Genomic DNA, 72089 nt, shown 5'->3' with positions numbered 1-72089 from the left:
TTGGCTATAGTTCACCAAGGTCTTCAAGTTTATTTATGTAATAAAATAAAAATTTGTGCATAATGAACTTGTTATAGCAAATTGTATTATATATTATAAAATTATATATATTATACTAAATTTTAAAATTGTATATGTCATAATAAATTATAAAATCATAAATCCCTCAGTCTGGTGGCTGAATACACAATGACTGAATGAACAAACATGTGACACTTGGCAAATTACTCAACCTCTCTTCAATTTCTTCATCTGTAAAATAATAGGATTAAGTTATATTTATGTGCCTGCTAGGTCTAAAAATTTTTAAGCTCTGTCAGTACAGTCTAGTGATTTATAACATATTAGGAAATAAAATATCTGTTCTCAAATATCCAAGGACAGTCATGGAAGATGGTGATGTGCTCTCACTTGGGTTATTTTTGAGAGCAATAAGTTATATTCAATTTGAGAAATAATTTCCCACCAATTAAAACTGCCCATCAAAAGAAGAAGATGAATTTGGAGGTAGTGTGTTTTCTCTTCTAGGAAAAGACAGATCATTATTTATCATGGGGGCTACTGAAGAACTCACCATCCTGGGAGAGTGATCAGGCTGGATAGCCTCTAAGGTCTCCCTAAGCTTGAATTGGCTATGATTTTTTGCATAAATATTTTCCATTTAAACTATTAGCTTAGATGGTTACGAAAGAAGAGTCCAGGTCCAATTTTTTTTTTTTTTTCAGTTATAGCAGATATAACATTACAGTTTGTAATAGTTGATCAGGGCATAAGCAATTTCTTGCTTGTTAATTTGAACATGTAGCCAGGACTAAATAGCACACAGGATGTGTAATGCAATCTTAAAAGTGTTTTATTGGAACAATGCTTAGACCTCATACAAGGAAATGAAAAAATAAGAAATGTAAACGAACGTGATGTCAGACTGATGAGGCAAGTCTCCAGAGATCCTTGGAAGTTAGAATGGATTTTAAAATTCATTAGGATGGAATTATAAAATAAATTAAAACCAGCAGGGTTACATATGAAGTTGACGAGGGCAGGAAAAGAAAGGTCTTTGGGCACCCATGACAGGGAGCAAGTTCATGTTCACCTCGAGGGCAAGGAGAAATTTTCTTCCAGGTTCTTTTCTTTCAGTATTTACTCTGTACCAGGCATGGTGCTGGTCGCTTGAAATACAAAGACCAAGAAAGCACACAGCATCAACCATTTATAAGTTCATGTTTTCAAGGGAGGGGCAGACGTACACAACTGAGCACACATAATAATAATAACACTGGAAGAGCTAAAACCACTTGAGCTCTAACCATGTGCCAGGTACTTTTCTAAGCACTTTACATTGATTAATTCATTTCATCCTCACGCCAACCCCGTGAGGTCGGATCTTGTTACAATATTTGTTTTGCATGTACTGAAAGTCAGGGCAAGTAGCTTACTCAGGTCACAGATCTTAGAGGCAGAGCCAAGATTCAGCCACAATAGCTTTAGACCACAGTCTGTGCTCCTGACAACACACTTTACTGCCTCTCTCAACATGACAATATGTCAGGGCTAAGAAGTCTAGAGATTGCTACTTTAAAGATTTTTATGGTTATCCCTATTGTTGTTTTAATACTCTGTTGTTTAATGGCTTTGAAAGTAAAGATTTTCAGTACATCATAGAAAAAAGATGGGTATATTCCACACAATTTCGCACAGATTAAAGCATAGATATGAGTGTATCTGAGAGTTTGCGTCCCAAGAAACGTATCACAATAAAAATCATGAGCCATTTCAATTTTGTACCTATTGAATAGCAAAACTGTACCAAGGGTTGCTTGAGGGAGGGTGGAAGGATAAAAATAAGACAATGTTCTTGACTTTAGGAAGCTTAAACTCTAATAGGTAAGATGAGCCAAGTATGCAGATAATTATAGTATAGAGCAAGTTGTTATAAGGGCCGTAAAAGGAATACAGGAGTTCCCATCGTGGCTTAGCGGTCAACGAACCCGAATAGCATCCATGAAGACACAGGTTCGATCCCTGGCCTCGCTCAGCAGGTTAAGGATCCAGCATTGCCATGAGCTCTGGTGTAGGTCGCAGTTGCGGCTCAGATCCTGTGTTGTTGTGGCTCTGGTGTAGGCTGGCAGCTACAGCTCTGATTCGACCCCTAGCCTGGGAAGCACCATACGCCACAAGTGTGGCCCTGAAGAGACAAAAAGACAAAAAAAAAAGGAATACGAAGTGTCAGAGAAGTTATGAGGAAAGAAATTTTTGGGAGTTCCCTCCATATGCCATGGGCGCGGCCCTAAAAAGACAAAAAAATAAAAAAGAAAGAAAGGAAAAGAAAAGAAAAAAAAATTTTTTTTTGGTCTTTTTCTAGGGCCACACCTGCAGCCAGATCCTTAACCCACTGAGCAAGGCCAGGGATCGAACCTGCAACCTCATGGTTCCTAGGTGGATACATTAACCCCTGAGCCACAATGGGAACTCCAAGAAAAGAAATTTTCATTCAGCCAAATGATCAGGAAAGTCTTCCTGGAAGCTAGGTTGTGGCATCTGTGTGTGAAGTAGGACCTTGGTCGGTGAGAATGAATAGAGGGCTAAAGACATTCTGATAAAGGAAGCAGTAGAGTGAAAAATAAGAGTAGAAACTCAGGGTATATTCTCAGTAATGAACTAATCATCCTGATGGGTTGGAGAAAGTTGAAGATATGGAAGAAAATGTGGATTGAACCCCTGTGAAATAACCATCAGGGAGACGATTTAGAACATTCATGATAAAAGTTCTCATTTACTGGGACCAGGTCATTCATATTTATTTAGTCCCATGTTTGTCTATCATTTTTCTGTCATTCTCGTTTAAACCCCCCTTTCTTCCTTCCTTCCTTTCTTTCTTTCTTGCTTGTTTTCCATTGAGGGCCTGTGTGCCTGGATAACAAGGCCCTTAAATACCTCAGTTGAAACATTGTAAATTTACAATGTTTCTCTATTGTTTCTATAGATTATGCATAAAAATATCTCTCTGCTCAAAAATAAGAACAAAACTTTGGAAATGTACTTGTGCATAATGTGTATTAAAGTTAAAATATGCACCTGATTGAAAATAGAATGTCATCATAGAATCTGATGATTCATTTAATAAATCTCTACAGAGACAACTACATGCTTACTGGATAAGAAGCTCTGAAAATTCTGAAGTATTGAAATAAAACTCCATGCCTTCCAGAGAGAGGCTCACAAAGTGTAAGCTATGGACAGGAATGAGTTATTAAAATACCCTAAGGTACAACAGAGGGTTGTGAGGTTTATGAGGATGGTAGAGGAAAGGCTAGCAGCCTGAGTGAAGAGTGAGCACAAATTTCCTAGGCTGGAAGCTTGGAAGCTTTAAAGCCTCCATTAGCAATGACCAAAAAGAATCTGTTGGAGTCTCTTTTTTTTTTTTTTTCTTTAGGGCAGCACCAATGGCATATGGAAGTTTCCAGGCTAGGGAGCTGCAGCTCCCAGCCTACACCACAGGATACTGTGGGGTTCATTACTGCTGAACCACAACAGGAACTCCCGATCTGCTGGGGTTTAGTAGCCCCAGCTTTTCTGATGGCTTCTGCAAGAGAAGAGGAGCAGTGAACTGAAGTTACCTTAGGTCCAGGAAAAAAAAAACGGCCTGTAATAAAGTATAGCCTCAAGGAGAGACAATTCTTTCAACAGTTTTGATTAAGAAAGGAGTTAAAGAGAGAACTGGAGTAGTTTGAGCAGGACAAAGGATTCCATTTACAGGAGAATAACAAAAGCACTTGGGAGTCAAAATGCTTTTGTCCCTTTTATCCTTTAGGCTCTGTTAGTAAAGTGCTTTTTTCCTGTGCATATGAAGGAATTTCTGAAGAAATGATTTCTATAAAAATTTTCATGAGACTCAACAATCCTCATTTCAATTGATGTAAATTAATATAAAATATCTTCTCACTGATTTCCATATAACTAAATTCATTGGCATCCTGAAATTACATTTACTTGTATTTACTCAGCATATTTTGAATTTATTTATTTGAAGTTTCTTCTCAGAGTATTGTTAAATTAAATGTCCAGAAACACAATAATAACCAAAACTGACAATTTTGGGGGGCTGCATCTGTGGCATTTCCTGGGCCAGGGATTGAACCCATGCCACAACAGTGACCCAAGCCATAGCAGTGATAACGTCAGATCCTTAATTCACTGCACCACAAGGGAACTCCTGAAAACTAAAATTCTTGAGCATTTACAATATGCCAGGCACTATTCTAATTACATTTATTTTATTTAGCTTTAAGACTCCTCCTAAGAATCTATGAGGTAGGGCCTGTTTGTTTGTTGCTTTGTTTTGGTTTTGGTTGTTTTTGCTTTTTCTTTTTCTGGCTGGACTTGCAACATATGGAAGTCTCCAGGCTAGAGGTCAAATCAGACCTGCAACTGCCAGCCTATGCTATAGTCACAGCAATGAAGGATCCTTAATCCACTGAGTGAGGCCAGGGATTGAACCCACATCCTCACAGACACTATGTCAGGCTCTTAACCCTCTGAGCCACAACAGGAACTCCAAGTACCTGTTTTTTGTATCTCCGTTTCACAGACGCACACAGGGAGGGTCCCCTTCCAACGCCACACACTTGATAAGTGGCAGATCTGGGTTCCAGCCAAGGCAGCACACAGGCCACGCTTCTAATCATCATGCCATCTTGCCTCTGGGCCATAAATTGCAACTATCGTTACACATAAAGAGACACATTGGGTGAGAGTGTCTTGCTGTCCTGCTTGTCTTCACTAATTTTCAGGAGCTTATTTCTCCCTCCCGAATTCAACCAGAACAATAAAAAAGGACAGCTAAGTCCTTCGTATAATTATACCAGTTTTCAGAAAAATTCAAACTCGAAAATTATCATGCTAAGTAAAATTAGTCAGACAGTGAAAGCCCAACATCATATGATATCACTTATCTGTAGAATCTGAAGGAAAAAAAAAAAGGATACAAATGAACTTATTTGCAGAACAGAAAAAGACTCACAGACTCGGAAAAGCTTATGGTTACCAGTGGGGACAGGTGTGGGGGAGGGATGGACTAGGGGTTAGGATTGGCATATGCACACTGAGCTGTACGGAGTGACTGGCCAATGGGGACCTGCTGTACAGCACCGAGCACTCTACGCAATTTTCTGTGATGATCTATATGGGAAAAGAATCTGAAAGAGAATGGATGTGTGTAATGTGTAACTGAATCACTTTGCTGTAAGCAGAAATTATCACAACCTTGTAAATCAGCTATACCTCAATAAAACTTTAAAAAATAGAAAACAAACAAACTTGGACATGTTTAGGAGTTCCTGTTGTGGCTCAGCAGGTTACGAACCTGACTAGTAGCCATGAGGATGCAGGTTCGATCCCTCACCTTGCTCAGTGGGTTAAGGATCCAGCGTTGCCATGAGCTGTGGTGTAGGTCACAGATGCGGCTCAGATCGTGAGTTGCTGTGGCTGTGGTGTAGGCCAGCGGCTACAGCTCCGATTTAATCCCTCAACTGGGAACTTCCATAAGCTGCAAGTGAGGCCCTAAAAAGAAAAGAAAAGAAGAAAAAACTTGCACATGTTTAGCCATCTGTTTAAGAAGGTTCCTAGGCTGCCCCAGCTCACTCTCCTGCTGGGAACTGAGGAGGGACGCTGGCATGAAGAGGTCATGGCCATCAGACCACTAGGCAGGGTATGCAATTGGGAGATGTCTACATGGTTTCTGATTGTCGAAGTTAGCACTGAGATCCAGCGGGAAAGCAAAAAGTATTTCGCGTGAAGACCATTCCAGACATTTATATAAAAATTACTGTCAAGAATAAAACTCTTCAGATTGAGGATCCAAATGTGGAGAATGCTTCAATAATAGGAATAAAACGGGGGGGGGGTGGTGGTGATGCCACTTCTCTCTCTCAGCTCATATTAAATATGGGTCATAGTTTACAGCACGAATGGGTACATTTTGTCAAATTTTCCTTATTATGAGCTACACAGTAACACAAAGTTTAAAAATAAATGCAAAAAACATAAAGACAAAATTCTCCAATGGAACTGAAAGAATACATAGAAAAACGGATGTATGGACATTATGATAGGAGAGGGGTTCATTGGCTTTCTAAGCTTCCCATAATTCTAAATGTACAGTATGCTAAGAAATACAGGTATTCCTATCATCCATAGCTATGCTACTTCAAAGTAATTCATAAACATGGCATCGAATTAGCCATGAACACGGTCTAATCTAAACACCCATTAGCTCCTTCTCACTGAGCTTGTAGAAATCAATAAACAAAGAAAAACATTTACTATTTTAGTTCAAAGAACAATATATCTGCTAGGCATGCCTTCTCACTAAAATGTCTGGAGACAAAGCTAAATGCACTAATTGGGAAGAGGAAAATAGTACTTGGTAAAAGCCTTTAGGAACCTTTATGTGCACTAAGAGCTCTGTATGCTGCCTCAGTATTCCTCATGCATTTCTCTTTCTGGAAGTTTCTAATCACTCAATTTGGGGGAAAAAAAATTAAGGCTCAGAGTTAAATAACTAGTCCAAGTTCACTGAGCTAGCAAGTCGCAGAGCTGAGATTGGAACCCAGTTCTGTCTGATTCCAAAATTCCTTCCACTTCAAATATTTCCTCTGTGAGTAATAAAAACCCTGGTCTCTCAAAATTTAGACCTAACGGAAAGGTAGAAATTAAATAATAGATATTAAATAGCAAAAAACTCAACTCAGATTTATAAGTGGATGATAATAGATTTCAGTAATGTTCTTGTTGTACCTTAAAAAGTAAAAGAAGCCATAGAATAAAACAAATTTGTACGTAGAAACGTCATTTACCCAGTGCTAGCCCATGGGCACCACAGCATAACTATTAAGAGAGCCACTAATTTCTAAAAGACTCTGTTATCCCAGAGTTTGATTTATACTGGAAAAAACTGAGTATATGTCCTACTTAATAGCATAGTATCCATTGATTATTATAGCAGTGAAATTTCTGGGTAAAATTACTGAAAGAGTAATTCTATTTCTGTCAATATGTATTTAACATAAGGTGGGCAAAATCACATTCTCAGAGAAAACTGTATAAATTAAGACGGTACTCAAGTAACAAAATTCCAACTTAAACTAGTTTAGACTAAAAATGAAAATGCACTAGCTCACATAATGCAAAAGATCAAAAATAATTTCAGGCAGGATGAGCCCAGTGGCTCAAGAAAGATCACCTAGAACTTCATTCTTCAGCTTTTCTCCATTCTAATCTTCTTGACCCTCAGGCTCCCCTTGAAGGCTCTCTCAGCTTTTCTTCTAACAGCAGTGGTTTCCATAGATACAGACTTCGCGACTTCTTTTATTGTGGTGAAAATTAATGGCCTCTAGTAGTTTCCACAGAGAAAGGGCAAAGGCCCCTAATTATTGCGTATTTCATCAGTTCCGGTTAGGCTTCCTTTCCGCACACCCTGTGATGCTGCACACCCAAATACAAGTATTGACATGAGCCCCCAGGGTTGCTAGTCTGTAACTGGTGGTAGATGTCCCACTCAGAACACCTGGACACAGAATGGGGAAGGGGTAGCATCTCAGTGTACAATTCAAATGGGAAAAGGGTTTTGGGTGTCCTCCAAATTAGAAATTTCCAGTACAACTGAAAGATTTCTGGGCAAGATATAACATGAACACAGAACATGGGCCGTCTCACTGACTGAAATAATACCTATCACAATAGAATGAATAAATATTGGGTAATAGGCATTGATTGACTACTAAGTCAAAAGCTGAATGCTTCACATATTTTGCTCGATTGAAACCTCACCACCACCTATGAGGTAGGTGTTATTTGTATACCTATATTTTACAGATGAGGACATTGAGGTGCAGAAAATTTAAGCAAGTTTTTCCACTATGTATTATTAAATTAAAAAAAAAAAAAAAAAGGTCTCGTCACCTCTTTAAACTATGGAAGGGTGCCATCTAGAGGACAGAAAATTTGATGGAAATTCACTAGCTATAATAACACAGATAAAGCTAGATTCATTCAATAAATATTTACTGAGCATTTGCTACAAGTAGATATTGGGTTGACCACCAGAGACACTGAGGTGAGGAATAAATGGAAGAGCAGCCAACTTGTGACTCCAGCCTGCAAACAGTGCGCTCAATCTAGACGACTCCTAGTGGCGCCAACCCACCAAACCTTTCCTGCCTCAGGGCCTTTATACATGCTGTTTGTTTTTTCTACTTTCTCTCTATCCACAAGTCTCCTCTCTTCATCCATCTCCTCATCCTTAATATGCATGGTCCATCATTGTATCATCTAATACCTAAACTCATTGTGCCTCTGTCACTTTGTAGATTCGGACCACCGCAAATGGAAGGTTGATGATCCCAGCTGGGCTATCAGGGCTACCTAGGCTCATACAGAGTCTCTCTAGTACATGGTTTCTTCCTTTCTGCAATCGCAGTTTCAAACCTTAACAGCCTCCTCAAATCTTTGACTCCACCACCTTCTCTGACTCTCAGCAACCTACCTCATCCACCTCTTCATGAGAAAATAAAAATTGTTAGACAGGAACTTTCTCATGTATATACCTAAACCTAACCCTGGCCCCATCCAGCGTGGTGGGTCTTCAAATCTTATTTTTACCATAAAACTTCCACCTGAAGCCACTTGCAAAGACTCAAATTGGACAACCTGGATGATGCTCTTGAGAAATTAGAATTGAAACTGAAGAATTAAAAAAGCAGTTGTATGCATTCTTTGGAATGCAGGAGGTATCAAAATGTAAGTGATAAGCTCTGGCCATCTTCTACCCCAAGTATAGAATAGATTAAGCCAATATGCATAGATAGAGGTGAAGGCAGTAAAAAATTAAAAAGAGATGAGAAATAAAAAACAAGTCACTTCTTGGTTCCAGGCCCTTTCTAAATCTCAGCTATATGCCCTCACTTCCTTAGAGGCATCCCTGTAATTGTATAATTAGCTTGTTACACTAGTTTGGGTTGGTTTCTGTCACTTTTACTAAAAATCATAAATATAAAGCATATACTTTGTAGTTGTTTCCGAACCTTTTTCTTTTCTCCCCATCTCCATCACCAGATGCTGTTCTAAACCATCATCATCTCTTAGCTGGACCACTGCCATGGCCTTCTAAGTAGTCTCCCTACATGCGGTCTTTCTCCATCCAGTTGACTCTCTAGTTGGATCAGGTGTCGACCATTTAATTTTACTACTTAAAAGCTTTTAATGGCTCTACTTTTAAAAAAGCAAAAGCTTAACATAAACTTCACAGACTCACATTATCTAGTTCCTAACTATATGGATAGCCTCATTGTACAATTGTCTTCCCATTGGTCATTGCCCTTTAGCAGACCCAAGAACTCCTCAAGTGTCTCCTACTTAGTGACTTTATCATTCTGCTCCCTCTGCCTGACATATCCTTTCACTTTTTCAACTGGCTAAGTCTAGTCACCCTTGAGATTTTTCATTAAATGACATTTACAATCATAATAGTGGGTTGTTGTTGTTTTTTTAATATCTGCCTCCCTCTAGTTAGGCTGTAAGATTGCTAGGTTAGCAGCCATGTTTTCATCATCATTGTATTCACAGTATCTGGCACATGGTAAAAAAAAAATCAATAATGTTTGTTAGATAAAGGCGTGAGTCAAATATATGTGGATACACTACCAACATACATAGGAATCCTAAAAGAAGACTACTAAAGAAACAAAATGAAGGAAATACCAGAAGAAAACTTTACAGAGATAAAGTATGTCTGAACAGACGGAAAAGTTGTCTAAAAATATAGAGCATAGAGACTAATAATTTGATATTACATCCAGGCAGAGAGAAGGAAAAAACAAGTAACCTTCCAATGAAGAAAAATATGATTTGCCTCACTAGTATCTTGTCTTAACAGCCAAGAAGCAATGAAGTAACATCTATAAATATCTAAGCGACAGTAATCTACAAAGGACTATCTAATGGACCATGGTGGTGTGGTGGTCATGAGTATAGGCTATGAAACAAAATTGCCTGGGTTGAAATCTTAACTCCGCTTACCAGTTGTTTCATCTTAGGCAGTTACTTAAGCTTTCTGTCCTTCAGTTCTACCATCTTCAGAATGGAGATGATGGTCAGAGCTTTCTCACAGAAGAATTAAATGAATCAACATACGGTTAGTGCTTGCAACAGCTCTACATAAATATGTTATAATCTAAACTGAAAATTTTGTTATCCAAGAATTTTGTGTTCAAGTCCTGTTCCTCTTCAGCTGTAAAGGACCTCTTCATGTGCAAAGCCCCTCAGCAAGTGTCGAACGTCTCTCTCCCTCCTAGAAAACTAAGACATTAGTTAATATCAAGAATGCAAAAAAAGAAGTTGAGGCATTAAAAAGGCAAATAAAGAAGTCATCATTAAAACTACCATCAAAGGTAATGTGTAAGCAGTTATTTTATGATTATAGCTTAATGTAGATGTCATCATTTACTTATAATAAAAATATATATAAAAATTTCAATGAACACAACTTGGGACTAGGTAAAAAGTAACTTAAGACTACTATAGAAAGTATATTCCTAATCTTACTAGGGGAAAAAAATATTCACTCTTTAGCTAAATAATTAACATAAAATAGGCATTTTAATTTAAAGATAATGACTAATAAGATGAAAATGAGTTATTTACCACCTATTTTTATAGGAAAAAGCTGAGGTTAAAAAAAAAGAAGAAGGAAAAGAAGAAAGCACAATATCACAAATGTTATAGAACATAAAACAAAACAAGAAAGATAAAAAATCTTGTCAATTTTGGCTGTATGTGTAAATGTATGAATCTCACTCATTACAACATTGAGTCTATGTGTGAGCTAATGAAAATAAGTAAGATAATATCATTACTGTGCACTGTTTGAAATATAGAAATATACACACCTAAAGCAAAATGACACAGGAAGTTTAAAAATCGATGAATCAACAAGAATAGATCAGAAAAACAAGAAGAAAAATAAAGTGTGAATGAAGTATTTATATCAGACAAAGTAGAATCCAAGGGGAAATTATTTAAGGATACAATAAGAAATATTTTCATACAATATATATAAACATAATTTATTATGAAAAAATGCCAAGAACTCTATACTTTTAAGATGCTAAAAATATAAATACACAAAGGACACATATAAGTGAATTTCGTTAAAAAATCCACATAATTTTTTTTTTGTCTTTTGTTTTTATAGGGCCACACCTGAGGCATATGGAGGTTCCCAGGCTAGGCATCTAATCAGAGCTGTTGCTGCTGGCCTACACCAGAGCCACAGCAATGCCAGATCCACGCTGCGTCTGCGAACTACACCACAGCTCATGGCAACACCAGATCCTTAACCCACAGAGCGAGGCCAGGGATCAAACCTGCAACCTCATGGTTCCTAGTCGGATTTGTTTCCGCTGCACCACAATGGGAACTCCAAAATCAACATAATTCTTTATCATAAAGTATGTGAAAAAATTATTGATCTTAAAGAATTTAGTAATATAACTTAATTATCATGTTAACAATGTTAATACATGTACACATGCACAACTACGGAAAGTAAACTTTCCAAAATCTTTGAAACATTTACAAAAATTACAGTGATTTAAACTTTGAAGGAACAAATGATCACAAGCAAAATGGACTCTTTCAACACAAGTGAAAACAGGAGAGCTTTCTAATTCATTTTTATAAACTAACATAAAATCCTGATAAAGATTAAAAGAAAAAACTATAAATTAATTTATGAATGTAAATACACAAATTATAAATAAAAACTAACAAGTCAATTCAGCAATTTATACTGAGGCAACTCAGCCTTTTTTGAAAACACCAGGATGATTTCATATTAAGAAATCTATTTATCAGACACAACTTAGAATAGATTTACAAGGAGATCCTGCTGAATAGCATTGAGAACTTTGTCTAGATATTCATGTTGCAACAGAAGAAAGGCTGGGGGAAAAATGTAATTGTAATGTATACATGTAAGGATAACCTGACCCCTTCGCTGTACAGTGGGAAAATAAAAAAATAAAAAATAAAAAAAAAAAGAAGAAGAAAATCTTCAGGTTAAAAAAAAAAAAAGAAATCTATTCATATAAGATACAATATAAATAAGTGAATAAAAGCCCTAGTGAAAAAAAGTCAAGAATTTATTCAATAAAAATCAGTAAACGTTACTGACTTTAAAAGTTTTCTTCAGGGAGTTTCCATCGTGTGGCAGCAGAAATGAATCTAATATCCATGAGGACACATCCATTCAATCCCTGGCCTGACTCAGCAGATCTGGCTATCCTTAGATCTGACATTGTGGTGAGCTGTGGTGTAGGTCACAGACGCGCCTCAGATCCCGTGTTGCTGTAGCTGGCGTAGGCTGGCAGCTGCAGCTCCAATTTGACCCCTAGCCTCAAAAATTCCATGTGCTGCAGGTGCAGCCCCCCCCCCCAAAAAAAAAAAGTTTTCTTCAGACCAATAGTTAACAGGACCGTTATTGGTAGAATGCCAGAGGAATCACCATGAAAATCAGGAAGGAGACAAAGATGTCTGCTACTATCCCAATAATTAACATTATTTTGGAAGATTGGAGGAAGGCAGCAAAAAAGAAAGAGAAATGAGAAATAAAATATCCAAAAAATGTGAATGATTAGTATTCGTAGCTACTATAACTGTCTGACTAAAACTTCAAGATAATTAAATGTTATGAAAGCAATTAAAACTAATGATAAACTTCAGTAAAATAATGCAGTTGTCAAATACACAACAAATGATGTTTTAGGCAACACTGTCAAAACAGTAGCCGCAGCAAAATACTTCAAACAAATTTAACAAGCCGAAGACAGTATTTATATGAGGAAAATGTCAAGCTTACAAAAGAAACTTAAAAAACAAATGAAATACTTTGTTCTTGGGTTGAGAAGAAAACAATGACAAAAAAAGTAGTTAACCTTTTTTTGTGTGTACTTCAACAAGCCAGACTCTCCTAACACTTATAAGTTTTACTTCATTTAATCCTCATAAAAATCCCTTGAGGCAGTTCAATAATTATTTCCATTTTTAAAATGAGTCACCACTTTTTTCTAAGTGCACACAAAACATTCACCAACATAGGTCATATTTTGAGGCATTAAACTCAAACTTTACTGATTTTGGAAGAATTGAAATTATATAGCCAAGTATGTTCTATGACCAAAACAGAACTGAACTACAAATAAACAATATAAAGCTATCTGGAAAAATCCCCAAACATTTCAAAATTAAACAATATACTTCTAAATAACTCATAAATCAAAGCAGAAGTCACAAGGAAAATTAGAAGATATTCTGAAATAAATAAAAATAAAAACATGACCTATCAAAATGCATGGGATTCAGCTAAACTGTGCTTACAGGAAAACACATAGCATTAAATGCTTATGTTATAAAACAAGAAAAATCTCAAATAAAAAAATTTAAGATTCTACCTTAAGAAACTAGAAATGGAAAAGCAGATTCCACCTTAGAAACTAGAAATGGAAGAGCATATTAAACCCAAAGCAAGCAGTCAGAGAGAATAATCAAGAACAGAAATCAATAAAATTGAAAACAGAAATAAAAAAAAAAAAGAAGGCAGAAAACCAGTGAATCCAAAAGCTAGTTTTTGAAAACACCAATAAAACTGATAAACTTCCAGCCAGAATGATCAATAAATAGAGAAAGAAACAAACTACTACAACAGAAATGAAAGGGGAGACATTACTACAGACCCTGGAGAAGTTAAAAGGATAGTAAGGGGCTATTACGAACTTGGTGCCCACCAATTCAACAACTAGATAAAATGGATAGGTTCTTGGAAAAAAACAATCAAAGCTCACTGAAGAAGAAATAACCTAAATATTCCTACATCTAATTTTAAAAATTGAATTTGTAGTTTAAAATCTTCCCACAAAGAAAACGCCAAGTCCAGATGATTTCACTGCTGAATTCTACTGAATACTTATCAAAGAAATAATAATTTTACACAAATTCTTCCAGAAAAGAGAGGAGGAGAGAATAATTTCCAACTCATGTTCTGAGGTCAGATTATCCTGATACCAAAACCATAAAATAATTAAACTAGAAATAAGAAAAAAAAAAAGATCAGTATTTTTGGTGAACACGGTTATGAAAATCCTCAACAAAAACTGGTAAATTAAATCCAGAAAAGTAGACTATATATCATGACCAGATAAGCTTTATTTGCAAATGCAAGGCTGATACAACATTTGAAAATTAGTGGGTATAACTCACCATATCAATAGACTAAAAGAATAAAAATTGTGTGATCATTTCAGTAAATGCAGAAGAGAAGAAGAAAAAAAAAAAGCCAACATGGAGAAAGCCTATTAGCCTAGCTTTCCCACTGACTGCAACAAAAAACTTTACACAGAATGCAAAAAGCCGCTACCTGAAGATTCTGAAAAGTAAGCAATTTATGTGATATTCTGGGAAAGGGAAAACTATAGGGACACAAAACAGATGAGCGTTTGAGAGATGAGTTTGGTTTTCAGAGGCTGGAAATGGAAGAAGAGGCTGTTTACAAGGGAGCATGAAAAAAAATTTTTGAGTGTGCTAGAACTGTTCTGTATCTTGATGGCAGCAAATATTACATAACTTTTGTCAAAAGGTGTGGGATTATTCACTAAAAAGGGTAACTTTTACTTTACATAAGTAATACCTCAATAAACCCAACTTTTTAAAAATGTAATAAAAAAAATTTAGTATATGAAATCGAAGTAGACTTTCTGGAAAACAGAACAAAAATACTAAGATGAAAAGTAGGCTGGAAAGTATTTTAAAAATTGGATCACTAGTCTAGGAGATTTTAAAAGTTTCCAGAAAAAGAAAAATAAGATGGAAAAGAAATTTTCAAATAATATCCCCCCCCAAAAAAAATCCCTAAACTGAAGATATACCAAATGCTCAAAGTACACCAAAAGGAACAAAGTAGTTAGATAGATGATAGATAAATAGATGATAGATAGATAGATAGATAGATAGACAGACAGACAGATAGACAGACAGACAGACAGTTGGCTGATAGGGTGAGCAAGCAAATCATGACGAAATTTTAGCAACTTGAGGTTAAAGACATTTTTTCAACAAGCTTAAGAGGGGAAAGATAACACCCCATACCAAAGGTTGAGAATCAAAATGTCACTGAAATTCTCAAGAGCAACACAGGAAGATGGAAGACAACAGAGAAATGGCTTCAAAGTGTAGATACAGCATCATATGTCCAGTTAAATTACCAATCAAGGATAAAAGTAAAATAAAGACTTTTTCAGATATGCATGTTCCCCAAAAGTTTACTTTGTATGCATTTTTATAAGTATACTGCTAGAGACATTCCGGTAAAGGCAGAAGCACAGGGAGTAAACTAAAACAAGAGAATGAATTAGGAAAAATATTATCTGGGATTTAAAAAATAGAAGATCCAACATAAAGTTAGCAAAAGGAGATGAGATCAGATGCAGAGAGGTCACAGTACAACTAACAAGCAGATTTGAAAAGTACCCCTCCAATTAGACTAAGAGTTTGCAGGACCCCAGATAAGATATAACCAAGAGAAAAGAAAAGGAAACTTATCTGAAGTTTTGGCCATTTTTTGGAGAAATTTAATAATTTGATTATAAAAATCTAAAGTTTACTTGCTAATGAGTATAAAGAAAAATAAATTAAAAGATGAAGCAGCTAGTAACTCCAGGAAAAACTAACAGCTTTAGAAGAAAAGGGAATATAATTATAGTACACTGTTAACTAAAACTCATTTGACATAGTCAAATAATGTACGTAGTATTTATTTAAAGAGAAATTGTGATAGAAATTGGAAAAATGGGGAGTTCCCATCATGGTGCAGTGGAAACAAATCCGACTAGGAACCATGAGGTTGCGGGTTCGGTCCCTGGCCTTGCTCAGTGGGTTAAGGATCCGGTGTTGCCGTGAGCTGTGGTGTAGGTTGCAGACACGGCTCGGATCCCGCGTTGCTGTGGCTCTGGTGTAGGCCGGTGGCTACAGCTCCGATTCGACCCCTAGCCTGGGAACATCCATATGCCTCAGGTGCGGCCCTAAAAGGACAAAAGACAAAAAAAAAAAAAGAAAAGAAAAGAAATTGGAAAAATGGGGAAAAAGCAAGTCTGTAGGGGATTGGGAAACAGAGGAATACTGTGTGGTTGTGATGTAAGAAAGCTAAACCCTCATCTTCCAAAGAAGAAAGTCAGCGGATCATATGAAAATTTGAAAAAGCAAAAAAATAGCAGTACAAGCCACATATTGCAGTACAGTATTGAAAGCACTTGCTGACACTTTCAGACTAAGTTCTCTTTTACTTTATGAAAATAAACTTTAAAAAGCTATGATTTTCAATTGAAAGCTTTAATTTTTTTAAAAAAATAAAATAACTACTCGAATGAAAAATCACAAAAGGAATATGTATTTGTTAATATATGTTATCAAAATTCCATACATCAAAAAAACCACCAAATTAAATTTAAAGTTAAATGACAAATTAGAAAAATTTTCATAGTATATAGACAATAGTTATTTGCCAGTTTCAATATTGAAATTTCTTATCCATTTAGGGTGCCAAGTCACTACTTTGTGTAATATTGAAGGGATAACAGAGAATAAAGGGTAACCTCTTAACAGAGCTAAAAGAATCCCACCTTTGGAGATCCCGTCGTGGCTTAGTGGTTAATGAATCCAACTAGGAACGATGAGGTTGCGGGTTTGATCCCTGGCCTTGCTCAGTGGGTTAAGGATCCGGTGTTGCTGTGAGTTGTGGTGTCGGTTGCAGACTCGGCTCAGATCCTGCATTGCTGTGGCTGTGGTGTAGGCCGGTGGCTACAGCTCCAATTGGACCCCTAGCCTGGGAACCTCCATATGCCTAGGCCATAGTAAAAGCAAAAAGACCAAAAAAAAAAAAAAAAAATCCCACCTTCTTTAGCTTCAAGACTGGGATAACCAAGATAAAGTCTATTTTTTTTTTTTTCACAGTGGCATCAATATCAGATTCTTAGCAGTGTCCTGGAGATAAGACCTCAGCTGACGCCCTTATTTCAAAGAGGAGAAGATCACCAGCTTGTAAACCATCCTATAGACTCTTAGTGCTGGGAAGGCCTTCAAGAAGGTGAATGTCAGAAGCAGGTGGACGATGACAGATAGGACCAGCCCAGCCTCTACTGCTGCTGAGGAACAGCTTCTAGTTCTTTCTTTTTATCTTATACAAAACGATAACAAGAGTTCTCACTGTGGCACAACCAGATCAGTGGCGTCTCTGGAGCGCTGGGATGAAGGTTTTATCCCTGGCCCAGCACAGTGGGTTATGGATCTAGAGTTGCTATGGCTTCGGTGGAGGTTGCAACTGCAGCTTGGATCTGATCCCTGGCCTGGAAACTCCATATGCCATGAGGGCAGAAATAACAAAACTTCAAGTGAGGTTTGCAGAATCTCAGAAGGTCCAAAAACAACTGATTGCTTTTCCGTCCCTGAAGTAGGTGCTGGAGCTACTATAGAGACTACAGCGTGCTCCTTGTCCTCATCACCAGGACATCAGGAAAGGTGCAACGTTAGTATTCAATGAGTTAAGAGCTATAAGAGAAAGGAGTTCCCGTCGTGGCTCAGTGGTTAACGAATCTGACTAGGAACCATGAGGTTTTGGGTTTGATCCCTGGCCTTGCTCAGTGGGTTAAGGATCCGGTGTTGCTGTGAGCTGTGGTGTAGGCCAGCAGCTACAGCTCCGATTGGACCCCTAGCCTGGGAACCTCCATATGCCGTGGGAGCTGCCCAAGAAATGCCAAAAAGACAAAAAAAAAAAAGAGAGAGAGAGATAAGAGAAAGACAAGGGATGCCAGGCCTATTGAGGGGATGAAATCTATTCCAGCAGGGAGGACTCCAGAGACGGTGTCCTGGAGATGACAAAGCAGGACTGATATGATGGTCATCAGATGGCTTCCCTTTCAGTTTCCAATAGAAGTTCCCAGGGTTAAGAATCAAATGGGAGCTGCAGCCGCCGGCCTATGCCAGAGCCACAGCAATGCAGGATCCGAGCTGCATTGCTCGGACCTACACCACAGCTCATGGCAATGCCAGGTCCTTAACCCACTGAACAAGGCCAGGGATCAAACCTGCGTCCTCATGGATACTAGTTGGGTTCATTAGCACTGAACCATGATAGAAACTCCAGGTTCCAATGGTTTTAATGTGGAGATCCTTGTCCAGAAGCATTTACATCCAATGGCAGAGTGGGCATTCCTTCTGGGGTCACAAGGTCATAAGGTAAGAGGTTAGGGAGAACTTAGAGCTGACACCTCTCTTAGATGTTAAAGCTGGTCTATGGTAGGACAGACTGAACAGCTTGATCTGGTAGCTCTGAGGCCCTGACCCAAGTTGCCTCTGAGGCCTAGCAGCACCGTTCCCATTCTGCTATTAGGTGAAATACTACAGCCTCTGTCTCATAAAATCCCCTCTCTGAAACTAGCTCCAGTTTGGCTGTCATCACTTGCAACAAATCAAGAGGCCTAAGTGGCAGCTCACATTAGCAGTGACTTGAAGTTACGTTTCTCCTCTCTTGTCTAAGAAAAGTCAGCCCAAGCCCAATGCTGCCAGTTCCTCCTTGTTCTGTCAATTCATACTTTGAAAACGGCCAATAGCCTTGCCTCCTGATTGTATCAAGGTTTCCCAAAGCCAGCTCCCATTTCCAAGTACACGGAAATGCTGTCTACCAAGAACCTTCATGAGAAAATCCATCTGCGTGGGCTGAGGGTGGGTCCAAGAATCTATATATTTCAAAAATATACCCTCTTGACTCTGCTGCACGGCCAGGTGGGAGCATCATGAGGCAAGATGCCCCATGAAGAGCATACTGAGTCCTAGACATGGCACAAAGTAGCTGTTCAGTCTCTCACCGAGTGTCTTGGCTCCGTCTGCTTTTCCGCAAAGGAAGCAGGATTAATGGAGGCTCGGAAGTATGCAATTGCAGTTTTAAGCTGCCCAGAGAACTATCCTGAAGGGGCTTTGGGATGACTTCATTCTGACCCCTTACACAAGCTGCCTTCGATTTCCTTCGTGCTGGAGAGGGATGACATAGAGGGAATTTGTTTCCTTGTGGAGCCTAGAGTTACAAGCCCGTATAATTTTTTTCTGAAAAGTGTCTTTCCAACCAACACAGCTACCCACAAAGGAGCTGGACATAGTTATCTCAGAGGCAGAAGCAAAGTTCACGTACAGGAGAGACATTTTTTTTTTTTTTTTCTTCTCTAACCATTAAGCAGTGTCACCTTTGGAGCAAACTGCTCTCCTCCTGAGAGATGACTCGTCACAGTCATCATTTTTGGAAAGCAGGTGCCAGGTGGAAGAGAGTTTCGATTTTCGATTTGCGGGAGTGTCAGCTAAGCCAGTACCCTCCCCACTCCTTCCTTCTTTCACTGAGGTTTTGATAGTGGCTGAGCTGAACCTGCCTTGTAAACTCCACAGGCTCTTTATTCTGACGTGTGCTTTTTCACAGGAGGCATGCTACCATAGGTGTTTCAAGGTTTTTCTCTACCAGGAAGAAAGTTTTTATTCTCCTCAAGCTCTTATATTTTCATTTCATTATGTTTTACTTGTATGTCCACCAAACCTGCAGAATTGGGGGTTTAAGAACCAGCAGGACTTAGACTGATTAGAGTCAAAAGAATTTTGCCTTGTGGCCAATAGCATCCCCCCATCCTAACATGAAGACTTTTATACTGTCTGTTCTCGACCCCCTTCTCCCTTCTCCCTTCTATGTTTCTCCTCTTCTCTCTCTCTCTCTTCCCTTCCCCTCGCACAACACTTTCAAAGAGTGCCCTAAACGGTGACAAACTTGCATGTGCTTCCTTTATGACTAACCCCTGGGCCTCTGGCCAACCCCCTACAGATGGTCCCAAACATCAGACACCCCGTTAGGAGAGCCCCACGTTTGCAAGCCGGCTTGGAACGGCCAGGGCAGAGAAGCGTGGTGGGGAGTGGCGGTGTCTTAGTCCTCTGGGAAGGCGGTGCAGCTTCCAGGAGGAAACGGGCGTTTCCTTCCCACGCGCTAGCCGAGCCCTGGGTCCTGGCCTCGGGCCTCCACCCAGCCCCTCCCGGCGCTCTGGGAAAAGCCAGTCGCCACACACAGGCACACGCAGGCCCCAGGGCCGCGCCCTAAGGAGAGCGGCACCCAAGGCCAATTGCCATGGCAACCCCGGGTTCGTTCCATTCCCACCCCTCCGATCCCCCCCCCATCCCCCCCGCCTCCTGCCTGAGCTGCAGCCAACCGGCTTGTGCGCGTCCCAGGAGCGCGCTATAAAACCTGCGCGGTGGCGCTGGGGAGAGCCGAGCCCGACCTGGAGCGGGACGAGCAGAGCCAATCTCAGACCTGGAAAGTCTTGCGAAAGCGGCAGGACAAAGCCTGAACATGCAGAGAGCGCAGAGCCTGCGCCTCGGTCTGCCCAAGCGGTGCCTCTGCCTGGCTTTCCTGCTCCTCCATCTCCTGGGACAGGTGAGTGGCGCACCCGTAAGGTGTCTTTCTGGGCGGCCCCCGCTCAGTCCCCAGGCGGCTCTGCCTTTGGTCCCCAGGTGGCTCTGCGAGGTTTCTCCTTCTGGTCTCGCCTACCTCCAGGTCGCTGCGACTCAGCGCTGCCCTCCCTCGTGTCCGGCCCCCTGCCCCAAGAAGCCGCCGACCTGCGCCCCCGGGGTGAGAGCGGTCCTGGACGACTGCTCCTGCTGCCTGGTGTGCGCCCGCCAGCGCGGTGAGAGCTGCTCGGTGATGCTGCCTTGCGAGGAGAGCCGCGGTCTCTTCTGCGACCGCCGAGCCGACCCCAGCGCCCAGACCGGCATCTGCATGGGTAACCTTGCCCGCTCCGCTGCCTGACCTCCTGTCCCTCGCCCAGCGAAGCTGCCCGCTCTTCCCTCTCCCCTTCCTCCCGCTCCCCAGCCGGTGATGCGCAAATACTAATTACGGGATGCAGTGGGTGATGTTCATGGAGCTGTGTGTGCCAGCCATGGTCTGGGGGCGCTTGGGGTCTTTGGAGAACGCCAGAAGCTGGGAACAAAACCTGCCGGCGGAGGGGGGAAGCGTTCATTACTTGCCTCCCCAGAGAAGAATCTAGAGAGACAGGGAGCAGAGCCCAGTGAGGGACCAGTGAAGTCATTTCCTTTGGACGTTTCCAGGGGACGCTTGGGGGTGATGGAAGCATGGGCTTACTCATATGCTTACAGCCCCCCCCCCAACGGGAGTCGGCCAGGTTTGTTTTCACACCTGTAATTGCCCCGTTTCAGCCAAGCAGTCCCTCCTCTCCTGGAACGACTGTGTAAGCCCTGCCTGGGTTGTGAGCAAAATAAAAATGCAGGCAACAAGCCCATCCAGGCTGGTGAAACTTCATCAATCGGGGATCAATTTTTCACACGGTGCACCATTTAGTTGGAGGTCATCCCTGCCTCCCTGGATAAGAGGGCTTGGAAGAGCCTTTCAGTTCCTTCTCTAAATTAGTGATTTATTGTACTGGAATGCCGAGGAATCCTAACCCCCTTACCAGTGTGACCAGTTAACCTGTTGGGAGACTATGAAGAGCCCCCCATTTTTCTTTTTTAATTCTGAGCTTCTGGAGCAGAAGAATCTAAGGAGGTTCTTCCAAAAAAAAAAAAAAAAAGACTATTACTGGGAACAGCAGCTGCGGGGCCTGGGGAATTTCACTTCACCATTGGGCCCCTCTTTCTTCATCCATAAACTAAATGGCAGGACTGGGTGGTTTGAGCGTTTCTTTTGCCTCTGGGAGGCCTCCATGAGGACATCTCTCTTGGGGTGATGGATCAGCAACCAGATGGCCCCAACAAGGAAAAGAATGATCTGAGGTTTGGAACACGTGCTGTGGGTCGTATATAGCTTCTCCAGTGCACTGTGTTCTTGATTTTCTCTCTCCCTCGCTTCCCCAATATTCTAGCAATAGAAGGAGACAACTGTGTGTTCGACGGAGTCATCTACCAAAGTGGAGAGACCTTCCAGCCCAGCTGCAAATACCAGTGCGCCTGTCAAGATGGACAGGTTGGCTGTGTGCCCCGCTGTGAGGAGGACCTGCTACTGCCCCAGCCCGACTGCCCAGCTCCGAGAAAAGTCAAAGTGCCCGGGGAGTGCTGTGAAAAGTGGATCTGTGACTCAAATGAGACGGGGACCTTAGGGGACCTCCAAACCCTTCCAGGTGAGAAATTCAGAAGACCTAAAAAATGCTCACAGCACAGGAATCAAGACAGGCAGGAAGCAGACATGCTCTTTGGGGTGTGCAGTGAGAAACTGGCTTCAGTTTCTGGCCGTTCAGTTGTTGAGTCCAGCTTGCCCACTGAGATCAAACCCATCACACGGTGGAATCCCAGCCAAGTTATGGGAGTACACACCCAGTCTCTCCTGAAGAAGAAGGTGATTCTTTTGAGCCACAGGACTGATTCTGTCTTATTGCATGACTACTATTTATATTTGAATCAATCCCCCTTGATCCCTATTTTTTAATGATTTTTATTTTTTCCATTATAGTTGCTTTACAGTGTTCTGTCAATTTTCTACTGTACAGCAAAGTGACACAGTCATGTATATATATATTATATATATATATGTAATGTACATATATTCTTTTTCTCACATTATCCTCCATCGTGTTCCATCACAAATGACTAGATATAGTTCCCTGTGCTGTACAGCAGTATCTCATTGCTTATCCACTCCAAATGCAATAGTTTGCATTTATTAACCCCAGACTCCCAGTCCATCCCACTCTCTCCCCCTTGGCAACTACAAGTCTGTTCTCCAAGTCCATGAGTTTCTTTTCTGTGGAAAGGTTCATTTGTGCCCAATATTAGATTCCAGATATACCACTTGATCCTTACTAACACTGATTGCAAAGATGTGCTTTGGCAACTTTATGCAGAACATATAGTTGATTTAGCTTATATATATGTGGCAAGTGTCAATTCATTGGGCCATTTAGGCCATTTGCAAAGGGCCCGGCAATGGCTCTTTCTTTTCTGCATTTTGTACACTACCTATGCACTCTCAAGACCAGCCTCCCTAAAGAATGCCGCTCATCCCTGGACAGGTGTCAGAGAAATATCACCTTTCCAGATACTGCAGGAAGTGACATTTCGAGACCTTTGTATTGCTTTTCTTTTTATTTTGGCTAATAAAGGAAGTCTTTTTTTCTTTTCTTTTCTTTTTTTTTTTTTTAATGACTGCGTTCACAGCATTTAGAAATTCCCAGGCCAAGGATTGCATCTGAGCTGCAGTTGTGACCTATTTCCACTTGCAGCTGCAATAACACCAGATACTTTAACCCACTGCACTGGGCTGGGGATGGAACCCACACCTCCATTGCAGTCAGATTCTTAACCCACTGAATCACAGCGGGAACTCCAGGAAGTCTTTTTTTTTTTTTTTTTGGAAAACAAAAATTCAAGATCCAGTAGAGAATATTTTCGAAGCCATTAATCAGCCAGATTATTTATGCTGGCAGTACTCAGAACTTAACGGTTTTTCTGAAGTCAGAGATTATCAGCCAGGCCTTACAGATAGGAAAACTGCCATGTAAGGGAGGAAATAGGCCCCCAAGCCAGGCCAGTTCAGCACTGAGACAAAACTGTCTGTCATCCAAGTCTGAGAGACTATATCCCACAACCCAAATGACCAGTTCCACCTCCCTAGGGCAGAGGATTGCTTTCGCCACCATTTTAAGTTGGTTGGTTCTACTTACTCATCCAATTATAATTTTTCATGCTCCTTTCTTTGTACAAAACACCGAAAACACTACAGTTTATGGGTATGGTTGTTGCCGCTATACTGTGCTACATTCCTAAAACTACTAAGCTCATCTTTACACTTCTTAAGAGCAAGTCATTTCACAAAGATTTCTTTTCTTTTCTTTTCTTTCTTTCTTTCTTTTTTTTTTTTTTTTGTTGTTGTTGTCGCTTTTCAGGGCCATGCCTGCAGCAAATGGAGGTTCTCAGGCTAGGGGTCAACAGCCACAGCAGTGCCGGATCCGAACTGCATCTGCATCCTATACCTCAGCTCACGGCAATGCTGGATCCTTAACCCACTGAGCAACGCCAGGGATCGAACCCGCAACCTCATGGTTCCTAGTCAGATTCATTTCCGCTGCACCACAACAGGAACTCTCCACAAAGATTTTTTGACGGCCAACCATGCCCCAGGCACTGTGCTACCTGCTAGGGGTTATAAATACAGAGCTCCAGTTCTGTCCCCTGAGAGCACTTGAGTGTAGAAGGTATCGAACTGGATGAGATGCTCTTCCTAATATGACCACTCTGCCACCCCCCATTTTTCTCAATAATGCTGTCTTTACTTAAACATCCCATAGCCTACAGGACAGAAACCACTGTAGGAGTTGCCATCTCCGACTCAGGTACCAACTGCATTGAACAGACCACAGAGTGGAGTGCGTGTTCCAAGAGCTGTGGCATGGGCTTTTCCACCCGGGTCACCAATCGGAATCCACACTGTGAGATGGTGAAGCAGACGCGGCTCTGCCTGGTGCGACCCTGCGACCAAGAGCACACACAGCCAACAGATAAGGTAGGAGCTGGGGGGTGGCCACCGTCACAGAGGAGGCGGCCTTGCCTCGTTGGGGCCAGGGATTTGGAAAGTCACCTTGATGCTAGCTGACGCCAAGGTCAGCTCTCATAAGGAGTTTAACCTTCTTTTCTTTCTCTTTAATGTTTTGAAATATATTGAAATATCCCGAGCAGTTCACGACAGGTAAAGAGGAAGGTACTGGATAACTATAATTATATCCCCAGTTGAGAAAGTCTGACAAATCTCATTTCATCTTGGGGGCATGGGGGAGGACTGGCTACTCAATGGTCAAGCATGGTTGATTTTAGAGAGGTCATCTCTGAGCTTAGCTTTCTCCATCCCTCAGGTCCAGTCTGTAGGAAGCAACAGAGAAAGGACCACATCTGCTTTCCACATCCCAAAGTCCCCAGCATCTTACCTGAGACATACCGCATGCTTGATAAACAGCTGAATGAATGAATGGGTGTCTGGGAATTACATTCAGTATCTCAAAAAGCCTAGTGCGACTAGTACATTTGCCGGCATAAGGAGATATGCGCCAAATAAAATAGTACATTTCTTTCCTTTTTTACTGGAATGATATAAACTCAGGGTGTTAACGCTGAGTATTAGGCATGCAGATCAGAAGCTCTGATTGGTTCCTGGTGACATCACAGGCCTAGAGCAGATAAATGCAATACCTAAAGTGAACTAGTATAGGGACCCTTGTACAAATCTAAGGCCAAAATGAAACAGTCCATAGCAATGAAAGAATTACATCTCTCTCTTCTGAGGCAATATCATCTCATGCTTTAGGGCACAACTCTGGAGCCAGACGGCCTGGGTTTAGAGCCTGGCTTCTCACATGAACTAGCTGGGGGATCTTGGGTGATTTTCTTAACCTTTAAGCCTTAATCCCTCCCCCCCCCCCATGTAACAGAGACATTAACAGTCCCTACCTCAGAGGTATCATGAGGATCACATAGAATGAATTTACCAAGTGCCGGGCATACTCTGTTAACAGTAGGTACCATTATTTTAATATTGGTAAAATAAGAGCCACTAGTCACTTCTATTTTTGGTAAAATAAGAGTCTCTAGTGATTGCATTGTTATATGGCTGCTTAGCTATAGGACTTTTTGAGATCCATTCTAACTTTGCGCTTTCTCCACCAGTTTGGAAGACCACCTAGAAACACCTCCCTCTCTGTTTATGTCCCTCTGTCTCTCTCTCTCTTTCTGTCTCTATCTCTTTGTCCCTCTGTCTCTCTCTTCCCCCGCCCCTCTTCCACACACACACATGCATATCCATGTGCACACACAGAGATGTTGCAGACCTTGTATCTTTTTGTGGATATTGGCAAAAATATATGCTAAACATTAATATTAAAAAGAAAAAAAAAACAAGAAACCTTTAAATATTAGTAAACTTGCACCATAATTTACTTATTAAATTAAAGCTTTTCCATGTTCAAATTTTGCTCCTTTTTTCTTGTTTCTTTTTCCAAAATGTATATTTTTTTTCTGGTAACTTGCACTCAGTTTAAAATTAGAAGATGATAGATTTCAAATATTTATTTATTGTATATATATGTCAAAAGAGTCCAGAAATTTACTTAGAATCTAGGGAAATACCAAAAGATTCTTAAATGGGAGACTGTGCTTCTCCAAGCGTGGTCCCCAGACCAGCAGCATCATCTAAGGACGTAGAAATGCACATGATGTGGGGCCCACATCAGACATTGTGAATCAGAAACTCTGCGTGTAAGGCCCAGTCGTGTGTGTTTCAGCATACTCTAGGTGATTCTCACGCACTCTTTACATTTGAGAGCTACCAGTTTTAGAGAAGACCAAGGCTTACCACCCCCACAGACTGTTGACTGTGCCTAAAAAGATGGAAAGCAGTAGAGAATTGTGACCAATTTGGTAAAACCATCTAAGTAGGAAATGAACATATAATCAGTCTTACTGAATTATCAGTATTGGGCTTCCTCATTAACTATTACTAATGGAATGTTGAATAAATTCTTCACTTATCTTGCCTTCATGGAAAATAACCTTAAATCCCACTGTCTTAGACTTTCCTGGGGTCCTAGAGATAGGATTTATGTCAGAGATAGTCAATTACTGGATGTTTTCTGATCACTTTAGCCCTTTGAGGTTGTTTATTCGTCTGTAAAACTCGGGCTTTTTTTCATGATGTGAATAATTGTTCTTTGTATGAGTGACTGTTGTTAAAAAGTTGAGTGAGTTAAGGTCTAAAAAATATTTGAAACACAAACAGGGTTGCAGTAATGCCACATTCATTCCCTTTCTCTTTGTAATACCTAGGAATGTGTTTGGCTGAAAAAACAGCACCCAAGCCTGTTTATGGGGGACTTGAAAAAACAGGTTTCTTTATCATATATATTGTTTTCATCCTCCTGCTTATGCTACATGGTCAAAAGATGGTTATACTTGATTAGACCTGGTTTCCACATTCTAGGCAGTGATGAATGCAGGAAGCAGTTAAAAACTGCACCTGTCTGAAGGGCAAAGAGTTTCCCAAAATCCTTTGGTTTGTGTATCATGGAACTTTGTGACAAGACCATCCCAAGTTCCCAAATATTCTGGGGGAAGCGAATACTTGTAGTACAGCATATTACAAAATTAGTGTTCTGGAGTTTCCATCGTGGCTAGTGGAAATGAATCTGACTAGCATCCATGAGGATGCAGGTTCGATCCCTGGCCTCACTCAATGGGTTAAGGATCTGGCGTTGCTGTGAGCTTTGGTGTAGATCGCAGACATGGCTCAGATCCTGTGTTGCTGTGGCTGTGACTGTGGCATAGGCCAGTGGCTACAGCTCTGATTTGACCCCTAGCCTGGGAACCTCCATATGCCACGGGGACAGCCCTAAAAAGACAAAAAATTTAATGTTCCATTAGCAATGAAGAAAGAACAATGGATATTGGAGAGGCAACTCTCAAGTCACTCCATACACCTAAGATGATCCCTCAGAGGAACAACGGCCGTCTCATACATCACTCCTTTTCTTCTTTCTTAGAAAGGAAAAAAGTGTCTCCGCACCACCAAGTCACTGAAAGCCATTCACCTTCAATTCGAGAACTGTACGAGCTTGCACACCTACAGGCCCAGGTTCTGCGGGGTCTGCAGTGATGGCCGATGCTGCACCCCCCACAGCACCAAAACCATCCGGGTGCAGTTCCGGTGCTCCCCAGGAAAAACCATCCAGAAACCAGTGATGGTCATTGGGACCTGCACCTGTCACAACAACTGTCCTCATAACAACGCGTCTTTCCTCCAAGACTTAAAGCCAAACACCAGCAGAGGGGAAATATAACATGTCCCTTGAGAAGCACACCTACAGAGGTAAACTGTAGCTTCCCACCATCAAATGAATATAAGAAAAATTACGAGGAATTATTATTATTCACCTCTAAATCCCATGTATTTTCTGTGGTCGTACAAAGTCGGTTATACTGTCTTTATTTTTAATGAGAGATATGATTAACTGTAAACTTGGAATCAAGGTAAGCTCGAGATAGTGCTTGGGATGACTTACTTTTTTGTGGTGTTTAGTGCAAATTAAAACTTCTGTAAATTTCAGGAATCAGTATATGTTTTACTGTGTAGACTGTATCACATTACACTCATTTTATTCTACATTAGTACAACTGCAAGAAAAGGTCACTGTAATGGATAACACAGTAAAGTCCAAGGTCATACTGACTATGTCATCTGACAAATATTTGGTCCTAGATTGAGGTGTGACCTAAGAGTTCTCTGTTGAGCACCCTTTTTGAGCAGCTCAACTCTGAACTTCAAATTCCAAAATCGAAGGACACATAGAGCTCTTCCACTTGAAATCTAGAGGTGATCAGTTTTCGGTGTACCTAGAAAATAATCTGTATCTACAGTAATGGGAACTCTTGTGAATTCAGTGCCCTGGTGTCATAAATTGGCTCTGGTTCAGACAAATTGACTCCTTTCCAAAAGAAAGAAGCTGAACGGAAAACTCTCCTCTAACACAGAGATGACCAGCCTCTACCAGCCCTCAGACATTTTTATGTGTCTAGAAGCTACTGGGGCTCCATTAATAATTTTTACTAATTCATAAGAAGCAGAACATATCTGCAGGGATCCGCTCACCTTACTGATGAATAAACTGAGGTCCAAAACACGTGATTACAAACTTTGATGACTTTCACACGTGCTGGTAGTGGAATTTTGGAAATAAAGAACAAAATCAATAAGACTGAGGTGGCAAAATACCACAAATGCTATGGGAGTTTAGAATTCTTGTACAGGTGCCTGAAACTTATTCCTGGGCCTTGATATGCAAACTCATGAGCAAGATATATGTGTCTGCATATGTGTATGTAACTTGTCGGGCTATAAGATAGGCTGCAAACTTAAATGCATACATTCTTTTAATGTCACCATAGGTGTTCAGCTTTTCTCCTTTAAAGTATTTATATAAATATAAATTATACTTTTTTAAATATTCTTTTTACTTTCTCTATTTGTCAGACATTACTAAATAAACAGGATTTTAGCAATGTGTGACTCTGATATTACTTTTGTGCTTCTGAGTTGCTTACTGAAAATACAAACGTTAAGTTAAAGTTTACAAATTAAACCAGACTCCAAGGGAGAGCATCTGTTGCAAACAAAGTGGATATTTTCAGATGAGCTTGTAACTTCTTATCAGAAGGAACACAAGAGACAGCTTTTACTTGGTTCAGTGACCTCTACTGCCCAGGCTTCAGATTTCACCATACTTTTTACTCAATCCAATATCTGGAGCTCTGATTTTTTTTTTTTTTCCTGGACAACCTGCAAGACACCTCCGTATATTAAAGTTGAACTTGTGGTTGGACCAAGCAAAACTCACTTCCATGGCTTCCTTATCTAGTTAATGTACTCTCCATCCTCCCCATCCAGCTTAAATTGCCAGTATTATCTTTTTCTTAATTGAAGTATAGTTGATTTGCAACAGTATATTAGTTTCAGGTGCACAACATAATGTAATGATTCAATATTTTTATAGATTATGCTCCACTTAAAGTAATTATAAAATATTGGCTACATTCCCTGTGTTGTACAATATATCCTTATATCTTATTTGTTTAATTCATAGTAGTTTGTCCCTTTTAATCTCCTATTCCTATTTTGCCCCTTCCTCCTCCCCCTATTGATAATCACTAGTTTGTTCTCTGCATCTGTGAGTCGGTTTCTGTTTTGCTATATTCATTCATTTTTTTTAGATGCCACACATTAGTGATAACATATAATATTTATCTTTGTCTGACTTATTTCACTTTGAATAATACCCTCCAGATCCACCCATGTTTTGCAAATGGCAGAATTTCATTCTCTTTTATGGCTGAATGGTATCTCTCTCTCTCTCTCTCTCTCTCTCTCCCTCTCTCTCTCTCTCTCTGCATCTTCTTTCCCCACTCATCTGTTGATGGGCACTTGTGTTGCTTCTGCATCCTGGCTAGTGTAAATAATGCTGCTATGAACATTGGGGTACATGTGTGGCAGCATTATCTTCACCAGCTTGCCCTTGCTCCCTGCCTAGAAAGGCATATTTCCAGTGGTGATGCAGAGCACAGTTATGAGAAGAGCTGCCGTCTGGGTAATGTGAGGTCAGAATTAATATAAGCCTTGGATTTTAAAGTTTCTGGCTGATACAGTGGGTCCCTAGTTGTTTCATAATTAAAAAGAAAAACAACAAGAAAAAAAGCAAAAAAAACCAACTTTTCTTATTCCCAACATCACTTTCCTGAGCTGCAGCATCCTTTACCTAGTTTCCACCCATCTCTTTACCTGGTTTCTATGTGTCTTTTGAGATAGACTGGAAAGCCAATTGGACTTCTAGGGGTTTTATTCAAAAGAAATTCTCAAGGGCAGCTCACAGTGATTTTCATACTTACTTGTGCCAAGCACTTCACCTTCATTATATTGTTTAATTTTCACAATAATCCTACAAAGTAGGCACTCTTCCCCATTTTACAGTTGAGGAAACTTTTAAAAATTGTTAAATAAATGGTTAAAAGAAACTGGTGGATCTAGAACTCAAATCAAAATCCTTTTGTTTTTCTTTAAGCCATCATAAGAACCCATACGAAGATTAATTGTCTGCAAGCCTCTTCAATTCAATGTTGTTCATAATAGCAAAATGGAAACACTCCAAGGTCCATTTATATAGACTAGGCTATATAAATCCTAAGACATCCATTAAAATAAAAATGTAAAAAAATATTTACTTACCCCCCCCAAAAAGATGTAGGACTATGGAAAGAGTATTTTGCTTTTTGTTCACAAAATATGAATGAAAAGAGAACTAGGAGAGAATGGGCAACAAAATAGTATTAGTAGTTACATTGTTGCTTTCATTGCTGTTCCTTTTTTTTGTGATTTGCTTACCTTTTTTAAACTGAGAACATACTACCTCTATAGCCAGAACAAAACAACACAAAGGTGAGTCTGGATTCAGATATCCATTCAAGCACAGTTCCCTTGCACGCCCCTACTCACGCATGCTGAGTCGGCTGCCCCTTCCAGCATCCCAAACATTTATCAATTCATTCATTTTGTTCACTCGAAAAAATACTTCCTCACTACTGCTGCATGCTTAGAGTGGTTTTAAATCCTGAGAATATAGCCATGCATAAGACAAAATAAACAACTTACTTTTCTCTCTGAAAATGACTCTATATCAGCAAAAGTAGGGGAAAAGCAGTAAACGAAGAGTGAAAGAAGATAAACCTTCAGAAGTTCATTAAAAAAAAGATGATCTAATAGAGAATTTCTGGGTGGCTAATGTAAGTGGAGTAGTCAAGGAGCTTCTTGTTTTAAAAGTTTTATTGAGGTATAGTTCTTTTATGGGGTCGCAAATCTTTCTGAAGAGGTAATGTTCCAACTTAAATCTGAATCACCAAGATTTGAGGTAACATCTTCCAGGCAGAGATAACAACTGGAGCAAAATCACCCAGGGTCTGGAATGAGCTTCGAGCTTCATCCAAAAAGATTCGAGTGGCTGGAGTGATGTGTGATAGGATACAGGAGATGAGGCATTTGCAGGGGCTTGAACATGTAGGGCCTGCCTCTCTCATCCTTGTTTTCATATTATTTTACTAATCCCATTACACTGAGCATTTTGAAACCAGTGTCTTGGTCTTCTTTGTATCCACTCCAGTTCCTGGCACACAGAAGGACCTCACTGCATACCTACTGAGTAAGTGAGTGAAATCAATGAACTACGCATTGACAAAAGATTAAATATTCTTTGAAATAAATGTCAGGCTTTTAAACTATCGTTTTCAGTATCATTATCACAATGATTTTCTTTATCACTCTTAGAGATCAATTCCCCACTCTCTAATATCTACACACACACACGTGCATCCTTGAAATTATAATTTCAGCAATTGAAAAAATATGATCTGATCCACAACATCCAGGGAAGCAGTACTTACAAAGCAAAGTTTAGGGCTGCCAAAAGACTGCAGGCTTGGGAATTATTCATGCCTGGGTTGGCATACCAGGTCTATTCTTTCCCAGCTGTGGGATATTGGCCAATTTAGGTGCACCCTCTGAGTCTCAGTTTCCACATCTGTAAGATGAAACCATAATATTGAGAGAGTAGTTGATCACCCAAATTTGTCCTGGGCTGAGATGGTCCCTGGTGCTCAGGACTTTCAGTTATAAAATCGGGACAGTCCCAGGCAAACTGGGATGAGCTGGTCACCCTAAATATCAACCACATGTTGTTGTAATGTAATGAGTGTTCACAAGCACTTGACTGTGCCAGGCACATAGTAGGCCAGCAAATGGCAGCTGTTAATATAAGAAGTATCCAGTAGAACTAATCACTGCCCCTATTCTATGCATGTCATGTTCAGAGGTGGACATCACTGACCTCATTTTTATGGGAAAAGACAAAGAGACGCAAGTTAATGACCTATTAAGGACACAGTAAATGAGGGAGCTGGGACTCAAACTGAGAGTCTGCCTAAGCTCGGAGCCAAAGCCCTTTCCTTTTTACAGTGCCGCAGCCACTGAGGCCAAGTATATTTTCAGCAATCAAAACAATTCCAACATTTTTCATTTTTGTGCTGTTTTCCCAAACTCTAAATGTTCTCTTTTAGAAACAGCATTGCAAAGCAGTGAGATTGTTGAGGTCACTCTGTGAATGTAAAATTTGAAAGCATTTAATTGCTATTTAGTGATAACGCACACCTCATTGAGAATTATTTGGAGATTTTTCTTTGCTTTTACCACACATGGATTCAGTTCAACCATGCAGCAAGGACGTCTTTATGCAAGGAAATAATTTGTCACATGCATGTCTGTGCTTGATGAGATTATCAATACGGCTTTTGATGGAGATTTCTGGGCAGTGTTAGATTTCTCTCCTAGTGTCTTCCTAGTAGGTGGACATTGTCATGCTTCTGAATGGGTTTCATTCCAAAATGCTCAATATCATGAGTCAGATCATCAAAACAGTATGTCCTTTTGGCTGTGTGCTATCAACCTTAGTTTGAAGATTCATTTTTGTTGGAAGTGTATTCGTCTTAACCACACGGCGTGGTTCTTGCAGGCAGCGCTATGCTGTCTTGACCACAGAGGGTTCACCAAATTCAATTTCCGCTTCAGAAACACTGCCGGCACTTGCTGAACTCTGAATAATGAAGAATTCTCTGCAGCCATCCAGCTGAGGACTGTGAATTCCTGGTACATTAAGCCAGCTGTTCCAGGGATAATCAGGAGATGCAAAGCGTAAGGATGACAATGCTGTGCAATTCTTCCTGAAGACCATGGATCGTTCTCTTTAGGACAAGAAAACGAAGGTCTGAATTTCAACCTAGGAAGCTCTATGAAAAAATATACAGTTTCATTCCAATGGCAGAGTTTCACAGAATGAACAGCCCACCTGTTCTCCTGGAAGGAGCTTGGAAAGAAATGTTTTATAATCCAAGAAAAGGATGTTGCTTGGACTTTTATTAGTAAAATCTGAAACGCGAGCTCTGTTTGAAGCATAGATTCAGAAGTCTGGAAGAGGTTATAAAGTTCTTAGCTTGGGTGAAATAACAGTCCATATGCCTCAAGCTGACCCAGATCCATCCTGCTCAAGCAAGGCCACCCACAGGATCCTTGGAGGACCTTGGCAGAGGAGATCCCAGTCAATGCATGTTCTAGTGCCTCCGAAAGTTCATCAGTGAGAACCTTCCCAATACTTGGCAGAGCATCTCAGGGCCCAGGAAAAAGGAATTAAAAATGACAAAGGTCGGAGTTCCCGTCGTGGCGCAGTGGTTAACCAATCCGACTAGGAACCATGAGGTTGCGGGTTCGGTCCCTGCCCTTGCTCAGTGGGTTAACGATCCGGCGTTGCCGTGACCTGTGGTGTAGGTCGCAGACGCGGCTCGGATCCCGCGTGGCTGTGGCTCTGGCGTAGGCCGGTGGCTACAGCTCCGATTAGACCCCTAGCCTGGGAACCTCCATATGCCGCGGGAGCGGCCCAAGAAATGGCAACAACAACAACAACAACAAAGACAAAAAAGACAAAAAAAAAAATGACAAAGGTCCTGTTGAGTGTGCACTGTCATGGCTCCAAACTCTATATCCTTATTCAAGAATGTACTTCAAGGTCACCTTCTCTAAGAAGTCTTCTTGATTGCATCCTTAAGCTCCCAACAGAATTGACCACTCCCTTCTAACTGCTAACTTGGAGCAATTCTGTCATAGCCACTGAAATACCCTACGTCTGTTATTTGTTTTCATGTCTTTCTCACACTAGATTCTAAGCTCCATGAGAGCAGGGACCTTATTTGGTTTTCTTGCCACTGCTTCACACCATGCTTCTCAAACATTTCTATAATCTTACTCCGTACAGCTGAGCATAATGGACACCCAAAACAGAACTCTAAGACTTTAAGCTAAAGTTTCTGTGGCATGCCACATTTTTCTCTTAAAAATTCAGGTAACTCATGACTTCTCTGTAGCATATCTGTTTGTTTAAATATAAAAATAATGTTTAAAATTTCTAACTGGCTAGATTTTTAACTTTTTCCACCTAAATCTTCGAGTAAAATGGATGCTTGAGAATAATGTTTACATGGAAGCCTCTCATATTTCCTTGTACACTTCACATGGTCAGATTAACAGGAATAATAACAACAGTTCTAAATCCTATCTCTTTTTAGAGGTCATCAATGGTAAGAGATAGTATTAACTTATATATCAAAAAGAAAAAACTCTTCTAATTGACCTAGGACACACCATCCATTATAAGCCTCATCCTACTTTCAGAAGTACAAAAATATTATTAAGGAGTTCCCATTGTGGCTCAGTGAAAATGAACACAACTTGGAGTTCCCGTCGTGACGCAGTGGTTAATGAATCCGACTAGGAACCATGAGGTTGCAGGTTCGGTCCCTGCCCTTGCTCAGTGGGTTAACGATCCGGCGTTGCCGATCCGGCGTTGCCGTGAGCTGTGGTGTAGGTTGCAGACGAGGCTCAGATCCTGCGTTGCTGTGGCTCTGGCATAGGCCGGTGGCCACAGCTCCAATTCGACCCCTCCATATGCCATGGGAGCGGCCCAAGAAATAGCAAAAAGACAAAAAAAAAAAAAAGAAAGAAAGAAAATGAACACAACTAGTATCCATGAGGATGCGGGTTTGATCCCTGGCCCCTGGCCCCGGCTAAGGCACTGGCATTGTCATGAGCTGTGGTCTAGGGAGCAGACGCAGCTTGGAGCTGGCACTGCTGTGGCTGTGGCATAGGCCAGCAGCTGTAGCTCCGATTCGACCCCCGGCCTGGAAACTTCTATATGCCACAGATGCAACCCTTAAAAAAATGTATGTGTGTGTGTATAATGTTTCTTTTAGAACATATATATATATATTTTTTTGTCTTTTTGCTATTTCTTGGGCTGCTCCCATGGCATATGGAGGTTCCCGGGCTAGGGGTCTAATCGGAGCTGTAGCCGCCAGCCTACGCCAGAGCCACAGCAACGCAGGATCTGAGAACATATAAATATTAAGAAGAAGATAAAAAAAGGAGAAGATGGAAGAGGAACTAACATTTATCAAGCTTATCAGGTAGCAGGCAGCACGCAAAGTGCTTTATAAAGATTACTTCATTTACTTCAGTCCTTACAAAAATCCTACGTGGTTGGTACTATTATATCTTAAAGTTACAGATGAGGAAAACAAAGCTTTGGGGAGATAAACAGCTTGCCTTAGATCATAAATCTATCTTGTGATAAAGCCTGGATCTGAATTCCTACATTCTGTATCCAGAATTTGTGCATTTAATCCTGCTGCCTTACTGTCTACATCCTGGGTTATGGGTACTCCAGTTGGAGAAGCAAGTAGTCAATCCTCAAGAAAGTCAAATTGTTGCATAAGATGCTACCAAACCCTGAGGGAAGGAGTTCCCGTCATGGCCCAGCAGAAACGAATCCGACCAGTATCCAGGAAGATTCGGGTTTGATCCCTGGCCTGGTTCAGTGGGTTAAGGATCCGGCATTGCTGTGAGCTGTGGTGTAGGTCGCAGACACGTCTGGGATCCCACATTGCTGTGGCTGTGGTGTAGGCCAGCGGCTACAGCTTTAGCCTGGGAACCTCCATGTGCTTCAGGTGCAGCCCTAAAAAGCAAAAAACAAAAAACAAACAAAAAAACCTGAAGGATTTGTGCTCTGGATACTGGTGACCGCCTAAGAAATTTCCCTAACAGGAGGTGTGGGGGTATATGCAGCTCTTTACCAAGCAAAATCATTGCCTTTGGGTAAAAACTCTGAGACCAAGAACTGTTAGGAACTGTTAGCCACTGAACTTAAGGCAAATGTTCCTTCTTTTATGCATTAATTCATTAATTCAGGAGTTCCTGCTGTGGCACAGGAGGTTAAGGATCCAGCATTGTCTCTGCAGCAGCTTGGGTCACTGCTGAGGTGTGGATTCAATCCCCAGCCTGGTGTGCTGGGTTAAGGATCTGGTGTTGCCATTGCTGTGATGTAGGTCACAGCTGCTACTCAAATTCAGTCCTTGGCCCAGGAACATCCGTGTGCCACAGGGGTGACCAAAAAGAAAGGAAAAATTAAGTAATTCAAAAAAATATGTATTCATCACCTACCATATTCCAAGTAATATCCTGGAACTGGGAACAAAGCAATGAGCAAGGGAAATACAGTTCCTGCCCGCGTGAAGTTTGTAGTCTGGCGAGTTGTATGAATTTTTTTCTCAGACTTCAATTCTTTACACTAAACCTATTGCCCTTTGATCCTTTTCTCCTGTGCTCAATATTTTAACTATTGTTAGGAGAGGGGGCTGCCTCTAGCTCAGCCTCACTCTCAGGCAGCCCTCAAATCCCAAAGAAGATCCAGATAAAGTAACCTCCCTAGAACTGAGTCTGAAGCAATTGAGACCTCTGTTGTTACATAAGCCAGCTCCTCATCTGAAACTACCTTAGATGCCACTATCTCCTGTGAAAATGAACTACTTACAGCTACTTCAGTGGCCAGGGAAGAGAGGAATCACTTGTTCCTACCAAACATATACCCAGACGATGTCAGAAGTACACAGAGAGGTAGGAGTTTCTGAGGTGTCCCTGTTAGCCCCGAATCTTTAAGAGAAGGATCTAGCACCCCAAGCCTATGTTCACTGGCTTATTCAGAGGGATCATGGGGTTCTCTTTTTCTCTTTGGCAGAATGGTTCAAATTCTATTGTGCGCATTCCCTTCCTATTGTGTACCTGGAATGTCCTCCTTTCATTAATTTCACCTTTTGAAATCTTGTCTCTCATCCAAGCTCCCCTACAAAATGCTATCCACTAAGCTTTACCCAATCTCCACCATGCCTCTTCAACCAAGGCAAAAACATAGTACCAAAACATATTGGAAGACACTGAACTTGAAGTCAAACAACCAAATATGTCCTAATTGCTTGCCTTCTGGATTTCTATGTCCATAAAATGAGGATATTGGATTTGGTAACTCCCGTGGTCCCATTCCATATTGGCTACTTGTGGAGTACTTTCTATGTGCCATGCCCTCATAAATATCATCTTTATAACTATGGTTTTTCCTCACAATAATGCTGAAAGATGAGCAATATTACCCTATTTTACAAATGAGACTGGTAAGAATTCAAACTCTGGGGCACCTGCCTGTAAAGACCAGACTCCTTGTAGCCTGAGTTACCATCAATTTCCACAAGCCTGCAGTGCCCTTTCCCCTCCTTTTCGCTCTTATTATAATAAGCATTCCAGAGGCTGAACTCATTGCATTAGAAGCCCTTCTGTTTTGTTTGGATTAGAAAATAACCACCATAGTCTTTAGATCTATTCTGATCTCTCTGGGCACTGAGGTGATGAAATAAGCAGTGAAGATATTAATTAAAACTCTACCTATACAACATCCTCCAATCTGGTAGAGAAATTTAAAAAATAAAACGGGAACTCAGACATCAAAACTATATCTTACCAATCAAAGCATTTGACTTTTTTATGGGACCACTTAATTTGTCAGTTGATTTGAAATAAAATTCCAAATTGCATCTATAAATGTTAAGCTTTGTACACAGATTCATTGAATTAGACCATTTTCTGAAATAGGTCATTTCATTCAAATGACTTGTTTATAACCCAAGTTACTAACTAGTTAATGACCATTCAATACATTAAAAGAAAATCATTTGTTTGGTAGGGCCTACAAATTTTTTTAAAAAACCAACCTATGCTATTTATCCAAGAAATACATGTTAATTAGTTAATACTTTTATTTGTTCAAAGCTTAAGATTATCTAAGGTCTGACCACACACCTGTATGCTAGGTAGGTCAGAAAAAGTCTTACAATATTGAACACAGACTCTTAGACAAATGAGTTGAAATTCATACCTCAGTGGAATGGTTAATGCAGCATAGATTGCTCAACTTTGGGGAAAAAAAAGTAAAGTCCAAGCATTATTTTCCTATGATTATCCTTAAAAACCCAAGGTTCTGTCTTTTAGTGGACATCTTTTTCTCTCAAAATTTTGTGTTTATTGGCCCATCTCTTCAATCCTATACGACGTAGCTATTGATTTATAAGATCCTAAAACCTCATACGTTGCGCACAATTATTTTCCCCCACTGATTTCCTACTCTTTTAGTTCTGTGCCTTTCTCTTCTTTGATGAATAACTTTAAAAATGTTCAGAGAAGGCACTTTGTGTTTTTTTGAGGGGAGGAAATGGCATTATTTGACATGGGTGTTCCCTGAACTCTACAGTCTCATTCTGAAAAACAGAGTAACAGTTAAGACCCCTTATCCCCACCCTGGCTAGCTAGGTGTACATAGCATTTCTTACATGGGCAGTAAGCCCAGAGGTAAACATGTTTTTATCAGTTATCTAGAGCTTTCATAGGCATTTAGCCAGAAAGTACTCGGAATTTTTGTCTTCTACAGAATAAAAGTCTGTTTACATGTTCTTGGCTATTTCAGATTCCCTGTCTAGTTACATGGTTCTGTTTTAAACAGTAGTTAATACAGCACAACTCAGGATGAACCCCCTTAAGTAGTAGTAAAGGGTGTTGATTTTTCCCCAGGATTTCATATTTGCTTTCTTGCCGTTCTCTCCAACTTGCCAATTTCTTGCTTTCTTTTCATCAAAGATTTTTGGAAAGGGCAGGCACTCCCTACTCCATTGGTCCACTAGGAGGACACGGAGTCATAACATTTGCTCTGTATGCCCACTGATGGCCTCTTTTCTAGGGTAAACTACTGAGCTGTCCTTATCAAGTTTAGTAAACCGTCTTTGGATCATCCCTACACTGAAGAGGTAGAAAGAAAACATAGGAGAAATCTCTATAGAAGCACAACTACGAAAGAGCCTTTATCCATCAATAACCTTGGCCATGGGACAGCCTCATACTCCACCTGAAATTATCATAGCCATTATTATAGGTCATAGATAATACCTTCAGCTCCCTTTACTCACCTACAAAATATTAAACAATAATTCTGAACAAAATGAGAAGTCAATAGATGCATATAATAAAAGGATAAATTGTTGAAGAAATGGAAGAATCATTCAATGGAGGGATTAGATGGTTAGTTAAAGGTATTAATTGATGAATAGGTGAACAAACAAATAATGCAGAATGTTGCCTTTGGGATGGGTTAGCAGGATCCTGCTTTGTAGCACTGGGAACTCTGTCTAGTCAATTATGATGGAACACGTAATGTGAGAAAAAAGAATGTCTAAATGTATGTGTGACTGCGTCACCATGCTGTACAGTAGAAAATATATATATATATAAAGAAATTTTAAAAATAAATAAATAAATAAAAATTGAAATTAAATAAATAAATAAATCTAAAAACAACAACAACAACAAAAATGAGAACTGACATTTTATGACTACTATTCCATGATCCTTTAAATAAAAGGTTCATCCTTGCAAACTGGATGCTCAAAGTCTGGGAAGTCCCATCAATTATCATTTCAGGAAGTTGTCCAAAGCTCGCACTTGCCCACACTCATTGCTCCAGATGCATTTTCCTGGCTCTCAGCAACACTTCTATTAGTTGCATGCTTCAGTTTGCATGGTTTCTATGGATTCTTGTTCCTAGCCTTCACCTGGCCTCATTTCTAATGTATATCTTCCAGCCATACTCCCTCTAAATTTGCCCCTTTAATTTTTGTGAGCCTGGCCAGCTAGGCTGAACTTCTGTCTTCCAATTTGTCCATCAGAATTATAGGAATTGGATAGATTTAAGATTTGTCTGTTAGATATAAAACCAGCACAGAAGTTCCCGTCGTGGCGCAGTGGTTAACGAATCCGACTAGGAACCATGAGGTTGAGGGTTCGGTCCCTGCCCTTGCTCAGTGGGTTAAGGGTCCGGCGTTGCCGTGAGCTGTGGTGTAGGTCACAGACGCGGCTCGGATTCCTCGTTGCTGTGGGTCTGGCGTAGGCCGGTGGCCACAGCTCCGACTTGACCCCTAGCCTGGGAACCTCCATATGCCGCGGGAGCGGCCCAAGAAATAGCAAAAAGACAAAAAAAAAAAAAAAAAAAACCCAGCACAGTTTTAAAGGGCCCTCTTGGGGCAGTGGGCAGCACATAGGTCTCATAAAACCAGTGTAATATTAATTGACTCAGCTGATTCTCTTTGTCTTCACCTGAATAACAAATAACTCTAATACCATGGTATATTAAAGGTCTTTCTTTGCTACCAGAATCCCAATTTTGTTGAGGATTAAGACCACAGTGACTTAAGGAAAGTAGTACTGTCTTCAACTCTAGGGGGGAACACATATAAAAGTAGTATGTATGTATGATTGAGTCACTTTGCTGTACAGAAGAAATTGGCACCACTATATATATATATATATATATATATATATATTTGCTCTTTAGGGCCTTGTCTGCAGCGTATAGAAGTTCCCAGGCTAGGGGTCTAATTGGAGCTGTAGCTGTCGGCCTATGCCACAGCCACAGCAATGCCAGATCCAACCCACTGGATGCGGAATCCTTAACCCACTGAGCAAGGCCAAGTATCAAACCCACGACCTCATGAATACTAGTCAGGTTCATTAACCACTGAGCCAAGACATAAACTCCTAAATCGACTACATTTTAATTTTTAAAAGTAGTTATGTAAATCTCAAATCCCCAATTGAAATAAGTTACTAACAGGAGTCATTAGCTATTTGCACTTTAAGACATTTGAATATAAATTCAAATTGTTCATCATCCAGATGCTGGATTTTTGAAAAGGCCTGTTTGGCATACATTCCCAACCCTCTGCATGATTGATGGAACAATGAGCAGAAAAAGTCAATGTTTGTCATCTTGGAGGCACTTTCCTACAAAGCTTAAGTACCTCAACAGTGCTGCAGACAGAGAAAGAAATATTACAGCTAGTTTTTTAAAATTTTGACCATATGCAAAAATGATGAAGCAATATGAGTCATTTAGCTAAAAGAATAAATGACCACTGGCAGACGTGACAATTATCTTGGGTTTGGATATGATTCTGTGTTTTGCAAAAGAAATCAAATGTTTTTTATTGCGGTATAGTTGATTTACGACGCTACGTTAGTTTCTAGTGTGTATATATATTGCATGTTATATGTATCTATAAAGAGAGAGAATATAGTTCCTTGTGCTATACAGCAGGGTCTCATTGCCCATCCATTCCAAATGCAAGAGTTTTCATCTACTAACCTCAGACTCCCAGTTCATTCCACTCCCTCCCCCGCCCCCCCAGCACCATTCTGACTGGTGTGGAATGGTACCTCAATGCAGTTTTGATTTGCATTTTTCTAATAATTAGTGATGGTATATACATTTTCATGTGCTTTTTGGCCATCTGTATGTCTTCTTTGGGGTAATATCTCTTTAGGTCTTCTGCTCACTTTTTGATTGGGTTGTTTGTGTGTTTTTTTAATATTGGGCTGTATGAGCTGTTTGTATATTTTGCAAAGTAAGCCCTTGCGGAGGGCATCGTTTGCAAATATTTTCTCTTATCCCTTTTCATTTTCCAAGTGTTTTTGTAGTCTGTCTTCTCATTTTCCAAATGTTTACAAGTTACCTCCTGTTACAAGTATTCTTCATGGTGGTAAGAAAGTAAATTGTTCCAGGGACAATATCGATCAATTCTGATTCAACCCAACAAGACAATCTTTACTAAGTAATCAGTGTAGGTAAAGGTATTCTCATGAAGGTGATACACAAAAAGTCCCACAATTTTGATATTTGGAGTTTTCAAATTTAATTCCATGAAGACATGGTATATCATTATACAAGAATTAATTAATCTAACATTTTCCGAGCACTTATGAACCTCAAATACTGCCAAGAGCCTCTTTTTCTATCACAGAAGATATTCATTGCTAGCTTATGGAGGTTCCTTAATTCAATTTTATTTTCTTGCCAGCCCGGGAGAATCCACTCTGCTGCTATGACCAGATTCTGGGTCTGTGACCTGCTTCTATCACCCAATACTTGTAATAGCTTCATTTGGTGATCTACAGTAGGGTGGGGAGTAAGATAGGGGAAATTTGTTCTCCCAGGTATATCACAGGAGTCCACAAGGAGAACGGGCAACTGTTTCCTCAGTGGTCTCATGGTTAATGACTTGGCATTGTCACTGCTGGGGCTCAGGTCACTGCTCTGGCTTGGGTTCAGTCCTTGATTGGGGAACTTCTGCACGCCGCAGGCGCTGCCAAAAAAAAGGGAAACAAAAGAAAGTGAAAAGGTAACTTATAGAATGGGAGAAAATATTTGTAAACCATGTATCTGGTAAGGACTGAGTGTCCAGAGGATATAAAGAACTCCTGGGGATTCCCTGGTGATCTAGTGGTTAGGACTTGATGCTTTCACCACTATGAGGGCCCAGGTTCCATCCCTGGTCTGGGAACCAAGATTCCACATCAAGCTGCTGCACCACATGACCAAAATAAAGATAAAAAGAACTCTCACAATTCAACAAACAAGGTGAATGGGAGACTCATCCTTTCTCTTCCCTGAGAGCCACCCACCTTTCTTCCTTAGTGCCTTCTGAGGGAAGGAAATCCTCGAAGGAAGGGTGCTCCAAAGGAATGCTCTGAATTTCCTGAACATTCTCTCCTTTTTTTTTTTCACAACCCTCTTTCAAATCCTCCACTCCAGTGTGCAGCGTGATCTCAGATAATTCTACCCCTCCTGATAAAGTCCCTCTGTCTCTAACTTTCACAACTCCAGTGCCTGAGATAGTAGCCTGAGGCTCACAGAGGCCCTTCTCCACTCGCTCGTGTTTGACTTATTGAGGACGGGTCTGGGTCAGAGTCCTGGGAATGAGGCAAAGTGTGAACGCCCCGAGTTTCATCTTCTGCCAAGGGGCTCTGCTGATAGCTTCATGAGTTTAGGTAAAAAAGGAGTGCACCTCAGGGCAAGGACTGATTTTTGCCTTGAAAACAAAGCCAATCACACCCAAAAAAACATTTCTTTTCTAATATCAAGAAAAATGCTATGTCTTCTCTCAGCATGACCCTAATTCACCCTTTGAGGAAACAAGCACCCTAGAATCATTGAGGGAGGAGCCTGTCTTAGTTCCAGTTGATACCCCAACATCTTAATGGGGCAGCTCCAGTTCTCATCAGATTTCCATTCCAAATAACCTTACACACATTATCTCATCCAATGCTCTCAGCTACCCACGGAGGTACTGGTTTTTCTGCCCCTTTTACTTGTTACGATCCCTGAGAGTCCTAGCACTCGAACATTTCTGTTAATGATCCTGGCAGTTGAGTGAAAAATACGCAATCTATAAACTCCAAAGAAGCAACTTGTAATAAGTTCATTTGAACCATCAGTCACCAGTCACGTTTCTCACAAATGACATAAGCCTTTAATTGTCTAAATTTTCCAAATGAAGAGTAAATCGTCCCACTGCTTTTGTGGCTTTGAGTCTTTTCTAGATAGTTCTTAAGCTATATCCATTAGAAAATTTGGGGTAGACAGCCTCCCTTAAATGGACATCACCCCGTCATCATTGACTGGGAGTTCGCCTATTTCTCTGTGTTCTAAGGTATAGAAAAATATGTTATATGGCACACTCTTATAGACTTTATTAATCATAACCCATTATGAAGACAACAGACCTGCCCAAGAAAAATTTAAAAACGAGGGTGACATTTCTATTCTCCATGAATCATGCTTCGTTCCAATGTATTTGATATTAGAGAAGGATAGCTGATTCTCTTTGGATGAGCTCATTTAAACATGTCAAACTCTTTTCATAAAGATTAATTAAAATATGTCAGCTATGCTGGTGGCAAAGCCATCTTGTTCTAAATCTCCAAGAAGTACTGCACAAAGCAGGATTACAACTGTATAATCTTTAACATGACATGCATAAAATCAATATTTCAAGCTCCTTCGGGAGTTCCAGACCAGCGTGCTGCTTATGCATCATCTTAATGACTTCACCCAGCCCCTCCTGTCCCGTGGGGAAATGGTATTACTCAGCCTTCAAGCAGGGACTCAAAGACTAGGCAGCTCCCGAGAGGTGTGAACAGGCTGATGGTTTTCTCGAAGACAAATGTCAGATGTACAAGTTTCCTAGATGCCATGCCATAATCAGTCCCAGCTGCTCCAGGTTCAGAGAGCCAAACTCAGTCAGTGGAAAGGCTTTGGGAACATCAAAGCAGAGGCCTGATCAGAGATCGTCCTGAATGACTTCTCACGGTCCAAGAGTTCGCAATAGCAGGACTTCTCTGGATTCCAGAAATAAAGGGACCTCAAAATTCCCTCTGGGAGATCTTATCTTGTATTTCACTGAATGAAAGAAGTTCCTGTTGACAGACCTCTCTGAGCTTATCATCAGTGTTTTAGTTTCTGAATGTCTTAACTCTGTGAATAACTGAGGTTGTCCTTTACAATTTAGGAAATCCAAGATTTCTACCATTTCCTGCATGAGCGTTTTGAAACTTCAGCTTTACTTAAGGATGCTTTAAGGCTAATCTAAGGAAGATATGGTTAGGATTTACTAGCACAGTGTTTTCAGCTGGAGTGATTTTGCCCCCCAGGGGATGCTTGGTGCTATCTGAGGACGTTTTTTGATCCTAACAATTGAGGGGTTGCTACTGGCATCTAGTGGATAGAAACCAGGGATGCTTCTAAACAGCCTACAACACACAAGACAGACCTCATAGCAAGGAACTCTCCAGCCCAAATTGCCAATAAGGCCACTGTTAAGAAGTCTTGCACCAGCATAATGGCAAAAGCCTAAGTTTAGCTAATGGAAAAATTTCAAGCTTAACCACAGATTAAACATTCTCTCATACCATGTTGCAAGAGGCAAAGAAAATAGCAGGCTAATTATTCCACTGTTGACTAATAAGAACTCTTTGAAAAGAGGTGTTGCAGAAACCACTTTTGTAACAAGGTAGGCAAGCCAAAAAATACATATGGCTTTACAGTTGGCCATTAGAAAGCAATTTGGAACAGTAAACTCCAGGAATAGCTGGAAAAAAACCAATAACAAAACAGATTCCCCCCTCATGATATATTGTAACTGACTTAAGGACCCCTCAAGTCCTCAGAGTGTTAATTTCCAGAGGAACTGAAAGAGGAATTAAGATAAACATCAGCTGTGAGTTGTTCTTAAGCCACAGTTGAAGAGAGATAGTGAAATCTATTTTTCATTCATGTTCTCTCTCTCCCCTATGTGAGAAACATGGCGTGCACAATTGGCGCCTATATTATCCTTCAGCCAATACTTTTTCCTAGTTGCCATAGTAACTGTCAATATTTGTCTGGTAAGTCCCAGCCCCAGTTGGCTGATGGCTGATCCAACATTCACTTGTAAAGTTGAGGGAAGAGAGACACCCAGTGGTCCAAATTAACTAAACTTCTAAAAGCCGTCTCCTGCTTCCTTTTGTTTGCACTTGAGAATGTTTATTAATTTTTAAATCAGATTCTCTTTTAATGACCAACGTTATACCCCCACAGTTAAAGGTATAGAAACAGAGAAGAATGGGGGTTAGAACACTTCCTTTATCTGTAGGGAGCAAACAGCAAATATTTTAAGTTCTGAGAGCCATATGGACCCTGTTGCAACTATTCGACTCTGCCATTATCACACGAAAGAAGCATTAAACCATAGATAAACAAAGGAGCATATCTGTATTGCAATAAAATTTTATTTACAAAAGGAAGCAGCAGACCAGATGTGTCCCCCAGACAAGAGCTTTCCAACTTCTATAAAAGAAAATAGAATCTATACACTCTTTCTATCTACACATACAAAAGCCCCTTCATCCCCCCAAATTCCCAGAGACTTGGAAGAATCACTGCAAAAGGAAATAAAATCACCATTCAGTCAATAACATTTGTAAAACAACTAGTCATCATGTGTGCACAATGTGCCCGGCACTGTACCAGGGTGACAGCAAAAGTACAAGGCAGTTAAAAATCCCTGTCATCTGGAGCGTTACATTTGGTCATATAATACATAAATAAAATATCCTATAAGCCAGACAATAATATGTGCCATGCAAATATTACAAAGGGGGAATCAGGACCTGAAATATTGAGTTGAGAAAGTGTTGAATTGCGTCCCCCCCAAAAAAAAATAGGTTGACGTCCTTCTCCCCAGTCCTTGTGAAAGGGATTTTATTTGGACAGTGGGGTCTTCGCAGATATAATCCAGTTAAGATGAAGTCATTTGGGTGGGTCCCCATCCCACATGACTGATGTCTTGTATGAAGAGGAAATGCCAGGAGGCCCTCAAGCGCAGCAGAGGAAGAGAATGGAATGATACAGTTGCAAATCCAGATATACTAAGGATTGCTGGCCCCAACCAGAGCTAAGAAGAAGCAAGAAAGGATGCTCCTCAGAGTTTCCAAGGGACTATGGCCCTGAAGACAACGTGATTTCATCCACAACTGGGATGACGTCAACTTCTCTTGCTGTTAAGCCACAGAGCTTGGGGTACTTTGTAACAGCAGCGCTAAGAAACTAATACAAAAGGAAGGGAACTGCCATTGGAGAAAGGGCAGTAAGGAAAACTTCACAGAGAAGGTAAAGGAGTAAGAACAGGGATAGTGAAGTTCATCCAAGCAGAGGAAATGGCAAGTGTTAAGGCCCTGGGGCAGGAGCGAGCTTGAGGATGCCCGTGTGCCTGGGGCAAGGTGGACAATGAGTGGTAAGAAAAGGAGGTGAGAACATCAGGGAGGTAAATGCGGCAGGATAACAGCAGACCCGAGGTTACTGCATGGAATTTGGATTTTGTACTGCGTGGGATATGATACTAAAGGATTTTGAATGGAAGAGTAACATACAATGTGGCTTATTTGTGAAAAGCATTGCTCTGACCACTCTATTGAGAATATATCCTACAGGAGCAAAGACGGAGGTGGGAAGGCCTATTAGGAGGAAACTGCAATCATCCAGGTGAGAGATACATATGGAAATAGAGGGAATGGTTAGAACTGTAGGATTTATTGTTGAAACAAACAGGACCTGATGACACACTGGACGTAAGGGAACGTGACTGTTAAAGGTTATATCAACGGGAGTTCTTGTTGTGTCTCAGTGGATCAGGAGCCTGACATAGTTTCCATGAGGATGCAGGTTTTATCCCTAGCCTCACTCGGTGTGTTAAGGATCTAGCATTGCTGTAGCTGTGGCTGTGGCCTGCATCTACAGCTCCAATTTGACCCCTAGCCTGGGAAATTCCATATGCCTTAAAAAGAAAAAAAAGATGATATCAAGGTTTTTGCTTCCTGCAACTGTATTTGCTGCTTATGAGAGGGTAGACTGGGGTACAAGCAAATTTTTTGTGCGGGAGAATGTCAAGTGTTTACTTTTGGATATGTTGTGATTGGGATGCTATTAGATAAACAGCTAATTGGATATATGCATCTGTACTTCAGGAGAACATTTTAGGATTAAGCTTTAAATGTAGGTATAATTACTACAAGAATGGTATTTAAAGTCATAAGACCAGAGGAGATTAACAAGGGAATGAGTCGAGATGGGATAGAGAAGAAGAGAATTCAATCGGGTGAGCCCTCAGCACTGCCACCCTCACTAACTGGGGAGATAAGGAGGAACCAGGTGAAAACACTCAGAAGCTGCTAGAAAGATAAGAGGAGAACCAGAATGTGAGATTCTGGAGACAAGCAAAGAAAGAAAGATGTGATAAGATGTGTGAAATCCTAGTAGCTCAAGTACAAAGAGCACTGAAAACTCATTTAGCTGGACTTAGCTAGATTTATCAAAGTGGAGGTCATAGCCAGGGGGAACAGATAATTTATCATCCAAACCAAGACACTTTGAGAGTGAAAAATTATTCCTGGAGAACAGGCAGAGCCCTGGACTATCCATCCAAACTGAGGTGAGCAATCGCCCTAGTCATGGAAATAAATATTGACAAGAACATTTTCATGGACATGATGGGGGATCGCCTAAATGGATTGGGTTCAACAGAGAAGGCGTTGAGAAGAATTAGAGGGAGTGATTCCAGATAACATTCCAAGGAGTTTGCCATGAAAGAAAATAAGGAGAATGATCTAAGATAAAGAGGCTTTTTGTTTTGTTTTTAACATGGAGGATTGGATGGAATTTTTGTGCAGTGATGGCAATGATCAAGGCAGAGAGGAGAAAAAAAAAATCTGAATCAAGGGCTGGAGAGAAGAGAATTGCTGGAGCCATGGGTGCTAAGGCACAGAGTATTTGGTGTTGGATTTGCAAATAGTGGCTGTGTCCATAACAATGGGAGGCAAGGCAAGGAAGATCAGCACAGATTCAGGTAGACGGATAGATGGTAGGCTGGGAACTTGAAGGATTTCTTTCATTGCTTAAAACTTCTTATCCTGATCAGTGTGAGGCAAGAGGTTATAATAAGGAAGAGGAGCAGATGAACTAGTCTAGCTGGTGGGGCAGGATAATGACCACAGGACTTGTGGGCAGTACCAACAGTGGCTGGCTTGGGGAAGGCATACTCTGTTGGCATTGGGAGCATGGTCAGCTCAACCCAAGGTGAATCATGAACACTGCATGGAAAAGCATTGATTCCCTGAGGAAAATCTAAAATTTAAGTAATATGAGATCAACATGGAATGAATGTTGGCAAAACAAGCTCAACAGGTCAGAGGTTCTAGTCCTGGCTCTTCCGTTTATCGGCTATGCTACTTTGAACAGTTCCTTAATCTCTTTGGGCCTCTGTTCCTTCACCTACAAAATGTAGATCATAAATACCTACCCCACATCTTTCTATGAGGACTGAAGGAGATAGTGTGTGCAAAACCATCAAATACTCTTTTCGATAAGGTATTTTGCATTTAAATAGATCACCTAATTCTGTTGCTTTATAATGATAATAAAAAAATTAGGTGATCTTGGGAGTTCCTGTTGTGACTCAGTGGTAAAGAACCCGAGTAACATCCATGAGGACATGGGTTCAATCCCTGGCATTGCTCAGTGGGTTAAGGATCCAGTGTTGCTGTGAGCTGCGGTGTAGGTCACAGATGCAGCTTGGATCTGGCATTGCTGTGGCTGTGGCCTAGGCTGGTGGCTGCAGCTCTGATCTGACCCCTAGCCTGGGAACTTCCATATGCCATGGGTTTGGCCCTTAAAAGTCAAAAAAAAAAAGTAAAATAAATAAAGAAATTCGGTGACCTTGGAGTTCCCATTGTGGCTCAGGGGGGTTAAGAACATGACTTAGTATCCATGAGGTTGCAGGTTTGATCCTTGGACTTGTTCAAATGGGTATTGTCACAAGCTGCTGCATAGGACTCAGATGTGACTCGGATCTAATGTTGCTATGGCTGTGGTGTAGGCCTCAGCTGCCACCTCGATTCGACCCCTGACCCAGGAACTTCCATATGCTGCAGGTGCAGCCATAAAAAGAAAAAATAAATACGTAAATAAATAAGGTGATCATTTAAATTCAAAAGATCTTATTGAAAGCAGTATTTGATGCTAAGATCAACAGGTAATGGCTTCATAATCAAATAATGAAACTATTATAACTATAATACTATTATAGTTAACTATAATACTATTATAGTTAACTATAATACTATTGTAACTATAATAACAATTATTATATTATTATTATGTTTCCAAAATATTAAGCCACTATCTGCAGGCTGAGTTTTTGACCTCAGATTTCAGCTAATGTCAGAAGAATGTGTGAGAAATGTTCATAAAATATTTCCATTCTGTAGGAAAGCTGAATTTTTAAGTAGACATAGAATATAATTTTTTATTATTCTGAGGCCAGTGTGAGGGATATGATAGTCATTTCTACCAAGAAACATGTTCACATTTTAAGCCAGAGGGTGAAGTATATGACCTCTAAGAGCCCTTCCAACTCAAAGCTGCTATATTCAAATCTACTCAGGGTTATTCAGATCAATGGCTTCTCAGTGCTGCACGAATTACTCCCTGGACTCAGCGCTGCTGTAATGCAAAGGCACCAGATCCTTCTTGTCTGCAGGTACAAAGGAAATGACCTTTACATCCAAAATCAAAGTTTTTGTTCTTGACTTCTACATCGGCAGAATCGCTCGCTATCCCCCAAAATTCCTCCCTTCAGCATTTTGAGACGTCTGTGAAATTGAAATTCACACGTCCTCACATTCAGTCCCTTAGCTAACACCATATTAAAACCGTCTACGTTCTTTCTCTGTGCTTCATTTTCCTAGGTCCTTACTTGTCCATAAAATTACTTGAGGTGGGTTTTCCATTGTCACTGTCAACACCTGTCCTAAAAAGCCCAATATAACATCCAAGGGAGATTTTGGAAGGTCCCAAATCTGGCCAGATTGAAAGTGTCCGAAAAGCGAGGGGCTCTGAGAGAGAGAGAGGGAGGGGCCAAAACTGTAACCCCTTGACTCATGCATTCATTCAGCATTAATTGGGCACCTGCTGTATACAGTAACAGAGTTTTGGGGGTTAACAGTGTGGGTTTTGGTGTCAGACATACATGGGTTCAAATCCTACTCTGCCACTTACAAGTTTTGTGACCTTTGTCAAGTCCCTTATTCTCTCTGAGCCTCAGTTTACTTCTCTGTGAAATGAGACTCATGCCAGGCCTCTCAGAGAGTTGCCATGAGAAATATGTGAGATAATATATGTAACGTTGGAACCTGAATCAAAATATAGCAGCTTTCATCTTCACTTAGGCTCCAGATTTTGGTTTGGCTCTGAGAATGCAAATCTTCATTATATCTGCTGTAATTAATTGCCTTAAGTACACCCATAGGACCACGAAGGGACCAGATCAAACACAGTTACCAAGGTCTGTGCAGAGGTTTGAGAATCGCTCTGAGCCAATATCCTTCCCATTCACCGCCCTGGTTTCAGAAGGTCTTTGCCTTGTTTGGCTTTATCTTTTGGCCTCTTCTCTTTGCCTAGACACTTTTCGGATTTCTAAGTGGACAACTTTGACTTAAAAAATATAGTATCTGCATTTCAGAATACCCAGCCTATCTGTTTAATACCACCTCAATTCTATTCTTGCACTGGCAGAAAATAGTCACTAGAGGGCATCATGGTTACATATACTTGGTACAATTTTCCGTGATTTAGAGGCGAAAGCCAATTTTGAAAACAAAAAGCTCTTTATGCCCCACATTTGTTTAGCTATGCCTGATTTTTTTTAAGAGAATTAACGTGTAAACTCCCTACCCCTTATCTGTATTCTTCATACCACTCAGAAATTCTTTCACAAATAGTCATATTTGGAATATTTGCTAAGAAAACTAAACTCCCCATTTTCCCTCTACCTCCAACAAAGTCTTCATGACACAAATATTAGCTCCAAATCTCTATGTGCAAACCACTTTCACAGAAAAATACAGAGATAGAAAATGTTCAACCAACAGTTAGGAGCCAAGCGTTGTGCTAGAGTGTATACAGGAACAGGAAAAGTCTATTTTTTAACCTAAAGTTAAAAAAAAAAAAGAGAGAGAGAGAGAGAGAGATAAATAACTTCTTAAATTTTAAAAATGGTCTATAACAGAAGAATAAATATTCAAATAAGTCAGTAAGAAGGAATTCAGAAACAGCTGGGTTGAATCCCTGGAGTTAGCTAGGCTTAGAGGAGGAAGAGCATATACAAAGAAATTTTAAAGAACGAGGCATGACTTTCCCCTACAGACGGCCTGTTTTCTAAAAAACAATCAGTCCTGGGTAAAAATGTGTTTTCTAAGTGGAAGAAGAAAAGGAAATAAATATAGGTATATGTGTCTATATGGATTAGTAGAAATACATACCTGTCCTAGATGTTACCATCAGGAGAAGCTGGATATAATATTTTTGCCAATTTTCAGTAAGTCTGGATTGAAAACATTTTTAATAAATTATATGATTAAAATTAAGTCCTAAAGATAGAAAAATAATAGTGCACTAATGACAGATGCAAAAATACAGGTGGATCTCAGAAAACTATGCTAAGCAAAAGAAACTAGACTTAAGAGTGCATAGTATATGATTCTGCTTACGTCAACTTTGAGAATAGGCAAAAGTAACAGGGATAGAAATTTTTATCAGTGCATGACCCTGGACACAGAGGGAATGACTGAAAAATAATAGAAGAGAACTTTCCGGAAATATCTGGACTCAACTGAAGTGAGCATTCCATAGGTATTAACATTTGTAAAATCCCATCAACTTACTTTAAAGGTGTATTTATTGTATGTAAATTATACGCAGTTAAGTTGCTTTTTAAAAAAAGATTATAGAGTAGAAAAGGAATTTAAAAGAAGTATTTCTAAAATATATGGGGCATAAATAACATAACACTAACTTGATCAAGGAAAAGACCCAAGAACAAGCTCAGGTCTGTTTAAAGCTTTGAAAATAACCATGACCTCCAGACTGACCCTAAACTTATGAGCACTAAAACTGGGAAATGTTCTAAATTTCCAGGAAACAAGGGTGAAGGCAGGCTGTTCCCGCACCTCTAACTTGTTCTGGCCTCCGTGTGTGTCTGAGATTAATTTACAACCATTAAAGTCCTAGTAAATGATAAGTTCCCGTGGCACCCGCACCTTGCAAAAGCTCACTTTGAAGTTCATGCCATTTCCCTCCTTTGCTTGGAAGTCTCCGAGGCCAAATACTGTTGTGTTATCCAAAAGAGCCTGTTAAACGGACCTGGGCAGTACATCCAAAGAGTTAATCCAAGCACAGCCTGCTGTTGCCATGCCCACACCTCCAGCCCCGAGCAAGGATGCCCAGGGCAGCTGCCAAATCCGGTGAGCTATTGACAGGGCATGTCTAGCTGAGAAACAAAGTGGGGAGACGTGGATAAAGCTGACCATGAGACCTTTTCCTTGGGTCATTATGAATTACAGAAGTAGGAGAGTGGGAAGACAGGAATCTGATGGGGAGAAAGGAGCCTGGGTTCAGGTGTCAGAGGGGCCAGAAATCTAGAAAAATGCATTCGTGGGAAGCTTATTTAAACCATCTGGGATTTAGTTTCCTCCTCTGAAAAAAATGAGGATATTCATGCCCTAAGATGAACACATATTTTTATGTCTAAAAAATTATATACATAATGATATATTGTATATATACACATCATTTTTATTTTGGAATAATCACAAACTTCACAGAAAAGTAGCAAATACAGTGCAAAGAATTTTTCTTTTTTTGGCCACCCCACCGCCTGTGGAGTTCCCAGGCCAGGCATCAGATCCAAGGCAGGAATCAAACCTGTATCCTGACGCTACAGAGATGCCACCAATCCCATCACACCACAGCAGGAACTCCAGAACTTTTTTATGAACCCCTGAAGATTCAATTGCAAGCCTGAGTTCTTCAGCCTCCCAAGTGTGGATATCCTGCAAACAGGGGCAGGTCCCACAAAGCCACAAAACCAGCAGTGGGCGCAGACACAGTCCTACCATTGTCCCAACCGGAGCCTTTACACTGAAAGGAATCACACGCTGCATTCAGTTATCCAGTGTCTTCGGTCTTAACAGTCAGTCTGCTTTTTCCTTTTCTTTGGTGCTTTTGTTGTTGTTGTTGTTTGCTTTTTAGGGCCATGTTTGTGGCATAAGATGGAAGTTCCCAGGCTAGGGGTTGAATTGAAGCTGCAGCTGCCAGCCTACACCACAGTCAGAGCAACACCAGATCCTTAACCCACTGAGCAAGGACAGGACTCAAACCTGCATCTTCATTGATCTTAGCTGGGTTCGTTAACCGCTGAGCCACGATGGAACTCCCAGTCTGCTTTTATTCTTGGCTTCCATGACCTCGATTCTTTTGAGGATGACAAGCGAATTATGGTGTAGAATATCCCTCAGGTTGAGTCTGCTTGCTAATGTATCCTCAGGATTAGATTCAAGTTTTCTACTTTGGGCGGGGTTATCACAGATGTGCTTCTGAGATCTTTCCATGGCATCTTATTCAGTGGAACGTGATTTCCATTCGTCCCATTACTGATTGTGTTCACTTTATCGCTTATTTGGGATGATATATTCCAGTTTTCTCTACTCTTTTTTTTTTTTATCTTTTTGCCATTTTCTTGGGCCGCTCCCACGGCATATGGAGGTTCCCAGGCTAGGGGTCTAATCAGAGCTGTAGCCACCAGCCTACGCCAGAGCCACAGCAACGCGGATCCGAGCCGCGTCTGTGACTTTCACCATAGTTCACGGCAACGCCGGATCCTTAACCCACTGAGCAAGGGCAGGGACCGAACCCGCAACCTCATGGTTCCTAGTCGGATTCGTTAACCACTGAGCCACGATGGGAACTCTCCAGTTTTCTCTACTCTTGATTAATCCTTTCCCTTTGAAATGAATAGATATTTGAGGCCAAATTGGTTTGAAACTGTGAAAGATCCCATTCCTCTGCAAATGTTCAACATACTCATGTGTTTGTTTATATCCACATGAAATCTAGTTTTTTATTTTACTCAGATGTATACATTATCACCTATTACTATCATGCCCATTTTCCCAGTAGGAGGCACTTCAAATGGGCTGCTTCGTCCCTTTGACAAGTCTTATCCTTGTTGGAGGATTCCCTTGCTTTCCTGCAGATACTCTCAACTCCTCTTGCTTTTCTCCTGCCCCAGACTTGGAATGAGCCATTTTTTGAGGAGCACTGGAGGTTTTGGCATTTGTAGCGGTTGAAACTTTTCAGTATGACATCAACCCAATGAAGCACTTGAGCTATAAAGTGAATGCCAGCTATAAAAATAATTAAAAAAAAATCAGGAGTTCCCATCATGGCTCAGTGGTTAACAAGTCCAACTAGGAACCATGAGGTTGTGGGTTCGATCCCTGGCCTTGCTCAGTGGGTTAAGGAGCCGGTGTTGCCATGAGATGCAGTGTGGATTGCAGATGTGGCTCAGATCTGGCGTTGCTATGGCTGTGGCGTAGGCAGGCGGCTACAGCTCCAATTAGACCCCTGGCCTTGGAACCGCCATATGCCGCGAGAGTGGCCCTAGAAAAATACAAAAGACCAAAAATAATAATAATGATTGAGGAGTTCCCCCTGTGGCACAGTGGGTTAAGAATCTGACTGCAGTGGCTTGGGTCTCTGTGGAGGTGTGGGTTTGCAATCCCTGGCCTGGTGCAGTGGGTTAAAAGAGCTGAGATTGCTGCAGCTGCAGTGCAGGTCACAGCTGTGGCTGATTCTGTGCCTGGCCTGGGAACTTTCATATACTGTGAAAGTGGCTGTAAAAAGGGGAAAAAAAAAATTTTAAATCATGATGGAAGTCAGTGAATCAACTCTCAATCCCTGACCAAATCATGTGCTTCTCTTTCTTCTTCCTTGAGCAAACCCAGCCACTTAGAAAAATGGGACCTAGAATTTACACTTCAATTTGCAGTTTAATTAAAGTAAGAATGGCAGCCAGGGAGCATGTTTCAGGCTCCCCTTGCCAGGTAATCGGTAAACTATGACTGGATCTCTAACTGTATTTATTGACTTTATGTCTCTGGAAAAATAGAAAGTTCTTAATATTCTTTTATTAAAAGGTCTACAGATTCACTTGATGTAAATTCTGTTTGTTCTTCGTTTATAAGGATCGGTCCTGTGTATGGAAATGTAGAGCCTGGACTCCTAGACACCCCCACAACCAGAGAAATTGCCTGATGACACCAGCAAATGTGTCATGAGAACCAAAGAAGGCGAGAAACAGAGGCTGAGAGAAAAGCACAAAGCAAGATGACCAAAGCACAAGAGGGACGATAGACTGAGGATGAAACATCGTAGCAGGACCACCTGGTCACCCATCCTGGGCCACTCTGCTCAGCAGCTGAGTCCTCCCGCCCCATTTGTATCAGCTCTTTTGTGTCAAGCATTTCTAAGCTTCTTTCAGGTCTAAAAATTACTCCCTTCACCATATACAGTTCTTTCTATATCCCCTTCTACCTCTCATTCCCTTTACAGCCAAACTACTTTAAAAAAGAATATTCAATGCCCACCGTTTCCAGTGTTAAATTCCATTGACTTTCCTCAGTTTTCAGCCAGGTTCTTCTCCCTCCATCCCTTACATTGCCATTGCCAAGATCAACTATGACCATCCGATCAACTAAGATCAACCAAGTCCAATAGGCAAATATTTCCCAATCTCAGTATATTAGCCTTTTCAACAGCATTTAGCCCTGCAGCCCTCTTCCTCCCTGAGTCTCTGTGGCCCATTAGCAGAGTCTCACTCCTGGTTTTCCTGCAACCTCTATGACTGCTCCTTTTAGATGCCTCCACTTTGACCTAGCTTCCCTTGTGGAGGTGCTCACCAGGTTTCAACCCTCCCTCCTTAGGCGGATCACATGCACTCGCTTCCCTGCCTTTATTAGCAAATGGTGCCGAGAAACCCACATCTTTATCATGTGCCAGGAGCTCACTGCTAAGCCCCAGTTCTCTAGATAAAATGCTCAGTAAGCCTCTGCCTGTTCACCCCAAACTCAGCCTGTCCAAAACTAAGCTCCTTAGCTTCAAGCCTAAAACCTACTCCTCCTGCACCCTGTCCCTTCGTTTTGGGGCACCATCAGCTCGGTCCCCCAAGCCAGAAACCTGGGGACACATCACTCTTCTTCACTTTTCTCATCAAGTCCCTTTGAGGCTAATATTGCTTGGATCTCTCTTCTAAATTTCTCTTGCCACCGGTATAATTCAGACACTCATTCTCTCTCACCCAGATCAATGAAAGAGCCTCTAAGGAAACACAAAACTAGCCCTCTTTTTGTCCTTTTCCCATCAGTATAGTGTATATAAGCTTCAAGTCTGACAATGGGAATTCTCTAGTTAACCTTACCCAAAAACGTAGACTAAAATGCAATATCCCCAGCCAGATGCTCAAGGCTCTTTGTGATTTGGCAACAACTTATTTCTCAAGCTTCCTCCCTCAAGACCCTCTAATGCCTGTGCAGTGCTTCAGTCCCTCTAAATCACTTCCGGGAGGTCCCACTGTGGCTCATGGGTTCAGAACCCGTCTAGTATCCATGACAATGCGGTTTTGATCCCTGACCTGGCTCAGTGGGTGCGTGGTGTATGTTTCAGACACGACTAAGATCTGGCATTGCTGTGGCTGTGGTGTAGGCCAGCAGGGGCAGCTCTGATTTGACTCCTAGGCTGAGAACTTCCAGATGCAGCAGATGCAGCACTGAAAAAAGACAAAAAAAAAAAAGTAAATCACTTGCAGTTATCCCAGCAAATCCTACTTTACACACATCCCTGCCTCTGGCCGTGCGCCCAAGAACTCCCACTCTGCACCTCCCTCTAAAAGCCAGGACTGTGAAGACACAGTTTATACACGTCACCTCCTCCAGAAAGTCGATTCTGACTCCCTTTATCTAGATGTGTCTTGTCTCTGCTTGCAAAGCCCACAGACCTCCCTTGTCATAATACCCATCAAATTGCTTTATGATCACTAATCCTCATTATCTGTCTCCCCTTGGAAGTCACACCATGATTTCCCATAGGCTGTACCCATCCCATAGATGTCCTTTATTTTTACCCAGAAAATGCTTTAAAGTAACACTTTAGGGGAGTTCCCTGGGGGTCTAGTGTTTAAGACTTGGTGCTTTCACCATTGTGGCCTGGGTTCAGTGAGATCACACATCAAGCTGATGCCTGCCACAGCCAAATATATATATATAAATGAATACATAAAAATGAAGTAACACTTTAATTGACCAAAAAAATTTCCATAATAACATATAATAATCCCGGGAGGTCCCGTGTGGCTCAGTGGATTAAGAACCCAACTAGTATCCATGAGAACTTGGGTTCAATCCCTGGCCTCGCTCGGTGGGTTAAGGATCTGGGCGTTGCCACAAGCTGTGGTGTAGTTTGCAGATGACGCTCGGATCTGGCTTTGCTGTGGCTGTGGTGTAGGCTGACAGCTGCAGCTCCAAGTTGACCCACAGCCCGGGAACGTCCATAGGCTGCAGGTGCGGCCCTAGAAAGAAAATAATAATAATTCTGGATTTCTGGTGTCTCTTGAAACGTCAGGCCATGCTGTTTCATCTTCCCAAATAGCAACAATGTTCTGGAATTGACTTGTGGATGTCTCTTTCCAAAGAGGACTTGCTCTCCAAAATACCACAGTCCTGGATTTAACTTCTTCCCTCACTGACCTCATCTGTCTGGTCTCTGTGTGGGCATTTGACCTTGTAACCACCCTCAACAGACTGTGTGCTCCCTAAGGACAGGAATGGTATTTTATTTACTTTTCTAACCTTAGTGCGGCTTAATAGTTTCACTTTGTTTGCTCTCACTTGCCATGGGGAGCTCAGCAGAGCACTCTACATCCAATGGATGCCAACAAATGTCAGTCCTTTCAACCAGCACTCCATGAGGTGACCCAGGTGGCAGGGCCTGGGCCTCTGTGCAGGCAGGCTAAGTGGGAAAGAGGGTGGCACTGGGGCATTTTAGAAGACTCTAAAGAAGAAAGGTGTCAAGCTAACACATTCCTGCTACTACGGCTCTGGGTCTCCCGCTCTGGTGACATTGGGTATTTGGTGAATGGAAGCTGGCCCACGATTTCTAAATACCATCTAGAGAAGGAAAATATATCTCGCTTTCCCCATTCCAAGGAGATGGCATTTTTCTTTCTCTTTAAAGAACAGACCAAATTTGAAGATCCGTTTCCTCAAAGATCTGAAGTCTTTTGGATAACGGTTTCATATTGAGTCTGCAGCAGCAATCTGCCTTCTTCCACTACCAACTTGGTCTGTGTTATTGAAGCAAGGCTCAAGGCTCTGGCTTTCTGGGAGAGAGAAAAAGAAAACAGTTGAAAAGGAACTGATGTTATTTCAAAGGTCTTCCACATCATCAACCCTAAGCACATGGCTCTCTGGACCAGCCCCGCCATGAGCAAGCCAGCACCCTTCTTATTTGCCAAAGAGGATGCTCCCTGAATCTTGAGCTACAGCTGCCAAAAGACAATTCCAAAATCTTTTTGTCTTGGTAGTCAAGTCCAAGGAAAAACGTGTTTTTATTTTTATTTTTTCTTTCACACACACATGGTTCTTCTTCTTAGAACATGGTTTAGATTTATGCCCTATCCTTGCAGAGTGACCTTTCATTCTTTCTTTGCTCATGAGATTTTGGATAAATATAGCAGTTTTTCCATTTCTAGGCAATATTATATTAATGACATAATCTTTGAGGTCAAAGAGAAGCATTTTCAAATTCTGGTGCCAACATTTCCTGGATGACTTAAGTCAAATTGCTTAAATCCACATCCTCAATGACATGGTACATCAATTTGGTAAAATATTGAGCATTGGACGGAGTAACTGTGAGAATTATGAAATACAAAAAAATTTACAAGGCTATATGCACATAAAATGTCTTTCATTATCAATACAACTAGCATTCAGAGCATGATTTTCAGTTTACAAATTTATTTATATATAGGTTATCTAAATAAGACAAAAATAGTGCATCATAATGATTGTAACAGGATAATTTTATCATAAGTCATATTTTACTGATCAAGAAACCCAGACTCTCAACAGTTAGGTGACCTGTCAAGGGTCATATGCTTAGTGAACAGTAGAATTTAAACTTAGTTTCTGGAACCCATGGGATAACTTCCACTTTAAAGATAGTTTGAAATATAAAAAAAAAAAATATATATATAAGAACATTACAGAAAGGTTAGAAGTTTCAGAGATTATCTCAAATTCTGCACTGTTTAAAAACAATAAATAATAGCTCCTCCCACTTAACCCCACCCCCACCTCTGCCTCTTATTTCATGGAGTAGAAAACAATTCTTCTGGCATTCTTCCACTGTTGCCTAACAACCCCACCATGGGTAAATTCAGGTCATCTTTCCAAACCTTTCACTTCCTTTTCGGCATCTGCCCCAGGATTTTATCTCATTTTCATTAAGGAATAAATATGTATTTGTGGGAGTTCCATTGTGGCATAGCATAAACGAATCTGACTAGTATCCATGAGAGTGTGGGTTCGATCCCTGGCCTTGTTCAGTGGGTTAGGAATCCTGCATTGCCGTGCGCTGAGATGTAGTTTGCAGACACGGCTCAGATCCCGTGTTGCTGTGGTGTAGGCTGGCAGCTACAGCCCTTATTCAACCCCTAGCCTGGGAACTTCCATATGCCTCAGGTGCGGCCCTAAAAAGCAAAGCAAAACAAAACAAAACAAAAACACCCAAACCAAAAAAAAAAACAACACCTAAAAAGCAATAAATATTTATTTATGTGTTTGGGTAAGTTATGATAATGTGCAGAGAGATAGGTAAATGATGTGTCCTGCTGGCCCCTGATTTCATGACACCATAATCTGCCAAGATATCACCATCCACTCATTGACAGGCTTTACAATTGTCCATTTTTTCTAATTTTAGTGAGCTCCATGCGATTCCATTGTAGTTAGTTATGCCCATACAAAACCATTGCTTCTTAAAAGAAGTTCTTGCTTGGAGCTGTTCCATTTTTAGGCAGCAGCAAACCCAGAGCCTATGGGGTCTGACACATTGGAGTATTATCACTTACTAATAGTTTGACCTGGGTAAATCAGGTAACAGCTGCCAGCTTCAGTTTGCATATGCAGATTGGAAAGTGATTATAAGTAATCTTTGAGCCTCAATGGCCCCAATTTTAAGTTATATTCAATGATATCACTTCCATATCCTGAATATATATCATTGCTGTGAGCTGTGGTGTTGGTCACAGACACAGCTCAGATCCCATGTTGCTGTGGCTGTGGGTTAGGTCAGCAGCTGTAGCTCTGATTCAACCCCTAGCCTGAGAACTGCCGTATGCCATGGGTGCGGTCCTAAAAACAAAAAACAAAAAAATAATAATAATTCAGGGCAAAACTTTTTTAAATCCCTTTTCCATTTCCTCCCTTGCCTCCAGTCCCATCTCAGGGACAAAGGAAAAAAAGCCATAAGAAAGTACCAGTCGATATGCAAAAGTGTCTGGATAAGACTGGAAGGAATAAATTTTTTTTTTTTTTTGGTGCTATTTTAGGGCTGAACCTGTGGCTTGTGGAGGTTCCCATGCTAGGGGTCTAATTGGAGCTGTAGCCGCTGGCCTACACCACAGCCACAGCAACGCAGGATCTAAGCTGCGTCTGCAACCTACATAACAGCTCACAGCAACACCAGATCCTTAATCCACTGAGCAAGGCCAGGGATCCAACCCGCGTCCTCATGGATACCAGTCGGATTCGTTTCCACCACGCCACAACGGGAACTCCATAACTATCTTTAACAAAAGAAAAAAAGCAGAATCAGATTGGCTAGAGTGGAATGCTCACTGGGCGTTTTCCCATCTTATAGTTGTTCCAAAAGGAATGTCTCTCTCTGCATGTCTCTTGCTTACTCTCTGTTTCTCTCTCTCTTTCTGTCATTTTGCCAGAATTTTTTTCTCTTTCATCTGTGTCTCTCTCAGCTCTTTAATATGTAGGAAGGCCTAGCTTCATGGATATTTTCTTTTGAATTTCACCCTCTGCCTTACCTCTTCCTCAGATTCCCATCAACAACTGAGATCCCACAGGATCTCCATTTTCCTGACCCCAGCCCCTGGTGATGACCATGCTCCGTTCTGCTTCTATGAGTTTGACTGTTTTAGGTACCTCATATAAGTGGGAACAATCTAAATGCCCACTGAGGGGTGAATGGGTAACAAAATGTGGGTACACACAAATGGAATATCGCTCAGCCATAAAAAGGAAGGAAGTCCCGCCATATGCAACAACATGGACGAACACTGAGGACATCATATGAAGTGAAATAAGCCCTATATCCATTGTTACAGTTGGCCTTTGAGTGTGGAAACCTCCCTAAAGGGTATTACTCATCCTTTTGCACCCAGTACATAGAAGACACATAATATTGTTGAATACACATGACAGAATGAATGAATTTGACTTTACTAAAATTCCTAGAACCAGATCTCTGCTAGATGCTCCCTGCATGTTGACAATCCCTGTACTTATCAATAGACAGTTCTTCCTGATTAAATGTCCACGGCAAGGGTTCCAAATCTATTACACACCCTCACACCTTGTGCCCTTTTCCCATCATCATCATCCCTCTGTTAGTCAATCTGTTCTCTCCTCGGAGGCTCCCACACGAGAAGAATCTTTGCACGTAACCACTTCAGGTTATGTCTCTCAATACCCAGCTCCACCCTGGAGTTTCCCAAATCACACTATTATGATTAAGGCCACACTTTTTCCTACTGAATATCTGAAACATATTTCGAACCACATGGAACCATTTTTTAAACCCCATGTTTTCTCACAGAAGTCTTATTCTCCTTCATGTTACCAGCCTCCGAACTTGCTTTACGAGAAACCAGTTTTAGTCTGAAAAATATTTGCTTCTAGAAGCCTATCAATTTCAAAACCAATCTGTTCCCCATTAAGGAATCTCATAGATTTTTTTTTTTCTGGGCTCTAGATACTATAGAGGAGCAGAGGTAAGGTGGTGTCCACAGAGAGACACAGGGATATCAACCCAGCAGAAGTCAGGTCAATTAGGAGACTGGTTTTCTTTCTTTTTTTTTTCTCTTGCTTTTTAGGGCTGCGCCCACAGCATATGGAGGTTCCCAGGCTAGGGGTCAAATCGGAGCTACAGCTGCCAGCCTACACCACAGCCACAGCCACAGCAACAAAGGATCCAAGACTTGTCTGTGACCTACACCACAGTTCACGGCAATGTCAGATCCTTAACCCACTGAGTGAGGCCAAGGATCGAACCCTCAACCTCATGGTTACTAGTCAGATTTGTTTCCTCTGCACCACAACAGGAACTCCAGGAGACTGGTTTTCATTGGGTGAAAGATCGCTCTCTGGTAATCAAGGGGCCATGTCAAAATAAAGGGGTTCCGAGATGACTCAGGAGAGAAAAAGGCATTTAACCAGTTGCTGGAGGAATTATTGTCAAAAAGAGTTTGAGGAGAATTATTTAAGCTTGGGTCCTTTGTTAAGCATCTCACGTCTGGTTCTCTAGAAGCCAGAATGGGTGTGGCCAATAAAGGTGACTTAATGAAGGAGCATCTTCAGGAAGAAGCTATAAGGAAACAAGAGAAGAAGGAAGGAGCAAAGAAAGAATATCAAGGTATGGTCTAGTCTTGACTTTAACCACAGGGTTCCTCTGAAACATCAGAGGGACCCTACATTAAAGCCAAGGTCAGTTTTTTGTGTTTCTGTGTCAGTCAGTCATTGGTGTGTACCTTCCTGGGCTAGGTGTCTTTCCTTGCCTGAGAAGGAGACAAGGAGACAAGAACCTGTGAACCTAACAGTAAATACCCAGCAACCTGGGATGGGTACCTAGGACCACAAAAACTAATGTGTTTGGACCACCTTCTGCCAGGCACTTCACTAGGCACTCTCTGCATTCGTGGTCTTATGTAATCTTCTCAAGCCTATATAATCCCATTCTATAAATAAATCATCGTAGGCTCACATTTATTTGATGCTCTGTAGTCAATGGCCATGACCCACATTCATGTCCTCTTTTCCTGGATTCAAAGCCATTTGTGTCAGAAACATAGTCAATATGTTGAGAATATGTTCCCAACATATCATTCAAAATGTATCTGTATTTGAAAATATAATATCTCTAGATAACATGGCTGCTGCTTTGGTTTTTCAAGGGTTCTTTCCCTAACTCCTGCATAGGGGTCTTTCTTCAAACAAATTAACCTGCCACCATGTTGAAACTGTCTTCTATGTCATGTCCTTCAAAATAGCCCAGGGTTTACAAGAAGAAAAGCAACTGAATCCCCATGCTAGAGGTACCCATGGCAGGTGAGTGCTTATCCCAAAGACATGATGATTTTTTGGAACCTCAAAAGGGGATTCATATATCACAATAAAAATAAAGCAAGGTCTGAATCTGACTTTGAGATTTCAGTTTAAGTAAGTGAAGTCATTACTTAGGAAAACTTTACGAGAGAAAAAAAACTGAAACATAGAAAATTCTATCCATTAATTTTACCTTTTCTGAGATATGGGAAACAACCATCATTTTTAATGATAGTGAATGCAGCGTATTTTCTAGCTCATCTGGACATAAATGATGCTAATGACAAGGACACTCCTGAAGCAGATCAATCAGCTCTGAACAAGCCACTGACGATCACAGACAGGACCCTGTGCTGAAGGGTTTATCATCTTTTTATTCATTCTCATAGCGTATATGGATGGTAAAGTTAAAGAGTAAAGAAAGCCGTGTCTCTGGCGGAAAGTAGTTTTGAAAACTCGTCCCGTTTGTATAAATTTATACCTGAAAGTGCCATTTCGGTTTATTCACAATTCCTCACCTCTAAGAGGTGAATTCTCCTCTACACGGGTATGTTGACTAGTCTCTGTTCTCTTTTCCATCCTGCTTGGGGACCCTGAAGGGCTGACCTTGGTCAACAGAATCACTGAGTCTCCTTTCTCTCTGGTTAGTTTGGACCAGTGTAAGAAACCACAGGCGATGAAAGGGCAGGAGAAGAATGAGGTTGGTCACTTCTCCCCCCAGAACTACTCCTTAGCAGGCTACGAGCGGGTAGGGACCAGATTCCTCTACTGAAGACACTCTGCTCTTTGGGGCAGGCAGCCTTCTCCCCCAACGGCAGCTCCTTCCCTGGGTCCCAGGGGGAACTCCCCAGTCCTCAGTCTTCAGGCTTAGGGTAAGATAAGGGCTCCCATTAGCGCTGGGCTACGTCACTACGCCACAGTTGGTTTCCACAAGTCAATGCTTATCCTCGTGATGAGTCCATGCATTAAACTCACCTTGATCGCCTTGCTTGAGTGGATTTTCTCTCAGAACCTGACTAAAACAAGGAGTGTTAAGACTTTGAAAATTTGAACGTGGACTGTAGGTCAGACCACACTCTTGTATTATGGTTCAAGATTCTGCTTTAATCACTGTATGGTAGTTGTAGAAGAGAAATACCGAAATAAAAGGTCAAGCCAACAGAATATGAAAAATAAATAAATTTATAAATAGGACTCACTTCGAAACTCACTTTAAAGCCTTAAAATGGGAAAATCAAGAAAGAATAAGACGCTAATAAATCAGCAAGACCTTTTTAGAGATGGAGTGAGATTTCTTCTTATCGAAATAAGAATTTGAGAAACAAAACCCCCTCTGTCAATAATAATAACCTGATATGTTATGGTGTTTCTTCTATAAAAACAGCAATGACAGCTACCACTGTTTCCTATTAAAATTGAAAATGTAGTCCATGCAGCTGAGAAGTCAACTGCTTCAAATTGCTAAAAAAAAAAACTAGGAAATTAGCTATTGTTTTATTACTTTAAATGAAAATATAGTAGAGTTCTCTAGTTAAAAAAGAAGAATTTGAAGATTTGTAAATTTCTTGGAATGAACCCTCTCATGACTCACTTGTACTTTGGCTAATGTTCTAAACCCATGTTACAAAGTGAAATTAATTGAACAAATATTTATTTAGTTGATACTATGCGCCAAGCACAGGATCATGCAATGCAGATGGACTCGTTGATTTAAAAAACAAATGCACACACACTTTTGTAAGTCATTTACCATATAATTTACCCATTTTAAATGTATAATACACCACGGTTTAGTGTTTTCAAAAACAAAACTATTGTGCTGGGTTAAATAAGGTGAAATAGCGTTGTCTTTCCCAGGAAAGAAAAGCAAATAACTTGAATGTCCATAAATAATAGACTAGAATAATGCAATAGTTGGAAAAATTTTGAAGTGTATTCATATTTAGGGTCTACAGAAAAATAAATTATATCAACAGCTATTGGTAAGGAAGTATATCCATGATATATTGTTAAGTGTGAAAAGACATTTGCAGAGTAATGTGCATGATATAATCTCACTTTTTATAAAAGGACAAGGTCAAACGACTCTATACATGTGTTTATACCCTTTGTCTGTAAACAAAAAAAAAGTGCAGAAAACAGTGTTGACATTACATCTTCAGTAAGTGGAGGAGAAAAAATTCATGAATATTTACATGTTTGCATTTATGCAGTGAATGCAGAATGCACATTTTTTCCTAAGGTTTTGTGCTGTGTGTGTATTTTTATAGGGAAATTTACTAAGAAAAATGTAAAGGGAAAACAAGACACATCCCCAAATCTAGAGCTTCTCCTGAAATCTCTTGACCAATACCAATGACTCTACACCTTACATCACCTGCCTCAGTGCTACATGAAACATGAGAGAAGAAATTCTATTCTATTTTGGCAGGTAGGGGCAGCATCAGTATGCAAAGGATTCAATTCACTTAAAAGATTGTTACCAGCTTTCTCATGTATAAACATTTTTACTGATGACTGAAAAATTAAATAGCACTGATTAGAGGACAGTATTTTGACCTTGTGCCCCAAAGTGGAAGGTGTAGTGGCATTGTCTAGCATCCTTTGGACCTGACTTCATCCGTCACTGTCACCAAATGATGCCCATCTCCAGCTTGGCTTAGGTACCAGCTACATGTCCATTCCTGAGCCAGTTACTACGGGGAAGGAAATGGAATTATATTGACTGATTAAGCCAGTCTGGATCCACTCCTAGAGTCAGTTTCTTCTACATCACATGGCAACAATGATAGATTCTTGGATGTTTTCATGCCTACGCTGATCATAGTCAGGCAAAGGACTTCAGTTTGATAGCAGAGAGATTTCCTCTCTCTTTCTCTGAGATGTAGACAAGAAGGCATTGGCCTGAATTGCCTTCAGCAGGCATCTTAAACCATGAGGGGACTTTATAAGGACATTAAGCCCTTGGAAGACAAAGTAGAACGATAGAAAAAACTAGTGCCTTTATTCTGTCATTGAGCCACTGGATCAAACGACGTGCACCCTGACACTGGATTTTATAAAACTATGTAAATCAGAAGTTCCCGTCGTGGCGCCAGTGGTTAACGAATCTGACTAGGAACCATGAGGTTGCGGGTTCGGTCCCTGCCCTTGCTCAGTGGGTTAAGGATCCGGCGTTGCTGTGAGCTGTGATGTAGGTTGCAGATGTGGCTCTGATCCCACGTTGCTGTGGCTCTGGCATAGGCCGGTGGCTACAGCTCCAGTTCGACCCCTAGCCTGGGAACCTCCATATGCGTGGGAGCAGCCCAAGAAATGGCAAAAAGACAAAAAAAAAAAAACTATGTAAATCAGTAGTTTACATATTTTTATGTATGTAAACCTTTATTCCCTATATGCATGTGAGTTTATTTTTCTGCTTCATGTAACTAAAAACACCCTAAAAATCATCCCCCTACACACACTATTTGTATAGGCCAGATCTTTGACCAAAAAAATGTCAAAGTTGTCATTTCCTCCATGTTTCATTACTTAGAAAACTCTGGCTTTTTCTAAAGCACCTTAATGAAAGTGCCCCACAAAAAGGAAGCAAAGAAAAAGCAAAATCTAGACCATCAAAATATCGCCTTGGTTTTTCTTGGTGATGACCCCCACAGAGGGTGTCAGAGTAGCTGGGACGTGCTCTACACCAGATTTTATATTTTATTCACTCCTCTCCTGTCACCTGGCATTTGCTTTTTCACAGACACTGATCCTTGTATGTCGTAAAACTCTTCAGCAAAGCCGATCCTAGTCTCCAGTGCTAATAAACATCACAGCCGTTAGCCAGCCGCCATGGGAAGGAGGAAAAGTCTGTATTTGTTAAACTCATCTTCTCTTTGGCTCTCCGGTTGACTAAACTTCACCCTGCGTCTGGTCTGCAAAGCAGAGAGAAACCTACCTAGCTCTCCCGAAAGGCGTGGAGGCCACGGCTGCACGGCTGGGAACTGGAGATGGCTTGGAAAGTTCTCCTTGGCAAGCAAGCATAGTCAGCAGCTTCTTGGTGGAGGTGGTTGGTGTCATGATTAGAAGTGCAGTCTCTGGAGTCAGACACCCCTGGTTTGAATCCAGTCTTCCCTTGTACTAGTTCTGAGACGTCAGACACATTTCTCAACCCATGCATCCTTCCACATCCTCCTCTATAGAAGGGAGATAATCACTATTACCTACCTTGGAGGATGGTAAGGCTTGGCAAAGCGATCTCCACCAACCACTTAACACAGTGCCTAGCAGGTACTGAGCACTCAAGGGGCATTAGCTATAAAGATGGAAGGCAGGAGTTCCTGCGGTGCTGCAGCGGGACCAGCAGTATCTCTGGAGGCCTGATTCTGGTTCAGATGCACTACCCCGCCCAGTGAGTTAAGGATCTGGCATTACCGTAGGCTGTGGCTCAGATCTGACCCCTGGCCCCAGCATGGGAACTCTATATACTGCAGGTTGGCCACAAAAGAAAGAAAGAAAAAAAAAAAAAGATGTAGGGAAAACAACAGTAACCACCTAGGCAGGTCCACTGAAATGGTTAAAAATCTGGGCAAAAGTGATTTTCAAATGATGAATGAAGGAGCACAGATGTCTATGAAGGATTATGCAGACCTTTTCAAAAGGAGTCTGTACTAACTATTGCATTTTCTTGCCTAATACTTTGCCAATTCTTCCACATTATCAATAATGAGTTTGCCTATCACATCTGTGAATAATCAGACCAGGACAAAAATCTTTCAGGCACATTGTTTCCCCTTCAATAAGCTGAAATTGTTTTTCCAGTCCCCAAACACCAGACACACACACACACACACACACACACACACATTCAGCAGCTGATTGAGGTATATTTTGTGCACGATCATGGGCAAAAAAAAAAAAGACAAAGAAACTATTCCTTAAGATCAAACATTGTTTTCAAGTCTAGGTTAGCCTTCCTGGAAAATCCATCCACAGGATTTTTCAAGCAGGTTAAAGTCTCTGTGCCGGGATCAAATAGTGTGCCAAGAACATGGTTAGACAGAGAGGCTTGGAAAACTGGAAAGGATGATTTGTTTCCAAATGAAAAGTATAGCATAGTCTCAGCTGGCATCCCGGCATGGAGGGCTCTGTGGGTAAGACCATGCTCTGGAGAGCAATAAGTGGGTTGTGAGTCTGGAGCCAGATCACTGTCGGGGTGTGACTTGCTTCTCTTAGGAAGGTCTTGCTCCTCTCACCTTCCTCCATTTGAAAGAAATAGCTTCATAACGGGACTTTTGCCCTCATGGGAGTTGGCTAAATTTTTCAAATTTAATCCAGTAGAGGTAGCATTTTTATGCTTTGTGTTATTTGGCTTTGCTGTTTCTCCCTTAATTGACTGTTGGATTTCCATTACACACCTTATCCCTAAAGCCTATGGATTGGATGTGCCCTCCAAATGAATATAGGCTTCTATTTCATCTAGCAGTGCCTTCAGAAAAGACTAGACAGGAGTTCCTGCTGTGGCTCAGTGGGTTAAGAACCTGACATAGTGTCCCGCAGCATCTGGGTTCAATCCCTGGCCCTGCTCCATGGGTTAAGGATCCTGCGTGGCTGCAAGTTGCGGTGTAGGTTCCCCGTTGCTGTGGCTGTGGTGTAGGCTGTCAGCTGCAGCTTTGATTACACCCCTAGCCTGGGAACTTCCATGTGACATAGGTGTAGCCCCCCCCAAAAAAAAATAAAAGAAAAGGCCAGACATTGGGACTAAGAAGCCTTTCTCTCCCATCACGGAAGGCAAGTAGGATGCAGATCTAGCAAACAGGGCAGGTCTTACAGAGAAGTGGTATAAGCTAGAACCAGACTGATCCTCCTCAACCTGGAAAAAAGGAGCCTGAAATTCCAAGTTTAACTTCAACAACATCATAGAAAAATAGAGAGCATGCAATTTATGATTAAACAAACAAGAAATTGACTCCTGACCCTCCATTTCCTAGCTGCGTAATTTAGGGTGGGAAGTTCACAGTCCCTGAGTTTCAGTTCCATCAACTATAAAATGGAAAAATAAGAATGATCTCATATCATTGTATATATCAAATGAGATCATGTAGGTGGTTCTCCTTTATGAAACCAAACAATGTAAGTATGGTTAACTTTATATAAATTATTATTCATTACACATCTGCTTTGTATTGCTGGTATCCCTTAAAACACCTTTTCCCTTTGATAAAAGCACCTTAGTCACACCAACTGTTTGCACTTTAATGAGAATGAGAATAAAAGTAAGGACACAAGAGATGACTGAAGAGGGGCTCTAAGGAACAGCAATATTAGGGGGCTCCCTGGTGGTCTAGTGGTTAGGATTCAGTGCTTTCACTGCTATTGCCCACGTTCAATCTCTGGTCTAGGAACTGAGATCAAGTCGATGCATGTTGTGGCAGAGAGAGGAAGGGGGAAGGGAGGGAGGAAGGAAGGCGGGGAAGAAAGAAAATGAAAGAGGAAGAAAGAAAGAGAGAAAGAAAGAAAGAAAGAAAGAAAGAAAGAAAGAAAGAAAGAAAGAAAGAAAGAGAAAGAAAGAAAGAAAGAAAGAAAGAAAGAAAGAAAGAAAGAGGGGAAGGAAGGAAGGGAGGGAGGGAAAGGGAAAGAAAGAAAGAAAAAGGAAGGAAGGAATGTAGGAAGAAAGGAAGGAAGAAAAGAAAGAAAGAGAAGGAAAGAAAGAAAGAAAGACGAAAGTTAGAATATATACAAAAGCAAAAAGCAAGGCATCCAGAAGGCTTAACATAAACATTCTCCACTTCAAAACTTATTCCATGCTGCAGAGAAGTTGACTTTCTTTTCCCCAACAGAGAAATATAGAGGATGTGGACTTTTCCATCAGTAATTAAGTATATACTGAGTGCCTGCTAAGTGCCAAGCACAGTGACAGTTGCTGGGACTACAACAGACTTGTCAACTTTGGAGCCTGAAATCCATGTTGGTGGTTGACACCACCTGGAGAAGAAAGCCCAAGACTGAGCCTTGAGATACCCCCGGACCTAAGGATTGAGGGACATAAGAACCTTGAGGAAGTGGGTGAAGAGAGGAATGCAGAGAAGCAAGAGGAGGTGAGAAGAGATGAGATCCAGAGCAGAAGTGGAGGTCAGTCTTAGGCAAGAGAATATATGTCCATCGATAAAAGGAATCACTCTGTTATTCAGCAGATATATAGTCACAGTTTGTTAGAAACTTGGCTGGGTCCTAGCAATTCGGTTATCAAAAGCCTATTACAAATTGTGTTTCCTGGGAAGCAGACTCTGAGATGGAGATCAACATGCAGGAGGTTTTTTAAGGAGCTTATTAAAATCAACCCTTGGTAGGAGCTCCCGCTAAGGAGCAACAGATCTGCAGCATCTTGGGAGCCACTAGGATGGGTTTGATCCCTCCGCAACGCACAGTGGGTTAGGGATCCGGTATTGCCGCAGCTGTGGCCCAGGAGCTCCATATGACGCTGGGTGGCCAAAAACACCTGATAGAGGATGGAGTCAGGACTGGACAGAAGGCACGCGCGGTGGGGGGGGGGGGGGGGGGGGGGGGCGGGGGCGGGGGGCAGGGGCCAAGTTACAAGGCATGTGCCGGTCAGCCTCAGCAAACCTCATAGGGAGCTCTGGAGCTAGACTGGCTCTTCAGAGTGGTCCCGGGTTGGACTAAGATGTTCACATCCACCAGTCATTGGATGGGAACCATGCTAGGTTATGGCCTTGGGGCAAGTTGGCTCTCTGCTGATGGGTAGTCACTG

The 72089-nt window shown here is 41.1% G+C and overlaps 1 protein-coding gene across 1 annotated transcript; it reads left to right on the top strand.

The window, feature by feature from the left end:
- The first annotated feature begins 20380 nt into the window (after positions 1 to 20380).
- Positions 20381 to 29172, top strand: CCN3 (cellular communication network factor 3). The gene is made up of 5 exons (XM_047783369.1): positions 20381 to 20560; positions 20681 to 20906; positions 22002 to 22256; positions 24420 to 24634; positions 27657 to 29172. The coding sequence occupies exons 1-5, from the start codon at positions 20477 to 20479 to the stop codon at positions 27951 to 27953; spliced, it is 1077 nt and encodes a 358-aa protein (XP_047639325.1). The 5' UTR covers positions 20381 to 20476; the 3' UTR covers positions 27954 to 29172.
- Positions 29173 to 72089: the final 42917 nt, after the last annotated feature.

The sequence above is a fragment of the Phacochoerus africanus genome, chromosome 6, assembly GCF_016906955.1.
Source record: "Phacochoerus africanus isolate WHEZ1 chromosome 6, ROS_Pafr_v1, whole genome shotgun sequence".
Taxonomy (NCBI): domain Eukaryota; kingdom Metazoa; phylum Chordata; class Mammalia; order Artiodactyla; family Suidae; genus Phacochoerus; species Phacochoerus africanus.
The sequence above is the reverse complement of the archived record's forward strand: the minus strand, read 5'-3'. Positions and strand labels throughout refer to the sequence as shown.

Bases quoted from the DNA above. Each gene is read 5' to 3' on its own strand.
- CCN3 (XM_047783369.1), top strand. From the start codon at position 20,477: ATGCAGAGAGCGCAGAGCCTGCGCCTCGGTCTGCCCAAGCGGTGCCTC. The intron at 20,907-22,001 runs GTAACCTTGCCC...CCAATATTCTAG, and splicing joins CCAGACCGGCATCTGCATGG to CAATAGAAGGAGACAACTGT. The intron at 24,635-27,656 runs GTAGGAGCTGGG...CTTCTTTCTTAG, and splicing joins ACACACAGCCAACAGATAAG to AAAGGAAAAAAGTGTCTCCG.